We start from the raw sequence: 60948 nt of genomic DNA on the forward strand, positions 1-60948 counted from the left end.
ACCACTGCTTGAATGGGAAAAAGGCAAGAGGAATAAATAGTGATACCATCAACAATGGTGGTCACTTTTCGTGAGCACCTCGTCTATGCCACGATCTGCTCAACCAAGCATTTGGCATGTCTTACTTATGCCCAGGTAGTGATGGTAGTATTATAAATTATAAAGTAGTGTGGATATTATTATCTCTATTTTACAGACAAAGAAACAGGCACAGAAAGGTTAAGTCAGCTGCTTAAGGTCACTCAACCAGTAACTGACAGATTGGAGATTTAGATAAGTAGAAGGGAAAGAGAAAGATTAATTATTGCTTCAGGTTTTTTATCCCTCAACAACAGCAAAAAATATTTATCCCTCCATTGATGGTATTTTTGAATCTTCCCAATGACTTGGTAAGGGATGAGTTATTTTTTCCTGTATTGTACAGCTAGGAAACATAGGCTCAGTGAGGTGAAGGGACTTGACCAGAGTGACATACAAGAGCCCCAAGGAGAGTGGCAAGCTAGTTCTTTGAGCCAGGTTTTGGTGAGAGTGTCCTGAAGTAAGAGTTGGGGCAAGCACGGAGAAAGGGGAGAGGTATATAAGAGAACTGGTTGAAAATCGTGAATTTGAAGTCATTGAGGTCCCAGAATGGAGGTCAACACATATTGGCTCAGAACCCTTCTCCCAACTCTCATCTGAGGGCAACTAGTACCTGTGAGAAGAGGACACCCTGCCCCAAAAGTCACACGAGGATGTTCATCACAGCATTGTGTACAATACTATGAAACACACTTTGTGTTCATTAGTAGGGGAGTGGATAATAAGATGGGTCAATGCATATACTGGAGTACTACAAGATAGATTTAAGAGTGTGGTTTAGGATGAGGTTCTCTGGGGCCAGAAGCCCCCACCACTTCCCAGACGAAGAACCTTCAGTTATGTCACCTCCCCACACTTCAGTTCTGCAGTGAGGGGACAATAATTGTATAGACATCATATGGTGGTTGTGAGGATTTAGAAATGATGCCTGTTAAGCCCTTGGCACTTGGAAACCACCAAGCACAGGAGATGTTGATAAATCTTCTCTGTGGATAAGGATAAACAGGAGCCTCCCAAATTGTTCCCCTTCACACCCCCTGCCCACCAAAGTTGTCCATCAAATGCAATATGGCATCACAGTGGGATGGCAGAAATCATGCCACTCTTGAAGACCTAAAAGCATGGTGATCTGAGTGTCAGATACATCAGGGATGAGGAACTGGGTCACCCTGCCGGGTAAACTGTGTGGACCAGCAGAAGCAGCAGCCGAGGGCGGGGTTTAGAATGGATAGTGAGGGAGGACTGGGAAGGCGCGGCTGAGATTCCTAGCTTTGGCCACAGCAGCGGCTGCTGTCGCTCACCCCATTCATTTCCATTTTCTGGTTGGAATAGAGATGAACAGGACTCCTGCGATAGCTGTCCCCAGATGCAGCACACCTCTTCACAAAGCACGTGGATCCCAGTGCCACGAGGGGTGGACTGTCATGGGTGCTGTGGTGTGCCACCCAGTACCCGCTGTATGAGTCTGCTGACTCCTGTGAAACAACACGAATCTGTTATCTTCTGGTCCTAGAGGTCAGAGTGCAAATCGGCGTCACCAAATCAAGGTCAGCAGGGCCGTATTTTTTCTGGATGTTCTAAGGCTGAGTCTGTTTCCTTGCCTTTTCCAGCTTCCACAGGGTGCCTGCATTTCTGGCTTGTGGACTCCTCTCCCCTGGCAACCAAATTTATTACGTCCATCTTCACTTCCACTTCCACTGCACACCTCCTTCTCTCACTCTGCCTCTCTTATTCACTTAAAAAACCTTTTTTACTTATTGATTTTAGAGAGAGAGAAAGGTGGTGAAGGGAGAGAGACAGAAACATTGATCTGTTCCTATATGTGCCCTGACCCAGGATTGAACCAGCAACCTCTGCATACTGGGACAACAATCTAACCATCTGAGCTATCTGGCCAGGGCCTCTTATTCATTTATCAGGATCCTACCTTTTTTTTTTTTTTTTTTTTTACAGAGAGAGAGAGAGAGAGTCAGAGAGAGGGATAGATAGAAACAGACAGGAACAGAAAGAGAGATGAGAAGCATCAATCATCAGTTTTTCATTGCAACACCTTAGTTGTTCATTGATTGCTTTCTCATATGTGCCTTGACCGTGGGCCTTCAGCAGACCGAGTAACCTGACCTTGGGTCCAAGCTGGTGAGCTTTTTGTTCAAGCCAGATGGGCCTGCGCTCAAGCTAGCGAACTTCGGGGTCTCGAACCTGGGTCCTCCACATCCCAGTTTGACGCTCTATTCACTGTGCCACCGCCTGGTCAGGCAGGATCCTACCTCTTAAAGCCTCTCCTTACTCTATTAGTCAAGAACAAGATTGCCTAGGATTGGTAGAAAGAGGAGAAGTCTTGTACTAGTTTACTAGGGCTGCCATAGCTAAGTACCACAAACTGAAGGGTGTAAACAACAGAACTATAGTTTCTCCCAGTTCTGGAGGCTGGAAGGCTGAGATCAAGGTGCCAGCAGGGTTGGTTCCTTCTAAGGCCTTAGCTTGTTGATACTGTCTTCTCCCTGTGTCTTCACATGGTCTTCCCTCTGTGTGTGTCTGTGACCTAATCTTTTTTGGTAAATACATCAGTCATATTAGATTAGGGCCAACTCCAATGACCTCAGTTTACCTTAGTTTTCCCATTTAAGGCATCATTTCCAAATACAGTCACATTCTGAGATATTGGGGCTTAAAGTTTCAAAATATGAATTTTAGGAGGGGCACAATTTAGCACCCAAAACAGGGAGGAAGTTTCTGTACCCTGCTTTTTGGAAAGAAGAACCCTGGAAATGTAGAAAGTTCCCCAGAGAAGTGCTAGAGGGGCTCTCCATTGCAGAGCCCAGAGGTGCTGCAGGTCTTCAAGGAGGAAATGACTCAATAGTGTCTCTGGGCGGCTGAAGCCACAGACAGCCTCAAAGAGTTTCCTGGCCAAAAATCAGCCTCATCACCAAAAATCAACAGGCTCAGGAGTAGAGAGAATGCACCGTTCTTGACAGGTCACAAGTACAAAAATGGAAGGCTGATGGATCGGAAGCAGATCGCTGCTGGGCACAGGTGTGGATGTGTGGTTGGGGGTTCAGATTGACTGCTTCCTCATCCTTAATGCTTTGGCATTTCCTGAGCTCCTTGGAATTTTGACAGTCATGGGAAAAGACTATGTCAAGAGGGCTGGTTCCCAGTAGACTGATATTAACTTCTCAGCATCCTGGTACAAAGGGATCTTTGCATATATTAAGCTGCATTAGGAGGAAAAAGGAAGTTAAGTTATTTGCATTCCTGGTGAGTTGAGATTCATGTGTCTTACACGTGTTGTTTTCGGCTTCCACAGAGGATGAACCAGGAAAAGGATTTGGGGATAAATCCTTCCTGCAGAAACTTTGATGTTAGTCCCATGAGACTCATGTCTGACTTCTGACTTCCAGAACCGTAACATATATAATTATACATTAGTATTGTTTTAAGTTACTAAGTTGGTAGGACTTTGTTACAGCAGCAATAGGAAACTAATACAACCAGGAACTCTCATTTTTCTTGAAACTCATGGTCATCTCAGGTTGTCATAGATTTTCTCACCTTTGATGGAGCAGTGACTAGTGCCTAGACTTCCACCTCTGTAAAATGGTTATTATAACAGGGTCACTGTGAGAATAAAATGAGTTACTGTGAATTAATGCACTTAGCACAGTGCCTGGGACCTGGTGAGAATATTAGAAGCATGACCTATAGTTAACGATCATTATTAATTTAAGCAAAAACAATTGCATAGCATGGTGAGAAAAGGCAACTGACAATGAGCCTCCATGTAGGAGACAAATGGGAGTGGTGGAGACTGCGGTAAGCTGATGAGTTCATGTCGTCTCCAAAGGGGACAGCCATTACTTACCCCACCCTGGGTTGTTGTCACAGCTTCCAACTCTCTAAGAAAATCCAGAAATCTAGATAAGTTTCATAATGTTTAAATATTGGCTACTAATTCCTGTTTTAAAAATACACTCAGTGACTAACTGTGGCCTGTGGATGATGGGTCACCTTTGATGTAATAGCTGAAAAGAATCCAAACTTTAGAGGTCACTATTTATCCTGTTTTACAAATGAGAAAACTGAGGCCCAGAGAAACCAAGAATAGATGGTTTCAAAATCACCCAGCTGGGAAATGAAAGAGAAGGGATTTGAACCCATGTGGTCTGGCTTTGGTGTAAAAACTATTCTGTTTCTTTGAGAGGATGCATCTCAGTGTTTAAATATAGTGACATGTAGCAGAAGAATCATACCATCATAATAGGAAAGTAAGAAATGACTTTATCATCCTTATTTTCACTTCTACCACCTCTAAGTCTTGACAAGAGATGAAAAGAAGGGGGGAGGGCTTCCTGCCCAGGGACTGAGGGGAGGATGAGGCTAGCAAAATTCAGGTCTTGAGGAAGAATTGATTGGGGTGAAGGGGAGGGTGAAATCTGTGAAGACGCTGAAGCCCAGGAGGTAAAAGCGGAAATCAAGAAGATAAAGTTCTCAGAAGTTGAAAAGTAGGTTAGTGGCCTGAGATAGGGGCTTCCTGCCCCCACATATGATCTGAAACCGGGGCTGGTGTCCTGCTGCTGCAGGCTGTGCATCTGCAGGGCTCTCTGGGCTCTCCTTCTGTCCTCCCGTCCTTCTCTACCCTCCCTCTTTTTCCATACCCCGCCTACTCCTGCCCATGCTCCTTACTCACCTTCCCTCTTCTTCTCTTTCCTTTGCCTCAAGGCTGGGAGGCCCCTCCCAGGAATGATCTTTGGAGGCTAAACTTAGTGAGAGATTCCATCCCCAGGCGGAAGTTGGTGGTTACAATAACTACATTGGCCCCACACCTTGGTCTCCTCATGAAAGCCACAGAAACAGAAAGCCTGTGATGAGAGTAAAGGAAACTCCAGCGGGGGCTGGGACCAGGCATTTGGGGCTGTCCCACCTCCCACCTCCCACCAGCCCAGTAAGGGCAGAGATGTATGAAGTCCTGTGTCCTTGCTGGGGGCAGCGGGGGTGGGAGTGGAGGCAGCATCCCAGCTTCTGTCTCTACCTCAGGAACAAAGGGGCCAGCAATAGCTCCTGCCCAGGTATCTATATAAGGAAGTGACACGAGGTGTCTGGCATAGGGAAAGTGCCTGAGACATGCTCTTCTTAGCATTTCTAAATCACATACGTCCCTCGTGTACACAGCTCTGACTGTGTACCAGGTGCGAAACAAATGGCTTTTTCCATACCTGATCTGGTTTAACCATTACAACAAACCTTGGAGGCAAGGATTGTTGTGATCTTTCATTTTACAGTTAAGGAAACTGAGGCACTGAGAGGTGAGAGGACTTGCTCAAAGCCACACAGCCAGGAAGTAGAGAGTGGAATGAAAACCCAGGATCATCAGATTGCAAAGCCTGTTTCCTGTAGCCCAGTACCGGGCAACAATGACAACAACAATAACAATAATAATTTATTCAGCTCTAGGGTCTGAGCCCTCCTTGGAAGTAAAACTTCCCTCCAGCCACACCAAAGTATGTGTACATTTCCACAGACCATCTGTGCGCATGTCATTACTGCCCCTTCCCATGCGCCCAGTCACTCCAAGCTTCCAGGTTGACCCTCTGTACCAGATGTCTGCAGTAAGGGTGCTGCGCAGGATGTAGCCTCCACTTCCTCAGGAATTGTGGGTTTGAGGGGAGGGCAGACCCAGGCATGAAGTCTCTGCTTTTCTTCAAGCTTCTTGCATGGAGTTGGGCCAGCTGGGTTCAGGTTTCTTATTCATAAGGTGACCTGTCTCTACTAGTCACCCTTGCCCTAAGACTAGACAGACCCAGGTGCAATGTTTGCCATTTATCCCAAAACCAGTGGTCAGGGGCTCAGTGTTGTGGACAAAGTCTGGTCCTTACACCAGGACATGTTCATCTGGGCTTAGAGAACCTCAGGCTGTGTGTGCGCGCGCGCATGTGTGCGTGTGTGCGTGTGTGTGTGTGTGGTTGTCATCGTGATGTTGTATAAATGTGATGAGTCTGACTGTGGTGTGGCATGTGGAAGTCTGATGTGATCATCACGTGTGTGACTATATGGCTCATGTGGGTGCCTAAAGTTGTGATGATGACTTGTGTCATATGTGGTCATCATGAAGTGTAGTGACCAAGTGTTTGCGATGCTGTCTATGACTTGTATGTGGTTGTATAAGAATCTAATGCTTTGTGTGCTTGAGTCTGTGGTTGTGAAAAATTGAGATTGTGGAGCTGTGTGATTCCTTGTGATGCTGTAGGTTCTCTCTCTCTCTTTCTCTCTCTCTTTCTCTCTCTCCTCTCTCCCTCCCTTCCTTCTTCAAATATTTTCTGAGTGCCCAGTGTGTGCCAGGCCCTGGCCTGGGTGCTGAAGCACAGCTGTGGTGTCCTAGTGGGGTGTGCCTGTCAGCAGTGCTGGGATACAGCCAGTATTGATAATATAATATATCGGTAGCCAGAAACCAGCCATGGTGGGAGCATTTATACCACAGAAATGGGCAAATGCTGGGAAGCCTCTCCTGTCCTGGGAGAGCTGGTTGTTAAACACTTACTAGCACATCCCTGTGCCTGTGTCTCTGAGTATAAAACTTCGCGTGACCGGGCCGAGGTATGGCCACAAGCCTGTGGGTGGAACTTGAATGTGACTGTGACCATGGGTGGGGCTGGGCACTCCACATGGATGAGTCTGGATGATAAATTCTAACCCCCTCCACCCACACTTGTGAGAGTGGGGAGAGTGATGTTTCCTGTTCTCAGCCAAGTCCCTGGATACCCCAAGTCCTACTTTTCTGGGAATCAGAAGCATAGATACCCACTCTATCCCTCCTTCCTGAATATCAGGAAGACAGCTTTACCCCATCTGGAGGCTTACAGACCCCACGTCTCTGGGTCTTTGTTTCCAGTGTTGTCTGTGACAGAGTCTGCAGTTTGTCTGGGTCCTCTCCGGAGGTGCCTGCTGAGTCACTACCTTCTAAGGGTGGCTGGATTCTTGGATCCTGGTGGTGTCTTCTGACTCCCCAATTGCTGAGTTTTGGGGTCCCCATGACACCCTCCAAGGTCTCTGTTTGTTGGGTTTTCTGCCTCCTGAGGCACCTCTGTGGTCAGCCCCCCATCTAATCCACCCTTGCTCCTTCCTTCACACCATGAAAGCCCCGAAGTAGGACCGGGTGCCGTCACGAAGCCGGACCAGGCGCTCCTCTGGCACGCGGACGACCACCTCCTCCCCAGCATCCAGGTGCACCACGCCACCCAGGAAGCTGCTATCCCACCAGATGCGGGTGCTGGCCCCTCGCGCACATGGTGACCGCCGGCTGACCAGCAGCTCCAGCTCCTCAGGGTAACGAGGTGTGCGCTTGTAGAGGCCGTGGGTAACGGGCAGGCCAGTGGTCAGCCCGTGTGGGCAGCCCACGCCCCCCAGCTGCACCTTGGAGTAGATGTAATAGTAGCCAGCTCGGGCAATCACCAGGGCGCCATCGCGGTAGCGCAGGTTCCTCAGAAAGGCCAGGCCCAGCTTGGTCTCCCACAGCAGTGGGCCTCTGCTGCCTGTCAAGCTGGAGTTGGCCCCTGGGGAGGGAGACAAAGGGGACTGGTTAGCACATGCCTTACACTTGCTGTGTGATTGTAGGCTAGCCACTACTCGTCTCTGAGCCTCCCCCTCTGTGCTGGGCTGTTTGAGAACTTTGTATGTATAAATTCACTTTATCCTCTCTTGCAGGTTGGGAAACTGAGGCACAGAGCAATTAAGTGACTTGACAAAAACACCAAAACTTGTAAGTGGCAGAATTGAAGAATGGAGGCAGAACCCAGCCTGGTCTAGCAACCTTATAACCTCTGTGTGCCTCAGTTTCCCTCACAATAAAAGAGATATGGGTAGCACCTGTTTAGGAGTCAATGAATAAATATGTATAAAGCATCTTATGCTTTTATCATATGAGCCCTATTTACAGGTTTAGTCGATGAATAAAATTAGAACTACATGGACCTAGGCCAGGGGTCCCCAAACTTTTTACACAGGGGGCCAGTTCACTGTCCCTCAGACCGTTGGAGGGCCGGACTATAAAAAAATAACTATGAACAACTCCCTATGCACACTGCACATATCTTATTTTAAAGTAAAAAAACAAAACGGGAACAAATACAATATTTAAAATAAAGAACAAGTAAATTTAAATCAACAAACTGACCAGTATTTCAATGGGAACAATGCTCCTCTCACTGACCACTAATGAAAGAGGTGCCCCTTCTGGAAGTGCTGCGGGGGCCAGATAAATGGCCTCAGGGGGCCGCATGTGGCCCGTGGGCCGTAGTTTGGGGACCCCTGACCTAGGCAGTGCCTGTGCTGTGGGTGACTCTGAGGATAAATACTGATTGATTTAATGAATGAATGAATGAATGAATACTCCGATGTGTGTGTGTCTGTGTGGTCTCCCCAGCACCCTGATCCCCACCCTGTACCAGGACCTGGGGTCCCCCTCACCTGTGAGATGTGCTGCCGGGTTGGCCTGGTGGGACTTCCGCTCTGGAGAGAGAGTCAGAGGTCAGAGGTGAAGGCAGTGTGTGGGGTAAAGTCCAGCCTATCAAAGGTCATCAAGCCCACCCCTTGGTGACAATACCACCCTTTCCGGAGTGACCAAAACTTCTGCTTTTCAGGCTTGGGGGAGGGGCACCTGTAGGGCTTTGGGTCTGTTGTGCAAATCCCATTGGGCAATGGGGGAGGGGGCAGTATGGGAACCATCCATGCTCCTCTCTGGACCAGGACCCTGACTCACCTTGCATCAGCTGCTCCCAGGATCCTGCATCCTTCTCCTGAAAATGCAGAGGAGCCCAGAGTGAGGACCTGTGGGCCCATGCCCTGGCGTCACTCAGACTCACATGCAGACCATGGGTACAACACCACCCTCAGGTGCACAGCCAGGAACACATGCACACCTGCCCCCCCCCCCACGCTAACCCCCTAACCATGTGGTGCCTTCTATAAATGGACACACAAAGAGTGCCTGCTTAGGAATGAATGAGTTCATATGTGTAAAGCGTATCACAGTGCCCGGCATGCAGTGAGCACTCTGTAAGGGTTTACTCAATAAATAATATTCAGGATACATAGACATGTAGACATAAATGCCAACGCGTGGATAAGGACACGTGACCCTGGACACTTAGGTGATGCTGACAAGACACATGCGGACACAGACATGTGGATGCGTGGTTTATGGATCCAGGTGGGTCTGTGACACACAGAGACCCAGTATCAAAGGCATCAGCTAATAGATATGGACAGGCAAGTTCGTGGACACATGGGTGTGTGTACACAGGATAGCAGTTCAGTCCATGTGGGCACATGGGCACATACGTATGACCACCAGATCCAGACACAAAGAAAAATGACCTGGAGACACAGGACACAAAGTCTTGTCCAAATGGGCATGACATGGGACACACAGACCCATAGGCGTGGCCATCAGACAAACAGTCACATCAGTGACCAACTGGAAACTGATGGAGAAAGATTCTCAGGGACTCGGACAAAGCGGATTAGCCGCAATACCAATAATAGTGATCAAGAATGGTTAATAAAAATTCACAATGTCAGGTCCATTCCAGGGGCTACAGTCAACAGAACTGTTTTATAAACATTAAACTTGGTAAGAGACTAGATCTTAATTGCTCCCAAACTAGAAGAAATAATAATTATGTGATACCATAGAGATGTTAGCTAATGCTACAATAGCAATATCATATTGTAATATAAATGTATCAAATCAATATGTTGTACACCTTAGTTTTCCACAATGTTGTATGTCAGTTATACCTTAATTTTTTAAAAAGGAATTTTGGTTCCCATTGGTCAAACATTTGTCATGTGCCAGCCACTGCGGGCACAACACATGCAATACTGTATTTTATTCCCTTTGAGGTGGACACTCTTATTTTCACCCCTATTTGACAGATGAAAAAATTGAGGTTCAGAGAGGTGAATAAACTTGCCCCAGGCTGCTCTGAATCTGTCCCCAGCCCACACATCCATGCACAAAGAAACACACGGCACAGGAGATGCCCCTACCTCGAGCCCCCAGGCCCCACTCACCGGCAGTGAGGTGACTATTTGCCCCAGGCGCCAGTGCAGTTGCAGCAGAAACCAGCCCTGAACAGCCAGCCCGGCCACAAGCAGCAGCAGCAAGAGGCCCAGGATCAGCTGGGCAGCACTGCAGGGCTGTCTCGGGCGGCTGTGCCCCAGCCTCGTGAATGGGATGTCCGTCTGTCCGTCCACCACGAAGACTGAGGGTCGCACCACGGTATCCTCCATGTTTGCGTGGATGAGGCCCCAGACTCCCGGGCTAGGCTGACACGACTGCGTCCTGTGGGCTGGGAGGAAAACCACAATTGCCCAACGCTCCTGGGCTTCGCACGCTGCAGACAGGCACCCGTGGATCTTAGCGCTGCCTTTAGAGCTGGGGTTCAGCCCCTCCCCTTTCCCCTCGCCCTCTGCTTCCTGTCCCCCGTTCGGCCATCTCACTCTCACTCCTACAGCCTCTCATACTTTCCAAAGGCAGCTGAAGACGTGACTCAGGTGGGGATTGGGGGGCGGAGGCCCAGCTTTCCCTTCTGTCTGCTTCATTCACTCCGTTGCCAAATATTGAGCATCTCCTGTGTGCCAGGCACTGTTCAAGGTGTGGGGACACAGCAGAGGCGTATTACAGTCTGTTGAGGCCCCGGGTGCAGAATAAAATATTGAGCCCCCCAAAAAAAGGAGACAGAAAATAAAAATACATATTAACCATATTTTTAAATAAGTAAAAAATATTATGTACTATTAATGTTAAAATTGCACATATGAAACCAAACTTGGTGTCATTAGAAAAAGGTGTAAAGTTGGGGTTTTGCGGGTCCCTTCAGAAGTCAGGGCCCAGGGTGCCTGCGCCTACTGTCAAATCCGCCTCTGGAACACAGCCATGAACAAGAGAGGCGAAAGTCCCTGACCTTACAGAATTTCTATTCTAGTTGGGTGAGAACGACAATGAGCTCAATAAATAAGAAAATAATATATAGTGTTTTAGACTGTGAGAGAGTAATGAAAAATGCAAGAGATTTGTATGTGTGCATATGTAGGTTCATGTGTGTGCATGCATGTATTGTGTGCATGGAAGTATGTGCAGGTGCAATCATGTACATTTACATACATTAACACATGTGAGTGTGTGCATGCGTGGGTGTGTGCAAATGCAAGCACGCATGTATGTGCATGTTCACACATGTGGTTGTGCACAGGTGTGTGCATATATATGCATGAAGGTATGGTGTGTCATGTGTGTGTGTGCAGGCACATGTAGGTACAGCATGTATGTGCCTGCATATATTCATGTGTGTGTGCATGTGTGCATTTTAAGTTTTAATTGGAACTCAAAGTTGTGTGGTGGAACCACTGTCTATCCAGTTAAATATGTCCAGAGCCTGGGAGTCATTCTGGACCCTCCCTTTATCTTGTCCCCCCACATCCCACACTTCAGCAAGCCCTGACAATTCAACCTCCAAATCAGGTCTCAAAGTCAGCCATCTGTTTCGTTCCCTACTGCTACGACCTTAGCTAAGTGCCAAGGACTGAATGTGTCCCTCAAAATTCATATGTTGAAGCTTTGATCTCCAGTGTGATGGTATTTGGAAGTGGAACTTTTGGGAGATAATTAGGTCACAAGGGTGGAGCCCTAGTGATGAAATTAGTGCCCTTATAAGATGTCACATGAAAGAGATACTCTCTCCATATGAGCACCATCTGCAAACAAGGAGGAGAGTTCTCTCCAGAAGCTAACCGAGCTGGTACCCTGATCTTGGCTCCCAGAACTGAGAGATAAATGTCTGCTGTTTAAGCCATTCAGTCTTTCTTGTTATAGTAGCCCAAATGGACTAACATATTAAAGCACCCATTATTGCTTGGACTGTTGCAGTGGCTGGACATCCTGCTTTACCTCTTGCCACCCTAAAATTCATTCCATGGCCCTGGGTGGTTGGCTCAGTGGTAGCGTGTTGGCCTGGCATGTGGATGTCCTGGTTTCATTCCCAGTCAGGGCACACAGGAGAAGCAAACATCTGCTCTCCACCCTTTCCCCATCCCTTTCTCTCTCTCTAATTCTCCCTCTTCCTCTCTTTTTTCCTCCTGCAGCCATGGCCCAATTGGTTTGATCACATCAGCCCCGGGTGCTGAGAATGGTTCCATGGAGCCTCCATCTCGGGCACTAAAAATATCTCAGTTGTGAGCATGGCCCCAGAGAGGGGTTGCTGGGCCAATCCCAGTCGGGGTGCATGTGGGAATCTGTCTATCTCCCCTTCTCTCACTGGGAAAAGAAGGAAAAAAATCATTCTATATCCTCTAGTTAGTGTGACCTTACTTATTTTACTTATATTTGATTTTATTGAGGTAAAAGTCATATATCATAAAACTAAACATCTCAAAATGAGTTACGTGATGGCATTTAATACATTTACAATGTTGGGCAACTCTAGTTTCAAAACATTTTCAATGCCCCTGAAGGAAACCCCACTGCCATTAAGGAGTCACTTCCCATTCCCCAATCTTCCCAGCCCCTGTCAAACAATAATCTGTGTTCTTGCTCTATCGAATTACCTGTTCTGGATATTTTATAAAAATAGAAACATGCAACGTATGGTCTTTTGTGATTGGCTTCTTTCACTAAGTATAATGTTTCAAGGTTCATCCATATCATAGTGAGTGTCAGTGCCTCACTCCTTTATTATGGCTGAGTAATATTCCAGTGTGAGGACGGATCACAGTTTGTGTATCCAATTTATCTGTTGATGTGCCTTTAGGTTGGCTACCATGGATCATGCTGCTGTAAACCTGCATGCATGTATGTCTGTCTAGGTTTCAATTCTTGTGGGTACATAACTAGGAATGCAATGGCTGGCATTAGCTTTTTAAATACTTAAGGCAACTCTTACCTGACCCGTGTTGAACATCTTCCAGTGACCTTCCATTGAGCTTATTAGCAAATTGTGGCCTGTGGGCCAAATCTGGCTGGCCTAATGTTTCAGTATGGCTGCAGCATGGCTGTCAGGGGTGAAACTTTAGTGAGCTGCACAGGAACAGCTGGGAAGTCCTCCTCTGCCTCCGACCCCCACTCTGCCTCCCTGACCGGCAGCCAAAACCTCACTGCTGTCCAAGCTCTGAGCTGGTCAGCCATGCTGGCCACCACCTACATGTTGAAATGTCCTCTGTTGGTGACTGTCAGGCATTAAGTGGATGAATCTCATTCTGGGGGTGGGTGACTCAACGTGTGGCCTTGCCTCTGGCAAGCTAATGCAGAGGAGACAGCTGGGCCTTGGGAGAGACAGGCTGGCTGTGATCTGGAGCAGAGAGAGGAATTGGCCATCACCCCCCCCCCCTGCTCTGACTGCCCATCTAGGCTGATCATGCTTCACATAGAGAATGTCTCCAGCAGTGTGGTGCAGAACACGCCCATCACCCTGTGGCCGATCCCAAGCAAACAGGGTGTGAAGCAGTGGCCGTACCTTCATATTTTCGATTTTATCTCTCAACCCTCAAAGCCTAAACTATTTACTACCTTGCTCTTTAGAGAAAGAGTGTGTTGTCCCCTGAGCTTAGAGTGGACACTAAGTGGTTATGGCTGTCCTGAAGCCCTTGTACCCTTGCTCATGTTGCAACAGGTATCTCAGGGCCTCCGCATTGGCAGTCTTTCCCAGAGCCCCCTGTCATTTACATCTTGACTCAGGAACTCTCTCTACACAGGCTTCCCTGACCACCTGTATAAGGCAGGTTTTTCCAGAGAAACAGAACTCATAATATATTTACATCTCTATACCTCTATCCATACCTATAGTTAATTTATATCTATATTTAATCTATATCATCTACTTATATGTGAAGAGACAGATTTGTTTTGAGAAATTGGCTCCTATGACTATGACTTGGCTAGTCCAAACTCCACAGGACAAGCCAGCAGGCTGGAGAGTCAGTTGAGTTGAAATTACAGCCTTTAGTCTGAAGCCTAGAAACTCAGGCAGAATTTCTACACTGCTATCTTTTTTTTTTTTTTTTTTTTTTTTTGTATTTTTCTGAAGCTGGAAACAGGGAGAGACAGTCAGACAGACTCCTGCATGCGCCTGACCGGGATCCACCCGGCACACCCACCAGGGGCGACGCTCTGCCCACCAGGGGGCGATGCTCTGCCCCTCCAGGGCGTTGCTCTGCCACGACCAGAGCCACTCTAGCACCTGGGGCAGAGGCCAAGGAGCCATCCCCAGCGCCCGGGCCATCTTTGCTCCAATGGAGCCTTGGCTGCGGGAGGGGAAGAGAGAGACAGAGAGGAAGGAGGGGGGGGTGGAGAAGCAAATGGGCACTTCTCCTATGTGCCCTGGCCGGGAATCAAACCCAGGTCCGCCGCACGCCAGGCCGACGCTCTACCGCTGAGCCAACTGGCCAGGGCCTCTACACTGCTATCTTGAATTACTTTTTTCTACAAGAAATCTGTTTCTTTTCTCTTCATCTCTTCCATTGGTTGGAGGTACACCCACATTATTATGGGTCCACCCCTATTTAAAAGCAGATAAACTGCTTTTAAAATCAACCTACTGTAGGTGTGAATCCCATTTTTTAAAAGGACATTCATAGCTACATTGAGACGGGTGTTACACCAAACGGGTGGTTTCACAGCCTTGCTAAGTTCACACAGGAAGTGAGCCCTCCCTCCATCTAAATGCCCTGTGTTGGTGGCCCGGCACAGGCAGGCCTCTTCATGCGGCCTGTTCCCCTTTCCTCTCTGACTGAAGTAAACTCCATGCTGTCTGAGAAGATCCTGTTTGTGCTGTTCACAGCTTAGAACTGAAGGTGCTCAAACAAAGCAAAATCCCATGCATTAAAGAACTCATAAGGAAACAGACCCTGGGACAGGGGAAAGGAGAAATAAATAAATGAGAAGTTGGACATAAAGGGGGGAGGCAGGCAGATGTCAGCTGGGACACCTAATGAGTGATGAGGGTCTTTGAGTCTCCTCTCCACAGAAGTCTCTGGCAATTGAGGGCTGGAGGGAGCAAGAGTGGGCTGTGAATATGTTCCCTTATAGTCCTGCAAGTGGGAGATGAAGGTGGCTAGGACCTGGGGGTATTAGTAAAAGGGGAGCTGTGTTTGGCTGACTTCCAGGCTGAAGGTTTTTTTCCATGACAGTCTGAGCTTAAATCCCACCCTCCACAGTCTTCGAGGGTCTAGAGGTTAGAAACAGACTCTGGAGCCCCAGTTCTATTTTGCAACCTGTGGTTCCACTCAACCTGGTGGTTGCCATCTCCACCCCGCCACCCCACACAGTTCTGGTGACGCTGTGACCACAATGGCCTCTGCACTCTCTCCTCAGATGCTGACTCATGCCTTCTCCTCACTCACTCAGGGCTCCCTCGGAAATATTACCCTGCCTGCCACTTACCGCCCCCTGCTGGGCACCACCACTTCATTGGGTTTTACAGAAGCATTAAGGCAGGGGTCTCAAACTCGCGGCCTGCCCACCAATTTTGTGTGGCCCGCAGACTGCCCGAGTTTGAGACCTCTGCATTAAGGAGTCTGCTCAGGCCCATCTATCTAGAAGGTGGTGACTGGGAGGGTGGGGTGAGCCTAGAGGACAAAAGGGAATGCAGGTGAGATAGCAAATGGAGACAGTGGGCTGTGGATGAGGAATAAGCAGGATGACAACAACAACAGGTGAGGATTCAGGTGAGAAGGGAGAGGAGGACTGCGGGGTTATGAGGCTGATGGAGACAAGGGTAAAGATGCAGCAGAAGGTGCAGGAGAGAAGGCAGGTAACTGTGCAGCTGAGAACGTAGGTTAAGATGCTGGCGAGAAGACAGGAAGTGATCCAGAAAAGGATGAAGCTAACGATGCAGGTGAGAACCCAGGTGAGGATACAAAGAAAATACACCGGTAGAAGAAGGTGCAGATAGAAAATCTAGGTAAGAATGCTGTTAACCCAAAAATAAACGTATATTCCCAGAAAAAAAATGTTGATGGGAGCCAGGTGATGAGGCAAAATAAAAAGGTCGGTGGACACAAGTGAGGATGTAGCCAAGGATGCTGGAAAGGAGACAGGAAGAGAGCCAGAGAAGACGGTAGGTAAGATGCAGGTGAGGGCCCAGATAAGGACACAGAGAAAATACAGATGAGGATGCAGGTAGAAAGACAAGGTGAAATTATAAGTAAAGATACAAGTAAGTTTACAGATAAAGACGCAGGTGGGGGACCAGGTGAGGACGCAAAAAAAAAAAAAAATGCAGGTGGATATAGTTGAGGATGCAGGTAAGAGAAGAGGTTAAGATTCAAATGAGAAGGTGGTAAGAATTCAGGTGAAGTTGCCTTAAGGAGGCAAGTAAGCAAGTGGGTGAGAACTCAGGCGAAGGGGCTGGGGGCTGCAGGGGAGTGTGTAGGGCACAAAGGCACAGGCAAGAATGCAAATGAGATTTCTGGGAGGTTTCAGGTAAGGACAGAGCTGGGGTGCAGAAGCCACAGCTAGGGATCATAGCTGCCTCTTTCCCTCTCGCAAAGACTTCCAGACTTTGGGAGATCATGTAGACTACAAAGATAGCTTTATTGAATGACTGTGATGGGGGGTCAGTTGGGACAGCCAAAGACGACCATGTTCTCTGTGAAGCTGGCCAGGTCCCTGCACAGTTTCTGGTTCTCCTCGTCTTGGCATTCATCAGCATCAGGCCACAGCTCCACCCAGGTGTCCTTCCCAATGATATAGCTGATGCTGGGGGAGAAACAGATGGCAGGTCAGGAGGGGGCCCGGGAAGACAGGGTGGAAAGAGCATATGCATGCGCAGGGCCGGCACTCACTTGGGTTTCTCTCCCCACAGGTCCAACGAGAGGCCCCACATGAGGTAGTGTTTCCCTTCCTGCAACTTCAGGGCTTCTCTGCACTTGATGTGACTGATGAACTTGCGCTCCTGTCCAGCCAGCACCTCGTCAGTGCCTGGAGGGGAGAGAAGGAAGCTGAGCGAAGGTGGAGGCGGGAGGTGAGGCAGACAGACAGAAGGCAGCACAGGACTGACCTGATTTGATGGTCTGCTCGATGACCATTGTGTACTCATCAAAATCATCCGAGAGCGTCTTCTTAAGCAGCCTGGTCTTGTACACTGTGGGAGTGGGGGCAGGGCCAGCAGGGGTCATGGGCAGGGTTAACAGCGGGGCACCCTACCTACAAGCGCTTCTGGCATGTGGCTTCCCCAAACAGATGCATGCAGGATTACAGTCCATTGTGCTACAGTCCCTGCCTCCCCAGTGGCACATGCAACCACATAGGGTCATACAACCATTGTCTCACATAGTCACCACAGCCATCTGCAAATACAGCTACCTACAACTCATCACAAGGACAGCTACTCCTGTCCTCTGTCACTTGCAACCACCATCTCTCACACAGCCACATGTGATCCAGTCACTCACAACTACCATCTCACACAGAGTCACCGACAGCCATGCACACAGTTACAGCCGCCCACAGCTCATCATATACACAAAGACTGCTACTCCTGTTCACTGTCACTGTTGCACACAATCATGGCTACTCACAACCACAACCTCACAGACACATATAACTATATCTACTTGCAACCACCTTTTTTCATATTGTTGCACATACCCAGCCCAATTGTAATCATGGTTCCCCACACAATCATGGCCCCTCACAACACACACACACACACACACACACACACACCACCCACAACCACAGCCTGAAACACAGCCACAGGCAACACACCAGCCAGTGACACACACCAGCTGTCACAGGCTCACAAACACAACCACAGACACACACATTGTCACTCACCCACAGTCACACATGCACATGCCTCTCTGACCCCTCCTCACCATAGTCCACTCCAGGCTCGCAGGCCTTGTCCAGCCGGTCATCGGGGGTGACCTTATCCTCACCCTGGTGCATGAAGCAGCTCTCTGTTGGTGGTGGGGAGGGAACATGATCTAAGTCCCACTTTTCACCCCAGGCCCCTCACCCATGTGTGTGGCCAGCCCCAGGCCCATGACTCTTGGTGTACACTGGGTATGGGCTTTGGGGCCCCTTGCATCCCCCCTCCCCCCATGAAGTGAGGGATATGGTGGGCATGGCCCGCCTGTCCTTGTCCCTGTGCACCCACCCTCAGCACAGCGGCACAGTTCATTGTGGCAGAGTTTGCTCAGCATTCCCTGTTCCTTCTCCGGGTGGTAGAACTGGGTGCAAGTCTCATCTGCAGGCAGAGGGGGTAGGAGGTGTCAGAGAGCTAGAGCCTCTACCCAAGACCAAGCCTGTGGGGCTCATATTCAACTCCAGTCCCTCAGACCTGAAGATGCTAGGTCCTGAACCCTGGGAGCCCTTAGACCCCCAACTCACCGAGTCCTGGGACTCCCAGACCCCCAAATCCCAGAGCCCTGGGACCCCCAGACCTCCACTTGTAGAGACCCTCAGACTCCAGGCCCTAGGTTGGTTGCTCACCTAGGTTGTAATAAGAATACACCTTGACTGCCCCAGGCTGGATAAGCCCCACATTAAAGAACTGGTGAACTCTGAAGGTTATGCAGTCCTCCTGGGTATGTGAGATCTGGGGGAAGGAGGAGGTAAATCAGTGGGGTGGGTGACATGGGAAGAGTCCAGCACAGGGTACCAGGGGTTGGAGCAGTGGTGGAGAAATGGAATCAAGGAGGGCTCTAGGTGAGGAGGATGTGGGCAGGGAGTGGCAAAGATTAATGAGCAGTTCAGTAAATCTATTTTCTCTTTCTCCAAAGTCTCATAGCTAGATTACCCTTTACTCAGCTTACCTTTTCATTTAGTGTGGACATGAAATTGAATTCTGGCCAATGGATTCTTTCTGTGCCCATAACAACACCCCGCAGTTACCAATACTGCGTTGTATATTTGAAAGTTGCTAATGTAGCAAATCTTAAAAGTTCTCACCAAACACACATGCGCGCACACACACACACACATAACTATGTGAGGTGATACCTATGCTAACTAACCTTATTGTGGTCATCATTTCCATATATAAATATATATATGTATATATATATATATATATATACTCATCATTACATTGTATACCTTAAACTTATGCAATGTAATATGCCAATTATATCTCAATAAACCTGGAAAAAAAAAAGGAAAAAAAGGAAAGAAGGCAGACAGATGTGTGTGTATATGTGATAGACATGTATATGTGGTAAACATGTGTATATGTGAAAGACGTAAATTTGAAGGAAAATGCTAACAATGAATTGGTATAAAGGGTATTTGGAACTTTTTATACTGCTCTATAATTTCTCTGTAAGGTTAAAATTACATAAAAAAATTAAAATATAAAAAATTTTTAAAAACTATCTCATGCACAATATTTTCTTCTAGAAAGAATGGATCAAGCAGAGGACTCCAAGGCAAAGATTAATAGAGAAGGAAAAGGCCAGCCACGTGCAAGTCAAGATCCCAGTGGAAGCCTTACCTTGTCCAAATAGATGATGAGTGTGTTTTTGTTGGAGAAAGCCTTGTCCATCTCGTACTTAGAGATGTACCTGTCAGTGCCACTGCTCAGCTGAGGAAGGTAAAGGCTTGTGAAAACCCCTCCTGGATCTTCTTCCCTCCCTCAGCCTCCTCCCGACCCCAGGATCTTTTCCATTGATCCCAGCCTCTGAGCCCAGGACTTCCATACCTGCTTGAGATCATCATAGTCAGGAGCAAAGCCAGTCATCATAGATATATCCAGGATGGACATAGCAGCATCCTCCTTTCCCAGGTACCTGGATGGGGCAAGGAGAGCGGGGGTGAGTCCTAGGTGGGTCAGCCCTAGGGTTCAGTGCCTGGAGAAGGGGGTCTGATCAGAAACAGAAGAATCTGGTTCTCACACAGCCATGCAGAAGGAGGTTAGAGCTTAGGAAACACTCCCCCAAGAGGAATAAAGAAAAGTGTGTAATGGCCAAGGTGACTAACTGCTCAGCTCCTGGGTTCAACTATATGGGTTTAAATCCCAGCTCTATGTGACATTTGATGAGTCACTTGACCTCTCTATGCCTCAGTTCTTCTAGAAAACGAGGACAAGAATACAAGCAGGTGTCACTTTCCATGATTCCATTATCATGGTCTAGTTCAATAAAACCACTCCCTCAGCAACATGGTTCTAATTCCAATACCATGGTGTATATATATATATATTTTACAGAGACAGAGAGTGAGTCAGAGAGAGGGATAGACAGAAACAGACAGACAGGAACAGAGAGAGAGATGAGAAGCATCAATCATTAGTTTTTCATTGTGTGTTGCAACACCTTAGTTGTTCATTGATTGCTTTCTCATATGTGCCTTGACCGCGGGCCTTCAGCAGACCAAGTAACCCCTTGCTGGAGCCAGCGACCTTGGGTTCAAGCTGGTGGGCTTTTGCTCAAACCAGATGAGCCCGTGCTCAAGCTGACGACCTCAGGGTCTTGAACCTGGGTCCTCTGCATCCCAGTCTGATGCTCTATCTACTGCACCACTGCCTGGTCAGGCATACCATGGTATATTAATCATGAGTAATTGCCTAAAGGACAAATCTAGTTGCTAGCTCTTTAGTCCACCAATCACCATGCCAATAAATGTACATCACAATCAATGGCCAATCATGTCACTTCTTTCAAAGTCTGTTAGTGATGGGTCACTGAACACCCATCATTTAGGTCAGACATGTCATTGTGTTACTTTCTTCTCTCCCAGTAAAAATCCCATGTGAGATTTCACCAAAATGAATCATCGAAAGGGAATTGACCAACAAAGAGGAAAGTGCCGCAAAGAAATGAAGAGTGGTAACTAACTCTGGGAGTGTAATTTCAGCAGTACATACATGAAGTCAGAGAAGAAATAGCAGATTGTGGGAATGTGGACTTGCTGCCACTGGCGAGAACATCATGCAGCTAGGGGAACTTAGTGAGCGCAAGGGCATCAACATCAATGAAGAAAGTGATGTGAGGATGACGTCAGAGTAATGGTGCTGTAGGGAGTGATACTGATAAATCTCCCCAAAAACTCAACAAGATCTTCAACCAGAAACAGAAAAATCTATCCTTGAAGCCTCCAGATGTTCCGCAATACACTTGAAGGTATGGTCGAGCGAAAAATTGGCTAAATATATAATCAAACCCCGAAGGAAATAAGGAGTAAGAAATACTCTGCCTTCCTCACTAACCTAAATAGGGCTGCTTTCACTGGGAGCTGAGATTATAGAAACTAAGAAGGGCAAAGGGGTTGAATAGATCCAGGCTGCGGCACAAACGGCCGAACCAGGCTGTGGCACAGAGATCCAAGCCAAGAAAAAACTGTGCCTGTGGCAACCCAGCCAATACAAGCTAGCACTCACACCAAACCCACACAAAGAAAGACAAGTGGGGCAGCCATTCACCCCGATCTCCTGGTCAGCGCGCGCAGATAGTGGGCGAGAGATTCCTCCTAGAGCCCCGGGAGTGGGCGCCCGTGTTACCCCACAGAGAGGCAGAGTCAGAGGCCTTTGTGTGGGCTGAAAGCAGAATCTCGGGACCGCCCCAGAGCCCTGAAAAAGCCGTGCATGAGGAGGGAGCGAGAGCTAATTCCAACGCTGGAACTTCTCCGTGCAGGCGTGGGTCTCACTCAGAGTGAGAGACAGCCGGCCTGATATCCTGGTCAGCGCGCATGGAGAGTGGGCAAGAGATTCCTCCTAGAGCCCCAGGAGTGGGCACCCGTGTTACCCCACAGAGAGGCAGAGTCAGAGGCCTTTGTGTGGGCCAAAAGCAGAATCTCAGGACCGCCCCAGCACCCTGAAAAAGCCACGCATGGGGAGGGAACAAGAGCTAATTCCAATGCTGGAACTTTTCTGTGCGGGCGGGGTCTCATTCAGAGTAAGAGATGGCCTGCTTCATATCCCGGTCTGCGTGCAGATAGTGAGCGAGAGATTCCTCCAAGCGCCCCGGGAGTGGGCGCCTGCCCGTGTTACTGGACAGAGTGGCAGAGTCAGAGGTCTTTGTGTGGGTGGAAGCCCCACCTGATTATGCTAGCATCTCTGACTGATTGAGCCTTACCCAGAGCCCTGTGCTGAGTGGAAATAGAGTGGGGATTTGCCAGCTCTTTGAACCTCTTACTATCCAGGCAGAGGCAACAGCAACCCCATAGCTGGATTATCAGGCTACTAATTCAGGAAGGAAAGACTAGGAGAGAGGCTCCGGGAACACAGACTCTCTCACTGTCGGAGCCTATAAATGCTAATGAGCCTCGACTGCCAACGAGACTGAAGCCCAATATATGACATCACCATAGAGACTTATCAACTGCAAACCTCTACCTGAGCGTGCCACAGGGGCAGAACCCAGGGTACAGAGTCACCAACAAGGAAGAGGGAGAGAAAAGAAAAAGCAAGAAGATAACCTCTCAAAATTAAGAATAATCCACAGACTTTATAACCTATCCCATTTTATTATATTTGTTTGTTTCTCTTATCTTCATGTCTTGATTATTTTTTCCCTCTTCCAATTAGGTCGTTTAATTCTCTGCCGGTCTTACTCTCTCCTCTCCTTGAACTATACTACCCATAAGTGTTACATCTCCCATTATCTTTTCTTTCCTCTTCCTTTCTCTCTATGAGGGTTGCACTCCAAAACCCTGAAATCTCTCTCCCTCCTTCCTTTTTTTCTTTTTTCTTCTTTTAGTGGTTCCCTCCTTTTTTCTCTCTCTTTCTTTTCTCCCTCTATATTAGTTTCTTCCTTTCTCCTTTACGTCTTCTCTCATTCAATCCTCAATAACGAACAAATTATCTTATCTGGGACTCAAACTTATGTTTGTGGACATTTTGGTTTTTTTTTACTTCACTTTTTAAACTCACTAGCAGTGCTCCCAACCCTGGCTCTCCATTTTATCTAGTTCTTGTTCCACTAAATACAATAGGAATTTTTAAAATTTTTCCCCTATTTTCCTATTTCCCTCTTATTCCTCTCATCATATCTCTTAGTCAACCAATACCTAAAAGCAAATCATTTTATTCTTGACCGAAATTGTTTCCTTACTTGCATTTTGTGGATCCATACCCCCTTCTTTTGCCCCTTTATTACTTCTCTCCAGTGCAGGCCTTCCATTATAGGCATTGTTTGTTCTATTTAGCACAATATAATTCACAGTTCACCACAAGATTTTCTCAAGAAAGAGGGGAGAGGAGAGGAGAGGAAAAAAGGGGGGGGAAATAATTTTTTTTAATTTTTAATGTTTTTTAAAAATTCTTTTCTATTTTTAATTTTTATTTTTTTAACTTTTTATTCTTTATTAAATATCATTAATACTATCAACAAAACCACCCTCATATGCCATTAAGGAAGAGAAAATCGAATATTATGGATACAAAAGAAAGAGAGGTAACACAGATAGATGAGGAAAATTCTATGGAGAAAAAATTTAATATATTGGAAACCTTAGAGCTAAATGACAGAGAATTTAAAATAGAAATCCTAAAAATACTCAGAGATATACAAGAAAACACAGAAAGGCAATTTAGGGCGCTCAGAAAACAACTCAATGAACACAAAGAATAATTACCAAGGAAATTGAAACTATAAAAACAAATCAAACAGACATGAAAAACTCAATTCACGAGCTGAAAAATGAGGTAACAAGCTTAGCTAATAGAACAGGCCAGATAGAAGGTAGGATTAGTGAAATAGAAGACAAGTAACTTGAGGCACAACAGAGAGAAGAAAGAGACTCAAAAATTTTAAAAAAATGAGAAAGCCCTACAGAAATTGTCTGACTCCATCAAAAAGAATAACATAAGAATAATAGGTATATCAGAGGGAGAAGAGAGAGAAAATGGAATGGAGAACATATTCAAACAAATAATAGATGAGAACTTCCCAAGCCTGTGGAAAGAATTAAAGCCTCAAATTCAAGAAGCAAACAGAATTCCGGGTTTTCTTAACCCCAACAAACCTACTCCAAGGCACATCATAATGAAATTGGCACAAACCAACGACAAAGAAAAAATTCTCAAGGCAACCAGGGAAAAGAAGAATACAACATATAAAGGAAGGCCCATTAGATTATCATCAGATTTCTCAACAGAAATTCTACAAGCTAGAAGAGAGTGTACCCCAATATTTAAAGTCCTGAAAGAGAGAAACTTTCAGCCACGAATACTATAGCCATCAAAGCTATCCTTCAAATATGAAGGAGAAATAAAAACATTCACAGATACAGAAAAGATGAGGGAATTTATCATTAGAAAACCCCCACTGCAGGAATTACTAAAGGCGGTTCTCCAATCAGATACAAAGAACAACAACAACAAAAAAAACAAAGCCACAAGTAAAAGCTGCAAGAAGAACACAATAAAACCAAATTTAAACTGTGACAACAACAAAAAGAAAGGGGGGGAGAGGATGGAGATTAACAGTAGCAAAGGACGATGGAGTGCAAAAGTATTCACAAGATAGTGCACTACAATGAACAGGGTAGGAACCCTTTACATTACTTAATGGTAACCACCCTTGAAAAAACCACCACAGAAGCACATGATTTAAAAAAGATAGCAACAGAGGAAAGATGTATGAAATACAACCAAATAAAAACAAAAGAGAAGGATAAAACAAGACACAAAACTAACAGAAAGCAATCTATAAAATGGCAATAGGGAACTCACAAGTGTCAATAATTACACTAAATGTAAATGGGTTAAACTCATCAATAAAAAGGCACAGAGTAGCAGAATGGATTAAAAAAGAAAATCTAACTGTATGCTGCCTACAAGAAACTCATCTAAGCAACAAGAATAAAAACAAATTCAAAGTGAAAGGCTGGAAAACAATACTCTAAGCAAATAACATCCAAAAAAAAGGCATAGCAATACTCATATCTGATAATGCTGACTACAAGACAGCAAAAGTACTCAGAAACAAAAATGGCCATTTCATAATGGTTAAGGGGACACTGAATCAAGAAGACATAACAATTCTTAATATATATGCACCAAACCAAGGAGCACCAAAATATATAAAACAGCTACTTATTGATCTTAAAACAAAAACTGACAAAAATACAGTCATACTTGGAGACCTCAATATACCACTGACGGCTCTAGATTGGTCATCCAAACAGAGGATCAATAAAGATATATTGGCCTTAAAGAAAACACTAGAGCACCTGGATATGATAGACATCTACAGGACATTTCATCCCAAAGTGACAGAGTATACATTTTTCTCCAGTGTACATGGATCATTCTCAAGAATTGACCATATGTTGGGCCACAAAAACAACATCAGCAAATTCAGAAACATTGAAGTTGTACCAAGCATATTTTCTGATCATAAAGCCTTGAAACTAGAATTCAACTGCAAAAAAGAGGGAAAAAAAAATCCCACAGAAATGTGGAAACTAAACAACATACTCTTAAAAAATGAATGGGTCAAAGAAGAAATAAGCGCAGAGATCAAAAGATATATACAGACAAATGAAAATGACAATACGACATATCAGAATCTATGGGATGCAGCAAAAGCAGTGATAAGAAGGAAGTTCATATCACTTCAGGCCTTTATGAACAAACAAGAGAGAGCCCAAGTGAACCACTTAACTTCACACCTTAAGGAACTGGAAAAAGAAGAACAAAGACAACCCAAAACCAGACGAAGAAAGGAGACAATAAAAATGAGAGCAGAAATAAATGAAATAGAGAACAGAAAAAGTATAGAAAAAATTAATAGAACAAGGAGCTGGTTCTTTGAAAAGTTCAACAAAATTGACAAACCCCTGGCAAGACTTACCAAGAAAAAAAGAGAAAGAACTCATATAAACAAAATCCAAAATGAAAGAGGAGAAATCACCACGGACATCATAGATATACAAAGAATTATTGTAGAATACTATGAAAAATTTATGCCACTAAATTCAACAACCTAGAAGAAATGGATAAATTCCTAGAACAATACAACCTTCCTAGACTGAGTCAAGAAGAAGCAGAAAGCCTAAAGAGACCTATTAGTAGAGAAGAAGTGGAAAAAACCATTAAAAACCTCCCCAAAAATAAAAGCCCAGGCCCAGACGGCTATACCATCGAATTTTATCAAACATTCAAAGAAGACTTGGTTCCTATTCTACTGAAAGTCTTCCAAAAAATTGAAGAAGAAGCAATACTTCCAAACACATTTTATGAGGCCAACATAACCCTCATACCGAAACTGGGCAAGGACAGCACAAAAAAAGAAAACTACAGACCAATATCTCTAATGCATACAGATGCTAAAATACTAAACAAAATACTAGCAAATCAAATACAACAACATATTAAAAAAATAATACATCATGATCAAGTGGGATTCATCCCAAAATCTCAAGGATGGTTCAACATACGTAAAACGGTTAACGTAATACACCATATCAACAAAACAAAGAACAAAAACCACATGATCTTATCAATAGATGCAGAAAAGGCATTTGATAAAGTACAACACAATTTTATGTTTAAGACTCTCAACAAAATGGGTATAGAAGGAAAATATCTCAACATGATAAAGGCCATATATGATAAACCATCAGCTGACATCATATTAAATGGCACAAAGCTGAAGGCTTTCCTCCTTAAATCAGGAACAAGACAGGGTTGTCCACTTTCTCCACTCTTATTTAATGTGGTACTAGAGGTTCTAGCCAGAGCAATCAGACAAGACAAAGAAATAAAAGGCATCCATATTGGAAAAGAAGAAGTAAAGGTATCACTTTTTGCAGGTTATATGATCCTATACATCAAAAACCCCAAAGAATCCCCAAAAAGACTACTAGAAAAATAAACCAATACAGTAAGGTCGCAGGATACAAAATTAACATACAAAAGTCCATAGCCTTTCTATATGCCAACAACGAAACATTTGCGAACAAACTCAAAAGAATAATCCCCTTCATGATTGCAACAACAACAACAAAAATACCTAGGAATAAACATAACAAAGAATGTAAAGGACTTATATAATGGAAACTACAAACCATTGTTAAGGGAAATCAAAAAAGATATAATGAGATGGAAGAATATTCCTTGTTCTTGGATAGGAAGAAGAAATATAATCAAGATGGCCATATTACCCAAAGCAATATACAAATTTAATGCAATTCCCATCAAAATTCCAATGACATTTTTTAAAGAAATGGAACAAAAAATCATCAGATTTATATGGAACTATAAAAAACCCCAAATAGCCAAAGCAATCCTAAAGAAAAAGAATGAAGCTGGGGCATTACAATACCTGACTTCAAACTATATTATAGGGCCGCGACAATCAAAACAGCATGGTATTGGCAGAAAAATAGACACTCAGACCAATGGAACAGAATAGAAAGCCCAGAAATAAAACCACATATATATGGTCAAATAATTTTTGATAAAGGGGCCAACAACACACAATGGAGAAAAGATAGCCTCTTCAACAAATGGTGCTGGGAAATCTGGAAATCCACATGCAAAAGAATGAAACAGGACTACAGTTTGTCCCCTTGTACTAAAATTAATTCAAAATGGATCAAAGATCTAAATATAAGACATGAAACAATAAAGTACATAGAAGAAGACATAGGTTCTAAACTCATGGACCTTGGTTTTAAAGAGCATTTTATGAATTTGACTCCAAAGGCAAGAGAAGTGAAGGCAAAAATTAATGAATGGGACTACATCAGACTAAGAAGTTTTTGCTCAGCAAGAGAAACTGATAACAAAATAAACAGAAAGCCAACTAAATGGGAAATGATATTTTCAAACAACAGCTCAGATAAGGGCCTAATATCCAAAATATACAAAGAACTCATAAAACTCAACAACAAACAAACAAACAATCCAATAAAAAAATGGGAAGAGGACATGAACAGACACTTCTCCCAGGAAGAAATACAAATTACCAACAGATATATGAAAAGATGCTCATCTTTCATTTGCATTAGAGAAATGCAAATCAAAGCTGCAATGAGATACCACCTCACACCTGTTAGATTAGCTATTATTAACAAGACAGGTAATAGCAAATGTTGGAGAGGCTGTGGAGAAAAAGGAACCCTCATTCACTGTTGGTGGGAATGTAAAGTAGTACAACCATTATGGAAGAAAGTATGGTGGTTCCTCAAAAAACTGAAAATAGAACTACCTTATGACCTAGCAATCCCTCTACTGGGTATATACCCCCAAAACTCAGAAACATTGATACGTAAAGACACATGCAGCCCCATGTTCATTACAGCATTGTTCACAGTGGCCAGGATATGGAAACAACCAAAAAGCCCGTCAATAGATGACTGGATAAAGAAGATATGGCACATATACACTATGGAATACTACTCAGCCATAAGAAATGATGACATCGGATCATTTACAGCAAAATGGTGGGATCTTGATAACATTATACGAAGTGAAATAAGTAAATCAGAAAAAACCAGGAACTGCATTATTCCATACGTAGGTGGGATATAAAAGCGAGACTAAGAGACATTGATAAGAGTGTGGTGGTTATGGGGGGTGGGGGGAGAGGGAGAGGGAAAGGGGGAGGGGGTGGGGCACAAAGAAAACTAGATAGAAGGTGACAGAGGACAATCTGACTTTGGGTGAGGGGTAAGCAACATGATTGATTGACAAGATAACCTGAACATGTTTTCTTTGAACATATGTACCCTGATTTATTGATCTCACCCTAGTAAAATTAATAATAATAAAAAAAAGTGATGTGACAAAAAAAAGATGTCCCAGATGAAGTGACACTGGCAAAACAAAAACAAAAACAAAAAGCCCTCTCAGATACATCTTGACATTATAAGCTCAAAAGATTAAATGTTGAAAGTTGACTCAAACTGAGAAGTCAGCATGACGCTTCACAACATCATAGAAAAGATGCTTGTTCCATGTCATAAATTATACAGAGAAGAAAAGAGGCACATTCAAACTACCAGGCTCTGGAAAGTGATTTACAAAACAAGCAAAAACCAACTTTTATCTCAATGTTCTAATGTTTTAAATTAGTGCACTAAACAAATACTCGTCTTACTTTTCATTACTCTATACTTTGATAACTGGCAGTATGAGTTTTTGATGTTGTGATAAAAAATAACATAAACTTCCTAGAACAATTGTAATCTCCCTCATTGATTATTAACATCATTTTGCACGGTCTCAGCTTATGTGGCCATGGCTAAACTCACAATATCATGCAAAGCGAGGACTGCTGTGCTATCTACCTCCTAGGGGGTACTGAGCATAGTACTTCAAGATGAACCCCAGTGACCCATCTCTTACCTGGCACAGATGTTAAGAAACATGGTGTTCTTGGCATCCTGAGGCTTCTTGACTAGAAACATAGAAGACAGAAGGAAGGGGTTTGGGTCCTGATTCAGGAGTGGGGCAGACACTAGAATGGCAGTGGGGGAAGGGTGACAGATAAGATCTTTATTCTACCTGTTGCAGGGGCTTGCCGTATGTTAACTCTGAGGTCGAACTTCCTGCAGGTGATTTTGCCGCTGACCTTGGCATGGTACATTGTCACCACCTGGAGAGATGGGAGGAGAAATGAAGTATCATCCTACTTGGCTTGAGAAGGAGAGGGTCCCCTGGGGCAGAGGGGCTGAGGGAAGGTGGTGAGCCAAGCATGTGCGGGTTCCGTTCCTTACCGACAAAGTGCCTTGTCCTTTCCCTTTGGCTGTTAATGTGAAATTCTCATTTTGCTTGGTCTAGAGGGAGTAGAGAGCGAGAAGGTGTTGGGAACCAAGCCTGCTCTCGGCTGCAGTGCCATCTTCCCTCTCTCCTGCCTCCTGGCAGACTCTGACTGGCATGGAGGACGAAAGCAGTGGGGGTGTGGCCAGGCAGCTGTACCTCTGCCGACCGCAGGAGGCTAGCAGATTCCCAGAAGATGCGGTGTGTGATGGCAGAGCTGCGGCTGGGCAGGTTAATGGACACATCCAGATTCAGATCTTCGTGGTCAGGGACGTCCCTCTGGTATTGGGCCAAGGCTTGGAACACCATGAAAGTGGCCTAAAACCCATGAAAGGAAAAGTGAGTGATCTGGGAGACTGAGGAAGCACTTAGAATCTATTGGGGGATAAAGAGGCTCAGCTCTAAGCTGAGCCACTCTTGAGACTGTGGCTTAAAACTGACCAGAAGGTGAAGATAAGACTGGGGGTTGGTAGATACTGAGGGCATGTTCTAGAACTCTCTGAGTGAGAGAGGCTCAGGTTAGGGCTTGGTGACACTAAGACTGTGTCCTAGAACCCCAAACTGACCAGAGAGCACAAGGGTAACATTGAGAATCATTAGACATTGAGGACATGTTTTAGAATTCTCCAAAGGACAGAGGCTTACACCAGAGCTTGGAGATACTGAACATGTCTAGAATACACCAGAAAGTGCAGGCATAAGACTGAAAGTCTAACAACACTGACAATGTGGTCTAGAGCCATCCAGAGAGAGTCTAAGACAAGAGTTTGGAGACACTGAGACTGTATCTAGAACCCACTTGTGAAAAAAGAATAAAGTTGGAGCTTAGGAACACTGAGCATATGACCTAGAATCTAAAAGTGACACTGAGCACACCACCAGAGAGAAAGGGGATCAAACTGGAGCCTGAAGTTGTTAGAGCTTGAGGTTGCTGAAACCATGATCTAGAACCCACCAGGGAGAGTGGTGAGCTTTGATAATGCTCCAGAAAAACAGAACATGGTCTAGAACATACCAGTGAGATAAAGTAACATGGGAAGCCTAGTGGAACTGAGCACATGGTCTAGAACCCTTCAGAGGAAGAGATGATTCCCTACAGGAATTGATAACTTGATCTAGAACCCACCAGTGATACAGGATAAGATAGGGAGCCTGGTGGAACTAGGAACATGATCTAGAACCCATCAGAGAGAGGCTCACACCTGAACCTGGGCCCTGAGAACATGATATAGACTTAAGGAGAGAAATGGAGGCTCAAAATGCAGTTTGGGGCATCTTGAATTTAGTCTAGAACCCATAGATAGAGTTGCAACTAAAAAAAAAATAACTTGACTTCTCAACTTCACTCTAATCAAATGCCTCTCTTGGTCTCAGCATCTTATCTGGGAGGCCAGTGGGAGACCAGAGGAGATAAGGATACCATTGCCTGGGGGATATGGGACCACTTGCCTGGGTGGAGCCATAGCCACCTCCGTAGTATCTTTGCTCATTGAGCCAACGCACAACAGGAGGCACAGTGTCAAAGTCTTTAAGGAGCAGCAGGGCCAACAGGGCATAGGATGTGGCCTCCACGTTGTAGAGCTTCTGGCCAGGCTCCTCCCAGCGATTCTTCTCTGCAGAAAGAATACCAATTCCCATGCTCACTGCTTTGTCTAGCCTGGAGATGGCTCAGAGAAAGGATTCGTACTAGACCTCTTGGTGTTCAGGTGTCCTGGGCCACATTTGTGGCTCTCAATCTGCTGGTTCCTGCCTCACTCTCTTCCCTTATCAACCTTTACTCTTCCACCTGAATTCTGAACTGCAGCCCCACTTATCTATGGGAGGAGATTCCTCAAACTTGCCATGCTCATTCTAACCTGAGTCTTTGTATATTTTGTTCTCCCTATTAGGAGCACATATTTATCTATCTACCTCTGGTTAATTCTCACCCACCTGCACAATTCAGCTTTAATGGCACCCCAAGACAGAGTGAGGCCCTTTCCTCTGTCTCTCAAAGCATCCTGCACTTCTTCCATCCCAGCACTGTGATGCTCTACAGAAATCTATTAACTCATATCTTTCCTCAACTGAAGTGTGAGGTCATGATGGCAGGGGCTGTGCCATATTCACTGTGATATCTCAAGTACCTAAGAAAGTACTTACAACAGAGACTATCACCAAGAACCATTCTCTCCTCTTCCTGGGAATTCAGTTAAACTACATCTTCCAGATGCCTTTGCAGGTAGTAGTGACCACATGATGGAGTTCTGGCCAGTGGAGTGCGCATGAAATGGATGGGGCCCCTTCCAGACCAGGTTTACCTCCCTTGCACAGTCTTCCTGACTGTTTCCCTTTCTGCTTGGATAGAATGGATTCCAAGGCCCTGGGATGGCAGAGCCATGAAAAAATAGAACCTGGATCTCCAGTCACTTTATAAAAGAGAGCTGTCCACAAACTTGGAACACCCACACTGTGCTTTTACACAGCAAAAAACCAACTAAACCACTTCAGTATACATTCAGATACGTTACATGAGTGAGCATAAACTTGCTAAGATGTCATCACTGGAACCAATGATTAAGTGCTCACTATGTGCTACCCATTGTGCTAAAATCCTTATGTCATTATCTTATCTAATCCCAATCACCCTTGAAATAATGATGTTATTAACAATACTGAAGGCAGTAACAACATCAGTGCTAGATCTCTTACTGTGTGCTAGACCTTCTTCTATCTGCTCACTCATTTGATCTTCACAACTATTCTTTGATGTAGGGATCATTTTATACACAACATCTAGAGAGGTTAAATGAATTGTGTGCAAGGTCACACAATAATAATGTGGCAGAGTGGGATTTGAACTTGAATCTGTCTGATGTCAGAGCCCATGTCCTTGCTCCTGTGTCATAGCAAGCACTCAACAAATACTTGTTGAGTGATACAATGAACGTTCTTGTGTCACTTATAATGAGGACTTTACACACCTACAGCTGCCCACCCCAGCTCAGCTTAGCATCATCCATCCCAGCTCAGCTTGGAGTCACGAAGCCCAGTTCACAATAGCCACTCTCAAATCCCAGTCATGTATCACACTTGCCCTGCCAGGCTGCCTCTTACCTGTGGCTGTGTTCAGAAATTTGTCAAGGAGGGGGCCATCCAGCTTGCCCAACTGGGCCAGGGCATAGCCAGCAATGGCCACAGTATATGGTCTCCGCAAGTCCTTGTAGTGGGCTTCAAGGAAGTCCCCAGCCTTAGTGATGCTGCCCCCTAGGCTCTATGAGAAAGAAGTACTCTGGTCAGGTGAGCACTATTGCCACAGAGATCTGGCAAGGATCACATCATCACCACTTCCTGGGTTTCTGTCCTTGTAACATATCTGTTTTGGATCTATTTGGGGGGGGGGGAGGGTTCAGAGACATTTTAGCCTCCATGAACTGCTTTGTTGCTGAGTACTTATCATGTGCAGTCTCTATACCCAGTGGTGTGTTGGTTAGTGTTTAATAACCAGCTCTCTAGTCAGGGCAGGGGGAGGCTGGTTTATAGATTGCCAATTACTGTGGTGTAAATACTTCCACTATGGCCAATTTCAGTCTACCAGTGTGACATACCTTAACATGGAGTGGGAAAGATATGTCCCAAAATAGGTATTCATGAGCTAGAATGAGCCAGGGTTAGCACACCACTGGTCCACCTATTGTCTAATCATCATCATCATCATAGCTAACACATACTATGTACCAGTCATATATCCACTCATTTAACCTCAAAATCCTATGAGGTAGGTTTTATTTTTATTATCTTCCCTACAGCACAGATGAGAATACTGAGACCCAGAGAGATGAGGGGTAGAGGCAGACGTGATTTGTAGTGTTTGCTGATTTCCATAGTGTAAATACTACCACAGTCAATTGCAACCTACCAACATGAAATCACACTGTAGAGTTCCCAACTCTCTCTCTATAAAATAGTATGTCTACCATTTAAGTATGACTGACATAAATAACCTCAATAACATCATTAATAATAAAAAGTAGTAGAATAATTAAGAAATAATAAATTTTGAGTGTTTACTACTTTTGTTAGTCTAATTTATTTAAATGTAAGTTTATATGATATAATTTAATTTTAAATAATGGTTGCATTCTACAACCAATTTGAAAAATTTCTGGAATATTAACAATTGTTTTTTTTTCAAGCTAATTCCAGCAAGTTCTTTATTTGAACTCCAGCAGTCTGCCCTATGTATATGCTATACTCCATTAAAAGGTTACTATGTTGTAGTAGAAACTAAACTTTTGGCCTGCCCTCTGTTTTTTCTATATCTACCATTGACTTTTTTTTTTAATTTATTTATTTTAGAGAGGAGGGGGGAGGGGAGAGAGAGAGAGAGAGAGAGAGAAAGGGGGAGGAGCAGGAAGCATCAACTCCCATATGTGCCTTGACCAGGCGACCTCAGCATTTCCAGGTCGACACTTTATCCACTGCGCCACCACAGGTCAGGCCTACCATTGACTTTTGTAGGGACTTCTCCTCCTTTCTTTCATTCACATGGCCATAGAGAAAATAGTCATCTATGCCCAGAAAGACTTACCTCCTGGTCTCAGATGATTTATCCAGAAGTGATCACTTGGCCTAGGCTGAGCCAATCAGAATCCTTCCCTGGGAATCTGGACACTCTAACCTTGGTCTGGCCATTTACCCAAAGAAGAAAGCTATATTCTACCAGGCAGGCTGGGTGGCAGGAAAGATGAATTATTGGGCAAGATGGGAATGAACAACACAGGAGAGAGGAGCAAAGCATCTTGGCAGAGTCCCCAAGGCCATTTTCATTTTTGCACTTGATAAGTTCTTGGATTCTTAAAATAATTCCCCCATCTACAGGGTGGGACAAAAGTAGGTTTACGGTTGTTCATATGGAAAATAATAAATAGTTAATAAATAATAATACAAAAATAAACTCTGTGTTTCATGTACCTGCAACTGTAAACCTACTTTTGCCCCACCCTGTATTTTTGCATAATGTAGGTCAGACATGTGTTAGTTGTTACATTTAGAACAAGTCAGAGAGTCCTAAAAAATACAAAGATTATATGCATTTTACAAATGCACACTCTGAGGCCCAGTAACAGCAAGTGCCTGAGAGCTATCTCTTTTCTACCATAATTTCATTCAAATCTGCAAGGTTTGAATCAGGAAGGCCTGGGTTCCTCTTGGCCATTAAAGGTAAAGCCTTCTCCCCTCTATCTCTTTCCTGGAGTCCTCAGGAGGGAAAAGGAGCTGGTGAAGCTGGAATCCTGGGGTTTCCACTTGAAAAGCTAAAGGTCAAACAACCCACTCTCAAAATCTCAGGACAAAGCAGATACAGTGATGATGACAGAGCCTCCAAGGTGGCTGTGCCTGGGTGGGTGGGGGGGCACACTTACGTTGACCTGGCCCTCGCAGATATCTTTAGCTTCCTGCAGTGCGATGAGAACGAAGGCTGTGAGGGACATATCTTTCTCCTCAGCATTCCTGAAGCCACCCTAAGGTGTGGAGCAGGAAGCAAGGATGGGATCAGCAGTATGTTCTCATGTGCCAACCAACCCCCTTGTAGGACCAGCGGGTCAGGGCAGAGCTGGGTCTCTCCCCAGGGTCTCACAGGTGGACCACACTCTAGTATTCATTTGTTTAGTCACTCATTCTGCAAGTGTTGCTGGTGCTGTGGATAAGATGGTGGGTGAAAACCAGACACTGGCCCCAGCCCTCTTGGAGCTCCCCATCTAGCAGGAGAGACAGACATGAACCATCCAGCTCATCAACAAGATCATTATAAATTTATGAGTGCTGTGCAGAGTGGATGTGGTAATGAGAATCGATAGTGGGAATGTGACGCGGTCAGGGATGTTGGGAAAGGTGTCCTTAAGGGATGACAGGTGGAGCCACAATCTGAAGAATGAGTAGGATTCAACTCTCGAAGAGGGTAGTGGTAGCATGCCAGGCAGCGGGAACAGCATGTGAAAAGGCCCTGCGCCTGGACAGAGCACATAAACTCCAAGTAGTATAGATGGAGTGTGCAGAGAGGCTGTGAGACTGGAAACCCAGGTCAGGCTGAGACAGTGGTTATCCAACTTGAGGAAACATCAGCTGGGGTGGAGGGCTCATTAAAACTCCAGTTCTTAGGCTCCACTCCTAACGTATCTGATTCAATGACTCTAACTCCAGCCCAAGAATGTGCATTTCTAACAAGCTTGCAGCTGATGCTGATGTTGGCCTGGGGATCACACTTTGAGAACCACAACTCTAAGGAGTTCTCAGTTTATTTTCAAAGCAATAAGGAGCCAGGGAACTTTCATTTTGCATTGGACTCAGGTCTCTTGCTCTTCAAGGGAGTAGTGACATCTTGGCTCCTTTATTTCTCTGTCTGCCCCTACACAGGGAATTGGGCAAATGGCAGATGGAATCTTTCTCCTGTCCATGCTGTGACACTCAGACTTTCCTCTCCCCTAGCCTACCCTGAATCTCTCCCTGCCTCTTACAATCATTTCTTGGTGTATCACAGGTCCATCCTCCTGGAAGACTCCATCGGGCCTCTGCTTCTCCAGGATCAGCCACTTGACCGCCCCACAGAGGACTTCGGAGTCGATGGCGATGAGGTTGGAGGCCAGAGAGAAGACCTTGACCACATAGGCTGTCAGCCTGGGGATGGGAATAGAGCATGAGCCAATTGGCTCTGGGACCTAGAGATAGCCATCCCAGCCAGAAAATGAGCAGAGGAGGGCAGGGTCTGCTCAGGTGTGCAGTTTCCCATGCCAGGGCTCAGGACTCAATGTTGCTTGCAGGCAGTGCTCGATGATGATAGGTCACTCAGCTAGTGGGTACTTTGACTCTGCAGGTGGAGGGGTCCCACAGCACCAGGCTGTGTGGGAAGGCCTAGACTACTCCAGGCCAGGACCCAGGCCCTGCTCAGGGTAGTACAGACCAAAGATGGGCAGGCTCACCAGGTGCTAGACGGCCGGTTCAGGAAGGCCGCAAAGGCCTTGTTGGGCTGTCTGAAGGCCAGCTGCTGGGTGTACCCTGCGGGAGAGAGAAGTGTCACCAGAATAGTGGGGGCTGAGTGGAGGCAATGTCTGGTGTGGGCATGCCAGGGAGGGGAGAGGCTTAGAGAGGGGTCAGGGATCCTATGAAGGCTGGGAGAGGGGTTCAGCGAAGAAAGAGGGGGCTCAGGGCTGGACGGATGTCATGAGGGGGGAGCTTAAACAGGGGAGGTGCAGGGATCAGAGTGAGGAGGAGTAAGGAGTTCTCAGAGGAGAGGGGGTTCAGAGAGGAGATGGTTCTCAAGGGGTTCAGAGCAATGGGGCTTCAACAAGGGAGGTAGCTCAGAGGAACCAGGGTCAGAGGGGATGGGGCCTCAAGAGAGGGTGGAGTCTCAGAGGAGGAGAGAGCTCAGAGAGAGGCCTCAGAGTGGAGGTCTCCAAGAGGGGCAAGAGACACACCCTTCTTGATGAGTTCCAGGGCCTGCTGTCGCTTGTCGAGGCCGAACTTGTTCCACTGCTCGGTGTTGTCCAGGTAATGCACTGCGATGACCGTGGGCGTCACGCCAATCATATTCTGCTCCCCGCACCCCGAGGGGGTCACAATGAGGTGCTTCAGCCGATCCCCATCAATGGCATCCTCTGCCATCTGGGCCACTGGAGTTCCTGCAGCCAGGAGGAAGGATGGTGTTCAAGCAATGAGACCCAATGGGGTGAGGAGGGTTGGGGCTGACCCCCAGCTTTCCCAGGCTCCCACCAACCAGGGTTAGAAGGTCAGGGACAGCTGGGGACTGGGAGCATGTGACTGAAGGGAGGTGCTGTTTCTGGATACCCAGTGGTAAAATAATTCCAGGAACAACTGTCATGAATACTTACATAATGCTTAATGCTATTTTCCAAGAGAACACTAAATAATATCTCATTTAATCCTCCCAACACCCCTTAGATATGGATGCCACTATTTTCTTCCATCATAGATGAGAAAACCAAGAGTTTCTCCCCCAAAACCTAACACAGGTTGCAAGTTGTCTTTCTAGCTCATTTCTATCCCTTCTCATCCCATTTATCTGTCCTGGGCAATTAGTTCCAGAATTTCTGCTCTTGAACTCTGTTGCTTCTCATTTAAATGTCTATCAGCAGAAGCTATTTGCTGAACTAAATACTGCCTGAAGCCTTCCATAAACACATCAAAGAGAGGCTGTTTTAGCTGAAGTGGAGGAGAGAAGCTCCATGGTTAAATATTCCCGGAAGTAGATGAAACTGGGCTCCCTCCTCAGGGGCATGACCTTCACTTCTTCCTGGACCTCATGGGGTTGGACCAAGGGTATCTCACCCTGCAGGAGAATCCTGGTTTCCAACTCTGTGTCTGGGACTTGGTCGCTGAGGTCTGCAGCATGGATTTCCTCACGCTGCACACCGTCTGTCAGGTGACAAGGAGATACCCATGACATCAGCTTCCTTCACCACCCCCTGCATCACCACCCAGGCCTTACCCCGTCTCCTGTGGCTGACTCACTTTGGCCCAGGTGTTCTGGATCCAGTGTGCGAATGGCCACAGTTTTGTTCATTCTGATTCCTTCCGGCTAGACAGTGTTGAAGTAATGGGAAGTTGGTGAATAAAAGAACAGAAAGACCAACAGCTGGTCAGCAGAGCACTGTTCCAGGGATTACTGTGGCATAGGCATGATAACATCTGCCTGTCTTAACTGGGTGACTGGTAGCCAGTTACTTAACCTCTCTGTGCCTTAGCTTCCTTCCTTATAAGGAGGAGGCAATATAAACATCTACCTCATACTGTTGTGCAATTTAATAACAAAATTATAATTTAATAGTAATAAAAATAACAAAGCTTTTAGAAATCTTCTTATGTGCCTAGAAACTTTCTTTATTCAGATTAACTCATTTAATCTTTATAACAACTCAGTGGGGTAGGTACAGAGAGGTGAAGTAACTTGCCCAAAGTCACACAGCTAGTAGAATAGAACTGGGGTTTAAACCTGGTAGTCTGGCTCCAGAGTCCGTTTTCACCCAATGCCCCTCAATGGATTAAACAAAATTAAAGTAAATTTTAAAAATAAAATAGGCCCTGGCCAGTTGGCTCAGTGGTAGAGCATCAGCCCAGCATGTGGATGTCCCAAGTTTGATTCCGGGTCAGGGCACACAGGAAAGGTGCCCATCTGCTTCTTCACCCTTTCCCCTTTCCTTTCTCTCTATTTCTCTCTTCCCCTTCCTCAGCCAAGGCTCCATTGGAGCAAAGTTGGCCCCAGGCACTGAGCATGGCTCCAGTTGCAACTGAGCAACACCCTAGATGGGCAGAGCATCACCCCCTGGTGGGCATGCCGGGTGGATCCCGACTGGGTGCATGAGGGAGTCTGTCTCTCTGTCTCCTTGTTTCTCATTTCAGAAAAAAAAAAATTAATAATAACAAATGAAAATAAATAGAAAATACATAAAAATAAAAAATTAATTATTAAAACAAATGATTAAAATAACAAATCAAGAAATAATAGACTAGGCCCTGGCTGGGTTGCTCAGTGGATAGAGCATCATCCCAGCATGCCAAGGTCGCAGGTTCAATCTCCAGTCAGAGCACATATGAGAAGCAACCAATGAATGCACAACTAATGGAACAACTAAGTGGAGCAACAAGTTGATGTTTCTCTCTTTTACCCCCTTTTTTCCTTTCTCTCTCTCATTCTCTCTCCCTCAAATCAATAGAAAAATACTTTTAAGAAAAGAATAAAATAAGTAATAATGAAAGACTTTGCATTTAGCACAGTGTTAAGGGCTATATTAATTAGTATCAAAGACCCAACTCAAGTCCTCATATGTCTTCAGATAAGCCTTTATTGTGAATACTGGATGTTTTTGCCTTCCCAGAACCTAGTCTCCTTTCACCTGATAATAATGCCCAGATTTTCCTTTGCAGACTGAGTTTCCTCCCATGATGTGCTAGTAAATACTTAACATCCAGCTCTCCAGGGAGAAAATAAATCCTGCTTTAGAGGCTGCCAATTTCCTTGGTGTAAATATCTCCAGTGTGATGGATCTCAAGCTACCAGTAGCCAGTGAGTACAGAATTGGGAAGAGCTGGCCATCCAGGTTGAGGCATTACTAGGTTTTCTTTCCCACCAGTGCCTACTCTAGGTCATATTGGGGTCAAAGGCAAAAGAAAATATGTGTGTCTCTAATCTATTTAATATATGTTTAATAGTAATATTATTCCAGAACTTTAAAGTAATTGAAAAAATTTAAGTTTGCTTCCCTTAAAGTGAGGAAAGAAAAATTATAACAAATTCTGATTTGAGTATAAATAAAGTATTTCAACATAAAATCACACTGTCAGTTTTAACACATTTGATTTTCAATGATTCAAATTTTTTCTCAACTGCTTTAACAGTTTGAGGGAAAATTAACCATAAAAAAATCCCCAAGCCCTGGCCGGTTGGCTAAGCGGTAGAGCGTCGGCCTAGCGTGCGGAGGACCCGGGTTCGATTCCCGGCCAGGGCACATAGGAGAAACGCCCATTTGCTTCTCCACCCCCACCCCCTCCTTCCTCTCTGTCTCTCTCTTCCCCTCCCGCAGCCAAGGCTCCATTGGAGCAAAGATGGCCCGGGTGCTGGGGATGGCTCCTTGGCCTCTGCCCCAGGCGCTAGAGTGGCTCTGGTCGCAACATGGCGATGCCCAGGATGGGCAGAGCATCGCCCCCTGGTGGGCAGAGCGTCGCCCCATGGTGGGCGTGCCGGGTGGATCCCGGTCGGGCGCATGCAGGAGTCTGTCTGACTGTCTCTCCCTGTTTCCAGCTTCAGGAAAAAAATGCAAAAAAAAAAAATCCCCACAGGCGCAGTACCTTTTATTCAGGCTCCAATATGGCTTGGCTAGACACTGTCAGGTTCTGTCTCTACTTCAAATTTTTTTATTTTTGTAAGTGATAGTAGGGGAGATACACAGACAGACTCCCGCATGTGCCCTGACGGGATCTACCTAGCAACCCCCATCTGGGATCAATGCTCGGCCTATCTGGGGCTGCTGGCAACAAGCTATTTTTAGTGCCTGAGGTGGAGGCTCCACAGAGCCATCCTCAGCACCCAGGGCTGATGGGCTCAGATTGAGCCATGGCTGTGGAAGGGGAAAAGAGAGAGAGAGAGAGAGAGACAGAGAATGGGAGAAGGAGGGGGGAAAAGCAGATGGTCATTTCTCCCGTGTGCCCTAACCAGGAATTGAACCTGAGACATCCACACTCTGGGCCGATGCTCTACTGCTGAGCCAACTGGCCACAGCTCTACTTGAAATGTTGATCACAGAGATTTTTGGCATTAATTTTGATTTCTTAAACTACTGCATTAAAATATTAGTGATCTTATAACAAAGAATGTAAAGGACTTATATAATGAAAACTATAAACCATTGTTAAGAGAAATCGAAAAAGATATAATGAGATGGAAGAATATTCCTTGTTCTTGGTTAGGAAGAATAAATATAATCAAGATGGCCATATTACCCAAAGCAATATACAAATTTAATGCAATTCCCATCAAAATTCCAATGACATTTTTTAAAGAAATAGAGCAAAAAATCATCAGATTTATATGGAACTATAAAAAACCCCGAATAGCCAAAGCAATCCTAAAGAAAAAGAATGAAGCTGGGGCATTACAATACCTGACTTCAAACTATATTATAGGGCCACAACAATCAAAACAGCATGGTATTGGCAGAAAAGTAGACACTCAGACCAATGGAACAGAATAGAAAGTCCAGAAATAAAACCACATATATATAGTCAAATAATTTTTGATAAAGGGGCCAACAACACACAAAGGAAAAAAGAAAGCCTCTTCAATAAATGGTGCTGGGAAAACTGGAAAGCCACATGCAAAAGAATGAAACTGGACTACAGTTTGTCCCCCTGTACTAAAATTAACTCAAAATGGATCAAAGATCTAAACATAAGACCTGAAACAATAAAGTACATAGAAGAAGACATAGGTACTAAACTCATGGACCTGGGTTTTAAAGAGCATTTTATGAATTTGACTCCAATGGCAAGAGAAGTGAAGGCAAAAATTAATGAATGGGACTACATCAGACTAAGAAGTTTTTGCTCAGCAAGAGAAACTGATAACAAAATAAACAGAAAGCCAACTAAATGGGAAATGATATTTTCAAACAACAGCTCAGATAAGAGCCTAATATCCAAAATATACAAAGAACTCATAAAACTCAACAACAAACAAACAAACAATCCAATAAAAAAATGGGAAGAGGACATGAACAAACACTTCTCCCAGGAAGAAGTACAAATGGCCAACAGATATATGAAAAGATGCTCATCTTCTTTAGTTATTAGAGAAATGCAAATCAAAACTGCAATGAGATAGCACCTCACACCTGTTAGATTAGCTATTATTAACAAGACAGGTAATAGCAAATGTTGGAGAGGCTGTGGAGAAAAAGGAACCCTCATACACTGTTGGTGGGGATGTAAAGTAGTACAACCATTATGGAAGAAAGTATGGTGGTTCCTCAAAAAACTGAAAATAGAACTACCTTATAACCCAGCAATCCCTCTACTGGGTATATACCCCAAAAACTCAGAAACATTGATACGTAAAGACACATGCAGCCCCATGTTCATTGCAGCATTGTTCACAGTGGCCAAGACATGGAAACAACCAGAAAGCCCGTCAATAGATGACTGGATAAAGAAGATGTGGCACATATACACTATGGAATACTACTCAGCCATAAGAAATGATGACATTGGATCATTTACATCAAAATGGTGGGATCTTGATAACATTATACGAAGTGAAATAAGTAAATCAGAAAAAACCAGGAACTGCATTATTCCATACGTAGGTGGGACATAAAAGTGAAACTAAGAGACATTGATAAGAGTGTGGTGGTTACGGGGGGAGGGGGGAAAGGGAGAGGGAAAGGGGGACGGGGAGGGGCACAAAGAAAACTAGATAGAAGGTGACAGAGGACAATCTGACTTTGGGTGATGGGTATGCAACATAATTGAAAGACAAGATAACCTGGACTTGTTATCTTTGAATATATGTATCCTGATTTATTGATGTCACCCCATTAAAAAAATAAAATTATTAAAAAAAATATTAGTGATCTTGTTTATAATCTCATTTTGCTTAAAAATATTAATAAAAGATGATAAAAAAGCCTTTATTGGTGATTTTATCTCATTATATTTGAAAGCATCCCATGCTATGGAAAGGAGTAGAAACATAACTGTTAATATATATTTTAAGGCTAAAAAATCACAGGTAACAATAGGGCTTTTCTATGTTTTTGCATCATTATTTATTGCTTTATAAAATATGGTCTGTGAAATGTTTCCCCAAAGTTGTAAAAGTCAGAACAAAACTCCTATACTAAAACGTGTAGAAAATATCATTTATCTTTATTGCTGAGGTTTTTGGCACTCCCTTAAAAAATTCCATGCCCAAGAAGAATGTCTCACTTGCCTCACCCTAACTGTGGCCTTGCTTTTAAACTTCTAGGACTCCTAACTTCCCTAACCTGGACATTGGGCATTACCAGTTCTCAGAGCCTGCAGCTCCAAACTGAGTTGGCAGCACAAGGAGAGCAGGAGTTTCTCCTGAAGGACAAGAGGCAGCAGGTACCCCAGGGACTCACCACGACCTTCAGGGTCTTCTTCACACCATCGCTGAAGAAGTGCCGGTAGACGGTGGCCTTGACCTCCACCTCCTGCAAGCCGACCTTCAGGGGCACAATGACATAAGGCACGGCCAGAGAGGACTTGGGAGGGATGTTCACAGTCTGCTGGTGACGCTTCTTGGCAGTGGCCATGCTGCAGAAGGCTGGATTGTAGAGCAGTTCTACTCTGACCTGCCAGGGAGAGAGTATCAGGTCAGGACCATGTTTCGTGGCTGTTACCTCCAAACTTACCTTCATGCCTCTTCTGTTCCAAGGACCCACCTTGAGTTCGTCCTCCTCCCGGTAGTTGTAGAGGACAGCACGGATCTCCACCTGCTCGTTACGCACAACGGAGTAGGGCAGCCGCAAGTCGATGAAGAAATCTTGTGCCACTGTCACCTCATAGGGGTCAGCCACACAGATCCCTGCCCAGGGGAACAGAACATGAGCGTCAGGGGTAAGGGGTGAGCAGGGTGCACAGGGTCCAAGTTCAGCTCCAAGTTCCTGCTCCTCAGGGTCTCAAAACTTACCCCTGACCATGGGAGCTATCCCAAGCTCAGCCTGTCTTTGCAGAAGCCCATAGGCTAAACGATGTTAATGGTGATGAGTTACAGATGATGGTGGTAGCAGGGTCCTGCCCTGACTTAGTGACTTCTTTGTAATTTTACTCATAGATAGATGTAGACGGGGAGAACGAGCCAGCCTAACTGAAAGGCCCATATCTGTGTTCCCCCAAATGATATCTCAGACCCCATGTGGTTGGGGACTCAAAATGTGGCTAGCTCAAGTGAAAACTGGATTTCTACTTTTATTTCATTTTAGTTAACTCCGACTTAAACCTCAAAACTGGTGCTTGTGAATATATAAAAATCACTTAAATATGCTTTCCAAGAGTGACTGCTTGATTCAGTGATTAAAAAACTTTTTAAAATATATTTGGAACAATGAGGGTATGCCAATCTGCTTTTTCAACTGCAAGTTGTATGAATCCTAAAATACAGATTATAGTATTTCCAACAAAAAGTTTGTGTCCCGGCCCTGGCCGGTTGGCTCAGTGGTAGAGCATTGGCCTGGCGTGTAGGAGTCCCGGGTTCGATTCCCGGCCAGGGCACACAGGAGAGGCACCTATCTGCTTCTCCACCCCTCCCCCTCTCCTTCCTCTCTGTCTCTCTCTTCCCCTCCCACAGCCAAGGCTCCACTGGAGCAAAGTTGGCCCGGGTGCTGAGGATGGCTCCAAGGCCTCTGCCTCAGGTGCTAGAATGGCTCTGGTTGCAACAGAGCAGCGCCCCAGATGGGTAGAGCATTGCCCCCTGGTGGGCATGCCGGGTGGATCCCGGTCGGGCACATGCAGGAGTCTGTCTGATTGCCTCCCCATTTCCAACTTCAGAAAAAAGAAAAAAAAAAGTTTGTGTCCCAATTGAGATGCACTTTAAGTATAAAACGCATACCAAATTTCAAAGGTTTAGGACAAATAGCAGTAAAGTAAATCATTAAACATTTTGACATTTTTAATAGGCTATTCTTAAATGTTAATGGGTTTATTATTGTAACATTATTTTAATATGATAGTGGTTTTGCAAACTTTTACGAAATGTGGAAACGACAATATTTTGAACAAATTCGAAAAAAATAAAATGTATTCTGAAATTAATTTTACCTACACCTTTTTCATGAGGTTATTAGAAAATGTAAAATGACACCCACAGCCCACATTACATTTTTCTTTCTTTTTTTTTTTTGCGAGAGAGACAGAGAGAGGGACAGATAGGAACAGACAGACAGGAAAGGAGAGAGATGAGAAGCATCAATTCTTCGTTGCAGTACCTTAGTTGTTCATTGATTGTTTTCTCATATGTTTCTTGACCAGGGGGCTCCAGCAGAACAACTGACCCCTTGCTCAAGCCAGTGACCTTAGGCTTCAAGCCAGTGACCATAGGGTCATGTTTATGATCCTATGCTCGAGCCAGCTACCCCACACTCAAGCTGGTGAGGTCATGCTCAAGCTGGCGAGCTTGGGGTTTTGAACCTGGGTCCTCTGCATCCCAGGCTGATGCTCTATCCACTGTGAAACCCACTGGTCAGGACCACATTACATTTTCAGTGGGCATTGCCACTCTACATTGAGTAGAAAATGACACTAAACACAATGGTTACTTGTGATACAACAATAACTGTTACCAGATCAAAGACCAGCAAAGTATTCATGCAAGCAAAATTTGCAAAGACACTATCACATTAAAAATAATGTTACACTAAAAATTCATTAGGATTTAAAAAATAAAAAAAATAAAAATTTCATTAGGATTTAATAATAATTTTTTTTTCTCATTCTTCAATGGCAAAAAAAGAAAATTCAGACGCTTAAACAAAATCCTTATTTCCCAACATATAGTGATTTACTCATCACCCTTGTGTTATCTGCTATTGTTACTGGGGATTTTTTTTAATCTACTATTTGCTCTTATATTTTTTAAAGTTCAAATTTAATTTGGTATCACTATGGTATTTGAGAAAGCAGCTTCTTGTGCCATAAGTAGGAGGTTACCTCCAGGAAGTCAAAACATTTTATTAAACACTGGTGAGTCTGTGTTGCCTGCAGATAGCTTGACCTCTTGCTCTCTGCTATAAAAAGGAGTTGAACAAGAATTGGAGAGGAAGTGAAGTCTTTGCACCGGACTTAGCTTTTCTCCTTGAATGAGATGGAAGGATGGAAAGAGAATTTTAAGAAAGACTTCTGACACACAATTCATGTCATTTTTTAGGATGTGAAACAATTATTTTGTGTGATACTGTAACAGCGAATATATGTCATTATGTATTTTTCCAGAGTCATAGAATATACCACACCAAGTATTGATCCTATTATCAATATGGACTTCAGTTAATAAGACTGCATCAACATTGGCCCATTGATTGTAACAAATGTACTATTCTAAATGCAAGATGTTAAAAAGGGGAGGTTGGGGGAGCAAGGCAACGCTCTATACTTTTTGCTCAATTGTTTCTGTAAACCAAAAACTATTTTCAAAATCTGTTAATAAAAATAAACAACTTTTGTCGCATGATTTGTGTTATTTAAGGAAGTATTATTTATGCATTGCCGAAGGCATTTACTCTTTGATAGCTAAAATATGTTCAACACCAATAATAATAATACCTCAGACTCATTGAACATTTATAATGTGCCAGGCAGTATTAAAGGGGCTTTATATGTATTAACTCTTAGCAATCCTGCCAACAATGCTTTGAGTAGGTACTATTTTATCATGCCCATTTTATGGAGGAGCACAGAGAGGTTGAGTAACTTGATTAAAGCCACATGACAGTCCATGCTGGGTTGTCCTGGAGTTTTGGGCAAAAGGAAAACTATGTGCCCCTGTGTAAATGGTTTCATTTGAGATCACCATTTGTTCAGAAGAAATTGCCAGAAAATATCAATTCCTTCAATTAAAAACAAAGTAAGCAAAGAAGCAGATTTTTTAAATCTTGAGGCCAGGAAAGTAAAATGATACTAAACTATAATTTATTATATATTATAACTAAGCAAAATGATAATACAGTATAATAAATTCTGGCTCTGGTATAAATAAAATATTAACTCTTATTATTGTGCATTTTAATATACCCACTTTTTAATGTTCTGATTTTTTTTTACAAATTTAATAATCTGGAAAAAATTGACCTTTAAAATATACGTAGAACAAGCATATGGGTCACACATTTTTCCTCTTGCCTCAAACTCCAATATGGCTTAATATGGCTCTGGTTTCTGTTTAAAATTTGGATATTTTTTGCATTATTTTATTTTTAAAAAATGACTGCAGTGAAATGTTATTTATCTTGATGGCTGACATTTTGGGCACCCACTTTTATTTTGCACTAAAAATCAGTGCCTTACTTTCTTCACCCAACTCCTGGCCCTGCTATCAACCATCCATATTTAGCACTCCTCCAGGTCTTACTCCAGCTGTTTGTGGCCAGGGAATAAGTACACCTTTTTCTCCTGTTTCACAATTTCATATTTCAAGTCCCCATTTCATCCAGCTTCCTTTTCTCTTAATCGCTTTACCTACTACTATGTCAACATCACCTCCTTAAAAGTTTTGAGGTTGCGAATTATTCTATGTGAAACTACAATGGTGGACTCACATCATGATGCATTCGACCACACTCATAGAATATACAACACCAAGAATGAATCCTAATGTCAGCTGTGAATTTTGAGTGATCATGCTCAATTATAACAAAAGCATCACTCTGGTAAGGGATGTCGACAGTGGAAGAGGCTGTGTATAGGGTGGGAAATATATGGGAAATCTCAGTACTTTCTATTTAATTTTGCTGGGAAACTGAAACTGCTCTAAAAAAATAATATCAATTAAAAAAATAAAAAGCATTGGCTCACAGTCTAGATCAGGGGTCGTCAACCTTTTTATACCTACCGCCCACTTTTGTATCTCTGTTAGTAGTAAAATTTTCTAACCACCCACCGGTTCCACAGTAATGGTGATTTATAAAGTAGGGAAGTAACTTTACTTTATAAAATTAATAAAGCAGAGTTACAGCAAGTTAAAGCATATAATAATAATTACTTACCAAGTACTTTATGTCAGATTTTCGCTGTTTGGCAGAATAATCTTTATAAAACAACTTACTATAGTTAAATCTATCTTTTTATTTATTCTTTGGTTGCTCTGCTACCACCCACCATGAAAGCTGAATGCCCACTAGTGGGCGGTAGGGATGAGGTTGACTACCACTGGTCTAGACTCTGATGTACCAGGGCACAAAGTGTCAGCCACAAGAAGCAGAGGGTCTGGGATGGGATAAGAAAAAGAAAATGCACAGGGGTCCTGGAGGCCTGCCTCCTGAGAGCGAAGCCACCATCTCTCACCTTTCTTATCGGACAAGCTCACAGCCAAAATATCCCAGGTGGTGATGGAGTCTTTCAAAAACACCTTTATTATCTTTGTGGAAACTCTAGATGGAGGAGAGACAGGGGCATTAGAAGAGGTGGTGGAGGGGAGAGAGGGTATGGAGGGCCCCTAGGGGCAGGTTGGAGGGGAGCAGGGGCGGGCACATGGACGGAGCCCGACTCTTGGTTTTTCTAGGTTGAGTTGTGGGGTCCCACTGTGATTCCAGAAAAAGGAGGGGCTTGGGGTACATGCAAATTAAACGGTCTAGTTTAAGGTGTTGGTAGGAACTGGCCAGGAGGTGTAATGATGTGTAACCATAACTAAAAAGGAACAAAGAGGAACTTTACAATGGAGAAACATGGCAGACCACCTTAATCAAGCCTTACCCATTCTTCTCTGGTGCAGTTAATTCCTCTAAGTTCCACAGCCAGCTTTCAGGAAACTGGCTCCGGGAAACAATGTCTTCTTCTGGAATGATATCTTCATCCAGGTCACCTGGGAAGGTGGGAGCAATCTGGGTTTAGAACAGACCCACGTCCCCTTAGACACTCATCTTGACAGCTTTGGAGGGGTTCTTAGCAGCAAACCAGACCCACAGCCATATGATGACTTTTAGGGGGGGCAGGTACATCTTTGCCCCTCCTAAAGTCTCCTGCCTTCATAAAAATATTAAAAATCATAGTTTTACAACCATGTTGGTAGAAAGGCAAAAATAACCCAGGCTAGGTTATATTTATTTCCCCTGATTTTCAAAGAAACAAAAGCATTTGGCTAAGTTTCTGAAGGCATCATGACCGCAGGCACCATGCCTGCTGCTGCCTCCTGACAGCAGCCAGATGAGTAGAGAGATTCCTGACTTGATGGCGACCCTGAAGAAGTAGTGGCCGCTATAGCCAGCTGGACACCATCAGCAAGTAAACAAACCCCTGGCTGGGCTGTCCTCAAAAATGATGGACAGATTTTAATTTGGCTCTGGGTCTGTCTAACCACAAAGTAGGGGGAACTCCATAGATGCCTAGATCCACTCATGCTCTGGAATAACCCATCAACGTACCTTTAGGGGTACTAACGTTCCAGTAATGCTGTCTCACCCCCAGTTGCCTAAAGAACATACACAATACTGAAAAATGAATCCCCATATGTGCGTAAGCTATATCCCAGTAGATCAGAGTTTTGTCTAGCTTCCTCAGTAGCCTTATCTTCTCTTTGCCAAAGAAGGGCTCTATGTCACTGATGTAGAAAGCAGCGTGCCTAGTTATTATAATTTGCAAAGAGATTGAAGGTAGAGTCCTTTGCTCATGTGTGTTAGGAATCTTTATGTCTTTTTGGGGTGGAGGGGTAAAGGGGGTGCTAGCTTTCCAGCTAAAAGAATTTAGAAATATTTGTTCACTTTGGCAAAAGCTGCTTTTGAGAGATGGCTGCTAATTTCTAAGTCTCACCCTCTGAAAGTGCAGATGCACACAAAAATCATGTGTTACCATATAAGGCATCCATCGTATCTGTTATCTTTAAGGCTAAGTGAAAACTGATCTTTGGGAAAATCTCTCTTGACTTAAATTTTAAAAGCAGTTAAAAAGGAAACCATAACTAAAAAGGAATAAAGAGGAACTTTACAATGAAAAAACATGGCAGACCACCTTAATCAAATGATCAAGGTTCACATCACCAATAATGGGACAGATCAATGTCACATGCCTCCTGATATTTCACCAAGGAGGGCACAATATCTTTTCTGTGACTGTCCTGCCAAAAATGCAAAACCTGACTGTGATCCTGAAGAAACATCAGATAGACCCGGATTGCTGGGCAATCCTCTAATTATCTAGACCGTATACTTCATATATGGGGAGATCGTGAAAGTCACAGAAAGACTGAAACAGCTGTAGGGGGTTGAACAGACATAAGGAGGCTAAAGAGACACAACCAGACACACAAATGCAATGTGTGATTCTGAACTGGAATCCTTTTCCTACAGAGGACTAAATAAAATAAAATAAAATAGGCAGAATTAGAGTAGGATCTATGAATTAGATGGTGGAGACGAATCAACATTAATGTCCTAATTTTGATCATTGTGCTGTGGTTTGTTTGTCTGAAAGTTAAAGTCTGTTTAAAGAAAAAAAGAGATAATAATTTTTGCGTTCATCTGCCAGCTTGTCACTGTGAAAATTTCCTAACCTTCCTCGATTTTAAGCAAAAGCATTCTTTTTTGTTACTTTTCATCCTGTAATTGGTAACGTAATTTCCCTCAATTTCACAAGCCACTCACACTTGCCTTTGCTCTTGGAACTCAATTTGATTAACGCAATTTCCAGTCGCCAACGACAGACACCTCCGCCCCCCTCAGACAGGGCGCCTGCCACGCCCAGGACTCACTCCTGGCCAGCCCCAGAATGTCGTCCCGGCTGTGCTGCAGCTGCAGCTCGGTGATGTAGTTGCAGCAGTCCAGGAAGGCGTCCACACAGGCCTTGTCCTGGAGGATGTACTGGGCCCTGCGCTGGCACGAGTACTTCATGAGGTTCTCCCGCATGCCATCCTCACAGCACTTGCGCAGCTCCTTGCTCTTATACTGACCCGCTGTGGGAGAGACACCCCAGTCATGCCCTCCGTGGGGCCTCTGCAGGGAGAGCTTCCCTGTGCCAGGCCCTCCCCTCCTCCAGCTTTGCTGGGATCCCAATGGACAAGGTGCAAGGATGGGAGAGGCGGGCTAGGGCTCCCACCTTTGTCCATCCTCTTCTCCATGAGCTGCACTGAGCGCCGTCGCCGGGCGGCTGGTTTTGGGCACTTGGCATCTGAGGGGCAGGTGGACCAGAACAAGATGGATTAAACACCGACTTCGTGTCTTTGGTTTACTCCTCACAGTAGCTGTGAGGTAAGCGTGTTCCTGCTCCCACTTAACAGATGAAGAAACTGAGGCTCAGAGAGGAGAGCGATTTGTTAGTTGGTGGTGGGGGCAGGAATTGAACCCAGTGGCCCCTGATCCCATCTGGGAGGTAGAAGTGCTGCCCCTTCCTGGATGACCGTGGGCCACTTCCTCACCTGACCTCTGCTCGGTCTCCAGGCCTTTGTTGGTGTGGAAGGACAGCCCTGCGTCCATGAAGACACCCGCATAGTTCTTTCCACTGCCCGGTGTGCAGCCAATGTCCGCCTTCTCCACTGTGTCCCAAATCTGTGCGGTGTGGAGGGGTCAAGGGCAGGCTGAGGCCAGGCCAGCAGTGCCTGCATTAATTTGCCAACACAACCACCCCATCTCACTTTCGTCCTCATCCTGGTCCCCAGAGGCACGGCCATGGATGATCCAGAGTGCTCTGCTTCTGGACTCAGAGCTCATTGTGCCACCTGCCATGACCACCTCCAGCTTAGGCCCTTGTCCATCAACATTTCTATCTGCAACTTGAACTTCAACCCATCCCCTTGTCTGTGTCCACTGTGACCTCTACACTCAACTCAAACCCCACTGTGTGTCATTGGTTCTCCTCAAAGCCATTCCCACCTCAGCCAAGCTCTCTCTTTGCCTCTGCCATCTTTTACTCAACCTCAGTGACGTGGGGACATACCTTACTCTGAGTCAACCTGTTCTTCTTATTCAACACAAACACGCCCTTGTCCACGGCCACCAGCCACACTCGGGCCCCCTGGTTACCCTCGAGCTTGAGTGATATCTGTTGTCCAGGTAGATACTGCTGCTTTTCTTCCTTCATGGCATTTTTCACCACAAGCTGTGAGGAGGTTGGAGGGACAGGAGGGAGAAATCAGCCTAGCAAGGCCCCAGCCTTGGTGGGGGAAGGGCAGTGGGGGTCCTGGTGTGGACTGGAAAGAGAGAAAGGTGGAGACAGAGAGAAGGGAGATGTGCAGAACCAGCATCAGGTAGAAATGAAGAAAAGAGAAAGTTGGGAGCAAGAGAGATACTGAGACTAAAACAGGCAGGGAAGAAAACAAGATGGAAAAGGAGAAGAAAGAGGCAGGAGCTCTATAAACAGGGGGGAGAAATGAATTCAGAAGGATGGGGAAAGGCAGAGACAGAGGAATAAATGACCAGGCAGAGAGCCCCAAGATGGGCACAGAGAGACTCAGTGACACTTACTGTGCCCACACATGAGTCCTTGACATCCACCCACACGGAATCAGCCACCACCTCTCTCTGGCCATTGGCGCCGATCAGCGTGTAATAGGCCACCAGGCGGAAGGAAGGAATAAAGTCCGTCGTGATGGTCAGAGGCAGCACCACCAGGTCCTGGCCAGGCTCTCGCACTTGGCGTCCCACCTTCAACAGCTTCCCCTTGTTCATGACCTGGGGAAACAGGCTGGAATAAAGATAGGGAAGGCGAGAGGGAGGATGGGGGATCCGGGATGGGGAAGGGCTCCAGATGTGCTGGAGAAGTGAGGAGGAGGAGGAGACCTGGGGGTTCTAGGAAGCCACGGACCAGGTAAGTGTAGTATCGGATCTTGGCTTCCAGGCCAGGGCTCGTCCGCAGGTTAAACTGGATATTCAGTGTTTCCCCTGGCTTGATCTCCTCGTGAGGCACAGAGAGGTGCAGGTAGTTGTTGGATCCGGCCATGGTAGTGTAGGGTAGGGCCTGCATTGTATTGGTGGCCTGTCGTTCCTTCAGGATGCCCTCCTTCTCTGTGCTTACCTGAGCAGGGAGAGAAGGATGCATGCTGGCCTACCCAAGATGTCCACGTCCTAATCCCTGGGACCCGGGAATATAGTTCCTTACATGATGAGAGGGACTTTGCAGATGGGATTGAGTTAAGTATCTGGACATGGGAGACTGTTTGAGGTTATCCACATGGGCCCAGTATCATCACAATGGTTCTTATAAGACATTTATGCAAATGGTAGGAGGGCCCTATGCAAATGACAGGACCCTATATCCAGATGGCACGACCCCACAGTGCAGACGAGAATCCCTCTATGCAAAGAAAACATCTCTATGTGAATGGCAAAGCCCATTTATGTAAAGAAAAGGACCTTGTTAGGCCTTGGCCGGTTAGCTCAGTCAGTTAGAGCATCATCCCAAAACGACAAGATTGCAGGTTTGATCCCTAGTCAGAGCACACACAGGAGACAACCAATGAATGCTTCCCTTCACCCTCCCCTCTTTCTCTCTTTCTCTCTCTATCTAAAAAAGATTTAAAAAAAGCCCTGGCTGGATAGCTCCATTGGTTGGAGTGATGTCCAGAAGCACAGAAGTTGTCAGTTCGATCCCCGGTCGGGGCACATACAGGAACAGCTAGCTCTATGTTCCTGTCTCTCTGTTTTTCTCTTCTTGCCTCTCTCTAGTAAAAAAAATAAAAAAGACCCTGAGGTTGGTGCAGACTCACAGTGATGGACAGGGGCTGTGCCCTGTTGGGCGTGTTGATGGTTAGCTTGGCCAGGCCATCATCCTTGGTTAGAGCTCGCACGACGTTGGGGCCCTGAGTCATCACGGGGATGCGGCGGGCTGGGGAGCCATCAGGGTTCGTCACAAACACCTGTGGGTGCAGGGGTAGGTGGGGGGGGGCTCAGCAGACCCAGAGGCATGGCCAGTGCTTAGGAGAGGGGTGGGTGTGCAACCCTGCCCTAGGTCTCACCATGAGGTCAAAGGGCATGGCAGGTTTGAAGAACCTGGGCGTCTTAGTGAAGTGGATCTGGTAGGGAGAAGTCACGATGGGGATCCCGCTGAGTTCCGCCTCCACCATGTCGCTGCCTGAGGGGGCCAGCTGTAAGGATGGGCTCCTGGGCTCCCCCTCAGGACCAGGCCACCCCTCCCAGACTGGATGCTGCCTATCAGGACCTGGACCTACCTCCTCAGAGTGGGCCTCATTGTCAGACTGATCCCACTTTCATGCTAGGCTTCCTCCCTCAGACAGGGTATTGTACCTCCATCGAGGGCCTTCTCCCTCTCATTGCCCCCCCCCCATCAGATGGTTCTTTTTTTTTTTTTTTTTTGTATTTTTCTTAAGATGGAAATGAGGAGGCAGTCAGACAGACTCCCACATGCGCCCGACCAGGATCCACCCGGCATGCCCACCAGGGGCGATGCTCTGCCCATCTGGGGCATTGCTCTGTTGCAACCAGAGCCATTCTAGTGCCTGAGGCAGAGGCCATGGAGCCATCCTCAGTGCCCGGGCCAACTTTGCTCCAATGGAGCCTTGGCTGCGGGAGGGGAAGAGAGAGACAGAGAGGAAGGAGAGGGGGAGGGGTGGAGAAGCAGATGGGCACTTCTCCTGTGTGCCCTGGCCGGGAATCGAACCCGGGACTCCTGCATGCCAGGCTGATGCTCTACCACTGAGCCAACCGGCCAGGGCCTGCTTTTTCTTTTAAATTTATTGTGTTTACATAGATTCTAGCATTCCCCGATTGCATCCCCCCTCAAGACTGGGTTTTGTACCTCAGACTGGACCCCCCCTTCACTCTGGGCCCTCCTCCCTCAGGTGGGCCTTCCCTCTCAGACTGGACTGCATGGTGGTACTAAGCCTCTGCCCGCAGCCCAGGCCTCACCTGAATGCAGGATGACAGTGACAGACACGTACAATGACTTTCCGACGAGGGCATCCTCTCGGGAGGGCAGTACCCCACCCAGCAGGACCTCTCGTTTCAGCACAGCCTCCCCAGAGCCATCTTCAATCTGGGGGAGGAAGCTAGAGCTCAGAGAGGGGGAGTGGCTCAGGTGAGAAGGGGATTCAAAGAGGGAGAGGGAAGGGCTCAGAGTGGAGAAAGCTCAGGGGGCCTCTGGCAGGTACCACAACACGGGTGAGTGACTGGGCCAGCGAAATCCTCTGGTCACCATCCTGGACCCCAAAGATGACGAAAGCTGTTCCATCCACATTCTTCCCATATAAGAACCTGTGCAGCGAGGAGAATCAGATTCTCCCTTCCAGAAAAGCTGAGTTTCTCCCCAAATTTCCACTGGTCATGGTGAGGACCAAGAGTCCCTAGCCCCCCACATCATTCTCACTTGGCCCTCACCTAGTCATTGACCTAATCCTCACCCAGCCTCTCACCTGTCCCCACCTGACTCCTCACCTGGCCCCTCACCCAGCCTCTCACCTGGTCCCCACCTGACCCCTTCATCTGGCCCCTCACCCAGCCTCTCACCTGGTCCTCACCTGACCCCTCACCCAGTTCCCACCTGACCCCTCACCTGGCCGTAATGGTGACTTCCAGGCCTTTTGGGTCATCAATATAGTAGAATTTCTCTGCAGGTTCCACTTGGACCTCGAAACTTGGTAGCACTGGGGGGTGGGGAGGGAAGGGATGACATTGGTGGGGGCCAGAGCTGGGCTCCGCATTCCAGGGCCCCACACCCAGGCTCCCTCCTCCTCTTACCATACTCCTTCACCTCAAACTCAGTGGAGAAGACCTGCTGTGGCGAATCTTCATAGTGGGCTCGTATCTTCCACTGTCCCATGCTGTGGGGAGGACAGGTGAGTGATCTGGCCTGACCTGGCAGCCCCTTGCCCTTTCTTGTTGGATAGGGGAGCCCCAAGCCCCCTCCTGTAGGTCTTAACATACTTGACCAGCTCCGGGATATCCCAAGATAAAGACAAGATGCCCAACTGGTTGTGAGACGAAAGAGGATCCCGCTTGACAGGAACGCCGTCGGGGGTCTGTAGATAGACAGGGAGAGGGTGTGGCTCTTCAGAGACACAGGCTAAGCCCCTTGGCTCTCCTCTCCCTCTTTGTGTCATGTCTACAAAAGCAGCAGTTAAGAACATGGACCTGTGTCGGTCAGCCTGGGTTCAAATCCCGCTGTACCACTTACAAGCTGTGTGACCTTGGCCAAGTTAATTAACTTCTCTGTGTTCAATGTGCACATTTAAAAACAGGAGATAAATATAGCCCCCACATCACTGGCTCGGGACATAGTTTGTGTAAGCAGGAGCTCATTATTATGAGTGCCCCCTTAAATGTTAAGAATCACTAGAATGTATTACCTACTTTTGTGCAGAACCCCAGACTAAGCATTTGATTTGTGCTAAGCCACACATAATTGCACACGTTCAACTTTTGACCTACAAGAATAGCAATTTCATGTACACATATTATTTTATTTCTTGCCAACATTAAACATCAGGAGACATCACATAATCTGGTTTTCTGGCTTCTCTTAGAAACTCGGGTAACTGTGGATGATTAGCTCCTGTTGGCACAGGTGATATTTCCTTCCTTCCTTCCTTCCTTCCTTCCTTCCTTCCTTCCTTCCTTCCTTCCTTCCTTCCTTTCTTCCTCCCTCCCTCCCTCCCTCCCTCCCTTCCTCCCTCCCTCCCTGCCTCTTTTCCTCCAGTCAGTTTTTATTAAGCTCCACTATATGCCAAGCACTTTGTTGAATTCAGGAAACAAGGCATGAAACAAACAGATTAAAAAAATCCTTCCTGTAGGAAATTTAAGTTCTACAGAGGTTGGTGGAGGGAGCAATTAATAAATGAATAAATCCAATTTACATGATGCCAAAAGGTGTGTCAGGAAGGGAGGGGAGTGAAGTGCATGTGTAAATGGGAGATGGGGGGTAGAAGGCTTCTGCAATTTTACAAGGTGCTCAGAAAGACCTCATTGTAAAATTGGGACATTGGTGACATGTGATCAAAGTCTTTAAGAAGATGAGGGACAAGTGGTGTAAATATTTGGGGGAAGAGAGTTTTCTGGGCAGAAAGAACAACTAGTGCAAAGGCCCTGGGGCAGGACAATGCCTTATGTATCAGAGGAACAGTCAGGAGACTCATGTGGCTGGAATAGAGTGAATGAGGGGGAGAGGCGCAGAAGGTAAGGGTGGGAAGGAGATGAGGGCAGGTCATACAGGGCCTTGTAGGCCAGAGGGAAGACTTGGCTTTTACCTGAAAGGAGGTAGGAGCCCTGGAAGGCTGTGGGCAGAAGAGGGGCTGGGTTGACTCAGGTGCTCACAGATGCCTTCTGACTGCAGTAGGTGGAATGGACTACTACATAAAATTATGTCATGATCCCAGCCTTCAGGTGAGAAAACTGAGGCTCAGGAAGGTGAATTACCTGACTTGAGTCACAAGGACCAGGGGTTTATCTGGAGCTGAAATCCATGGGTGCAAGCACTGTTCCATGCTGTCTCCCTAGGATCCCACCCATCTCTAGGCCTCTGTGTTTCAGCCTCTATATACTGCCTTTGGGTCTTTGCTGCTGTGACTTTTCCAGTGTTAGGTCTTTCTCTGTCTCAAACTTTCACTTTGTCTCTCTCTCCCTGACTTTCTGCCCATGTACGTCTGGGGCCCCGGCTGGCTGGTACCTCAATGCTGACGATAACTGTCCGGCCCACGGGCAGCAGCTTTTGGTCAACCGTGAAGATCCTATAGAGAACTGGGAGGCGGTGGGAGAGAAAGAAAGCTCAGCGAGGCCCCGCCCCTCCCCCTCCCCCTCCCAGTGAGCCAGCCCTGGCCCTCTGAGCCATGTGCCAGCCCCTTACCAGTGGAGCCTGGGGTGTAGATGGTCTTGTCCGTCTGGATGAAGAGGTACCCGCTCTGAAGGCTGACTAGCACCACCTTCTCCACCAGAACTTTGTCGAAGGCTGCCTGGACAATCACAAACTTGTGCCCCTTCAGTGATTTTAACTCCTTTGTGGCCGGGATCTAGGCATGGATCACAGTAGTCTAAGTAAGAGTCTGCTTCAGGAGAGGGTCCAGGGCAAGAGAAGGGCTAGGGGTCAGAGAGAGGTATGAAAATGGGGATTAGATAAGGGGTTCAGTGGTGGAGGGGTGCTCAGAAAGGGAGGAGACTCAGAGAGAAGAGGAGCTCTGATGGAAGAGAGGGCTTAAAGAGTAAAGGGCTCAGAAAGGTGGCGGCGCAGAGATGGTTGGGCTTGGAAGGGAAGGGGCTCAGAGAGGGGAAGGGGCTCAGAGAGGAAAAGGGGCTCAGAAGGGGCAGGGTCAATAAAAGGAGGGGCCCAAGTGGGGAGAAGACTCAAAGAGCTGAAAGGCTGAGAAAGAGGTGAGGCTCCTAGGGAAGGGTCCCAATGGAGAGGAGATCCTGAGAGGGGCGGGGCATCGGCCCTCTGGGCGCCTGTGGGCACCCACCTTGACGGTGACGGTGTTCAGGTAGCCCTCCGCGCTGGTTAGCGTGGTTTTCTCACTGAACAGCACCGCCTTCTTGGCGGGATAGTCGTGTATGGAGACCGTAACAGGAATGTTACTTTGCACATCGTGAGCCTCTAACACCACTGTCTCCTCGTTTTCCAGCCGCAGGATATTGGGGGTGATCATGGAGAACCTGCCGGAAGAGTGCACAGGGTCATCCCAGCCCTCACCAGAGTCAGCATTCTGCCCCAGTCCCCGGTCCTGGAGGGGATCCAGTGATCAGCAATGACTTAGGGAGTACAGGCTCCAACAACCCCTGTACCTCAAAACCAGAACCAGCAAATCTCCCAATTCTCTAGACTTCCAAACTCACAATTGGGGAACCCACATATATATATTCCTGAAGCCCTAACAGCTAAATCTTTAAACAAATACAAATACAAGTCTCTAAACACCCAGAACCCTCAGGCACCCCAAACTATACATATCCAAACTCACATGTACCAAACCTTTAAGCCCCAAATCCTTGGACACCCCAAGCATCTACCTAAACCTCTAGCACCCCAGGCCTATAAATACAACCACATCCACCCTCTCCCCAGCTGATATAAACCCATAGCACATCTCTACAAATGCTGAAACCCATAAACCCAAAACTGTAATCTCCCAAATTCTGTCAGGTCCAAACCACCCCCTCCACAGAATCTTGGAACAGCACATGTGCCCCAAACCTACAGACCTGTAAACATCAGCCTGAATTCCACAATGCCTGAAGTCACAGGCAGCCCTCATTTACCAACATTCCAACCCCTAACTCCTCCTGCACAAACATACAAATGCACCCTGAATTCTGCAAGGACATGAACCCACGAATGCCCACTCCCACCTCAGAAGTCACCTTGTTTGGGGTAGGGTCAAGACTACTCACATGGGGTCCCCCAGGGCCAGGGGGAGACTGGTCAGTAGCAACACCAGCAGGCTGGGACCTGAGGCAGGCCCCATGGTATAGGGATGGCAGAGGGACAGAGGGACTGAGGGACTCAGGGAGAGGACGGGGAGGAGTGAACAGAGGCTTCTGGAGGCCTCCTTTTATCTGGCTCCTGCCCCCCCCCCCCCCGCCCCAGCCCAGCCCTCTGCTCCCTGTGGCCTCTCCCCTTCTTGGGGCTGCCCCAGATTTCTCAATACTGTTTCCTAAGTTTTTCAGTTTCCTGGGGCAGCACGTCCTGGGGTAAGTAACCCGAGGATATATTCTCTCTAACATGAACACAGTTGCCCCCTGCCTCGGCTTTCCTCAGAAGCAAGGCCAGCCAGTGAACAGGGAGGGGGGTCTTTCCCTGTTAATACCTGCTTTATAGTGAAGGAACACTGAGAGCCAGAGACCCCACCTCCCACCCTGCAACCTCAGATATCTGTGCCTGGTCCTCAGTCCAGTTTTACTCATGTATTTATTAATCAAACCTTTCCTATGACTCTATCTCCATGCTGGTGGCTACAGTCCCACTCCCTGGGTCTTCCATGCTGGGGTAGGGGTGGAGGACAGAGTCCAGCACAGACACTCCTAACCCTGTGGAGCATTGTCTCAAATGGGTGCAGGGTCAGAGAGGGTTTCTTGGAAGAAGAGACAATTCAGTTGGGCTTTGAAGTATGTTTAGGAGTTCACTGTTCAGGTGAGCATGTTTTCTAGGGCCAGAGGAGCCTGGAGCTCCCTTCAACAACCCTTGTCAGGATGCCTGGATGGGTATGGTGGTTTAAAAAGTCATCTTTGAGGAAAGTCCCCATTGCTATCCTTTATATCTGTCTTATATCAGCATCCCCTTAGAATATCATTATTAAAAACTATATTTAATATTTTTGTGTAAATAGGTAATATGTGCATATGATTTTTTGTGTGTGCATATGATTTAACATTTAAAAGGTCCAAGCAGATATATAGGAATAAGGTAACTTTCCTCTTGGGCCTGTTACCAGCCATCCAGGTCCCAGACATGACCATGTAAGGGGATATCATGCTTTTTTCCCCCCAGAAATGTTGTTTGCATTTACAAAGCTATCATTCACAAGTTGTAAAAAAAAAATATATATATTAGTATGCTTTATATAGGTCTCCCTGAGTCACACCTTGCTTCTTCATAGCCAATTAGAGACTGCAGATTACCAATGCACAGAGAACTTCCTTGTTCTTAAAAAGACGATCTTGTATTACATTGTGTAAAAATTGCCAGCCTCCAATGGATGGACAGACCTCCATGGTTACAAACCATGCTCCTGCTAGCTCGTTAAGAACATGCATTTTCCAGCTCTGACACTGATTAGTGGCATCAGGCTTCTGAGAAGCACTCTGAGCCTCAGCACTCTGAGCCCAATCAATGTGAAATAGGGTTATCACATTGCCCACTTTACAGGCCTGTTGTTATAAGGAAAGGAGATAACCCAGATCAAAGTCTGTAAGTACTGGTAATCTTACTAGATAGCGCTGAATTCCCCTCCATGATTGTATATTTACATACTTGCTTGCCGTACAGGAAACTGTCAGTTTCCCCACTGTGCCCCCCACCCCATGAT

General features: G+C 45.7%; 2 protein-coding genes across 2 annotated transcripts; both read right to left on the reverse strand.

Moving 5' to 3' along the window:
* Positions 1 to 5565: 5565 nt before the first annotated feature.
* TNFSF14 (TNF superfamily member 14) lies at positions 5566 to 10452 on the reverse strand. The gene is made up of 4 exons (XM_066361002.1): positions 10147 to 10452; positions 8831 to 8867; positions 8539 to 8580; positions 5566 to 7625 (listed from the first exon to the last, which is right to left on the reverse strand). The coding sequence occupies exons 1-4, from the start codon at positions 10363 to 10365 to the stop codon at positions 7198 to 7200; spliced, it is 726 nt and encodes a 241-aa protein (XP_066217099.1). The 5' UTR covers positions 10366 to 10452; the 3' UTR covers positions 5566 to 7197.
* A 6189-nt stretch (positions 10453 to 16641) lies between these two features.
* C3 (complement C3) lies at positions 16642 to 59457 on the reverse strand. Its single transcript, XM_066345298.1, has 41 exons — positions 59315 to 59457; positions 58387 to 58579; positions 57780 to 57942; positions 57603 to 57673; positions 55865 to 55959; positions 55679 to 55761; positions 55494 to 55584; positions 55093 to 55195; positions 54851 to 54977; positions 53941 to 54056; positions 53692 to 53841; positions 52791 to 53000; positions 52451 to 52657; positions 51924 to 52085; positions 51406 to 51535; positions 51087 to 51158; positions 50743 to 50943; positions 48753 to 48861; positions 48345 to 48430; positions 43733 to 43875; positions 43430 to 43642; positions 38286 to 38352; positions 38103 to 38189; positions 37232 to 37435; positions 36737 to 36812; positions 36275 to 36434; positions 35183 to 35281; positions 32877 to 33033; positions 31230 to 31393; positions 29940 to 30098; positions 29738 to 29797; positions 29526 to 29616; positions 29367 to 29418; positions 19773 to 19860; positions 19566 to 19655; positions 18566 to 18671; positions 18231 to 18320; positions 17947 to 18030; positions 17127 to 17210; positions 16912 to 17047; positions 16642 to 16825 (listed from the first exon to the last, which is right to left on the reverse strand). The coding sequence occupies exons 1-41, from the start codon at positions 59386 to 59388 to the stop codon at positions 16684 to 16686; spliced, it is 4995 nt and encodes a 1664-aa protein (XP_066201395.1). The 5' UTR covers positions 59389 to 59457; the 3' UTR covers positions 16642 to 16683.
* Positions 59458 to 60948: the final 1491 nt, after the last annotated feature.

The sequence above is a fragment of the Saccopteryx leptura genome, chromosome 1 (assembly GCF_036850995.1).
Source record: "Saccopteryx leptura isolate mSacLep1 chromosome 1, mSacLep1_pri_phased_curated, whole genome shotgun sequence".
Classification (NCBI taxonomy): domain Eukaryota; kingdom Metazoa; phylum Chordata; class Mammalia; order Chiroptera; family Emballonuridae; genus Saccopteryx; species Saccopteryx leptura.

What these genes read in the sequence shown, in the direction of transcription:
- TNFSF14 (XM_066361002.1), bottom strand. Translation starts at nt 10,365, where the DNA reads ATGGAGGATACCGTGGTGCGACCCTCAGTCTTCGTGGTGGACGGACAG. An exon ending in CTGGGAGCAGCTGATGCAAG is followed by an intron (nt 8,581 to 8,830) that starts GTGAGTCAGGGT and finishes CTCTCTCTCCAG; the next exon opens with AGCGGAAGTCCCACCAGGCC. An exon ending in CCCGGCAGCACATCTCACAG is followed by an intron (nt 7,626 to 8,538) that starts GTGAGGGGGACC and finishes CTCCCTCCCCAG; the next exon opens with GGGCCAACTCCAGCTTGACA.
- C3 (XM_066345298.1), bottom strand. Translation starts at nt 59,388, where the DNA reads ATGGGGCCTGCCTCAGGTCCCAGCCTGCTGGTGTTGCTACTGACCAGT. An exon ending in ATTTCTGAACACAGCCACAG is followed by an intron (nt 31,394 to 32,876) that starts GTAAGAGGCAGC and finishes TTCTTTCTGCAG; the next exon opens with AGAAGAATCGCTGGGAGGAG. An exon ending in CGAGCAGACCATCAAATCAG is followed by an intron (nt 17,048 to 17,126) that starts GTCAGTCCTGTG and finishes TCTCCCCTCCAG; the next exon opens with GCACTGACGAGGTGCTGGCT.